The sequence below is a fragment of the Hydra viridissima genome, unplaced genomic scaffold (genome assembly GCF_058129835.1).
Source record: "Hydra viridissima isolate aposymbiotic clone 2 unplaced genomic scaffold, HvirCarnegie_v1 scaffold_15, whole genome shotgun sequence".
Classification (NCBI taxonomy): domain Eukaryota; kingdom Metazoa; phylum Cnidaria; class Hydrozoa; order Anthoathecata; family Hydridae; genus Hydra; species Hydra viridissima.
This window is the reverse complement of record NW_028324314.1, coordinates 5,673,843-5,745,931: the sequence shown is the minus strand read 5'-3', so window position 1 is coordinate 5,745,931 and position 72,089 is coordinate 5,673,843. Positions and strand designations below refer to the sequence as shown.

Here is a 72,089-nt window from a genome sequence, read left to right as displayed (position 1 = left end):
TAACCAAAAGAAGGTGCTTTGGCAAAACCCAGCACCATCATCTACAAGGTATTGCCGACCAATAAGAATCCGTTTTATTCGGGAGAGCAAAGACGTAACGAATGATGAAATCGAATACATAGAGAACCAAATAAAAGGCTTAAGAAAAAGTGAAATAATAAACGCTTTTGGTGGTAATTTGCAAATAAAGCATGTATTTCTTTTTACTATGATTGATGGAAAAGTTTGCAATGCTGCTACAAATACGACATCAACAATGAGATGCTATATATGTGGGCAAACTTCAAAAAAAATTTTAATGACTTGAATAACAAAACGACAGAAAGCCGTGAAATACTGAAATTTGGGCTATCAATACTGCACGCAAGAATCAGATTTTTTGAATCCTTGCTGCATATGTCGTATAAAATACCAATAAAAAAATGGCAAGCAAGAACAGAAGAAGATAAAAAAATGGTAGCGGAAACAAAACAAAAAATTCAAAATGCCTTTAAAGATGAATTAGGGCTGCTGGTTGATATTCCTAAGGCTGGATTTGGGAACAGTAATGATGGGAATACATCAAGAAGATTTTTCGCCGATCCCTTAACCGCTTCCCGCATCACAGGGGTTGATATAACTCTTATAAAAAAATGTAATGTCATTTTGGAAGCAATTTCGAGTGGGCATCAAATTAATGTAAAAAAATTTGAAAATTTTGCAAATGAGACGGCTAAACTTTATGTTGATTTATATGCATGGCACCCAATGACGCCAACTATGCATAAAGTTTTAAGACATGGCACCACAATAATTGAACAGGCTATACTGCCTATTGGCCAGCTATCAGAAGAAGCAGCCGAAGCCAGAAACAAACATTTCCATCTTTATCGACAGAATTATGCGAGGAAGTCTTCGCGAGAAAACTGTAATAGAGATATTTTAAACAGACTTCTGCTAACTTCGGATCCTTTGCTAAGCAGTATGAGAAAAAGGCCCCAGACAAAAAGAAAACCGTTCTCCAGTGAGACAATAGGACTCACTGGATGCCGGAAACATGAGAAGACTCACGATGACGATTAACGACATATCAGATATTGATTCTGATTGAAAATGATTGCATTGACATGTACAAAAATATTTTATTTTATTTTGGATTAAATATAGGGCTATAATAATAAATTTAGATTGTTAATTTCAAACGGTTGTCAAATCATTAGCCCCTTGTAGCGGATTAACCATAGGATTTAATCCTTTAACGAAAAATAATAATTAACAACAGGTATAACCTAAAGATTAAGTTCAGTGATTGAGAAACCCAGTATAGGTTTAGATGCATCTTTCAAGTGTGATTATCCTTTTTAGTATTATAAATTTAGTTATTTGTCATTATGTTAAATAGTTGTAAAGTTGTAGATATTTGTAAAGTATGTAAGATGTATAAAAATATGTATTTTTTTTTTTAATATATAAATTTTTTACATTTCATGTGTGACCAATCGTTTTTAATGCAATATAATGACCCTAAACTTCTTTTTACAACATATTACATAGATAATAAACATAAAATAATTTTGTTCAACTTTTCAAGTGAAATACTCCACTGTGCGACGGAAAATTGTGATGGGAGTTCCACCACAGCGGAAAACTGTGATGGGAGTTTTCCTTTTCTTTTTTTTTTCCTTTTTCTTTTTTTTTTTTTTTCTTTTTTTTTTTTTCATGTTAAAAAAAAAATCGTTTCCTTTTTTTTCGCTATTAAAATATTCGCAGGCTGATTAGAGTAGCATGAGAAAGCACATTTAAAAAGTTTTATTACTTAAATTTGTTTTATTTCAGTTACAAATTCTGTGTAACTTAAGCTTGGTTTCCAATAGTTGTAGAAATGTCGTACAACAGTTGCACAACAACTTTGTTTTATAATGGAAACATTTTCTAGTGTAAGTTGCACAACTTAACGTCGGTTGTACAACAAATTTTATGTTGTGCAACTACGGTTGTGTGTTTTGAAAAAAATCTATTTCTGCAACAGTATTTTGCTTTTTATGCAAAACGCGCAGCTTATTTTTTTAATGGAAACCACACAATAACTGTTGTAGAACAACAAAGTTTACAAAAATCGCCATTTTTTTTACAAAGCATGGCGACGGCTCCATCTTGTGTGTTAGAAAAAATCTCTAAGGCAGATTTTATGAACGAAGTTCAAAAACTTCCAGTTTTGATGACGTAAGGAATTTAAAGACAAATAGAAAAAGAAAATGGCATGGGAAGAAATTGGTCGTCTGTCAAACTTATCTGCTAATCAAGCGAAAGAATAATATAAAAGCATTCGAAGTAGTTATGGAAGGTGGCTGAAATCAAAAAGAAATATCCCATCAGGTTCTGGAAGGAATTCAGTTCCACCTCAGTTTCTTCAGCTCGATTGGCTAAATACTTTTATAGAACATCGTGAAACAACATCGAATATTTGTTCACCTTCTGATTCCAGATTAGAAACAAAGAATTTGGAGAAAAACGTTGAGATGGTTTGTGAGCAAATAGAAAATATTCATTATCCAAGGAGCTAAATCATCATTTATCTGAAGATGTGACTGAAAAAAACGATTATATAAAATCATGCTGTAAAATCCTTTGTAGTTGCAAAAATAAGAACCTAATTTTGCAGGAGCCTTAATGCGTACATGCTTTCCATCAATAGCTCCTATACATTGTGGAAAGTTCCAATTCTGATTAAACTCTTTAATTATATTTTGCCTTTCTTTTATGTCATTTGGGGCTCTGAGAGATATTTTTTTGAGAACTTCCCATATAGCACAACAAGTTTCGGATTTTCAACAAATTTGAAAATCCGATTAAAGAAAAAAGGTGTTCAAGTCTGTTAGGAACACTCTTAAGTATCGATAAAAAAAATTTCCTATCAATTAGCGTCATTTCTTGCACAAAAGAACTAAACGCACCTTGCTTAACGCGTTTCTTAAATAGTTCTCCGACCTAAAACTTTCTTTTTTTTACGCTTTTTCGGTGTCTTAAAGTTAAAAGTATAACAAAAAGTCGATAATTTAAAAAGAGATTTTTTTTTATGACGGCCATTTTTTATTTGTTTACACTGTTTTTTTGAAAGATTTTTGCGCTAATTCAATTCAATGGAAACATTGCGTTGCACAACAATTTACCGCACAACAAATCAAACGAATGTTGCACGGTTGTTGTACGATATTTCTACAACTACTGGAAACCAAGCTTAACCGATATTTTTTACAATAATGTGTTGCGATATGATTTGATATGAACCGATATGTTTCGATATAATTTCGATAAAATATCGTTTGGTTTTCAATATGCACGATATCATTATTGCTTTTAGCGATAAATACCGCATTAATTATTGTTAAAAATATATAACGGCATTTTTTGAGTTTCTATATGATTCGATACGTTCCGATAAAATATCGTTTGGATTTCGAAACTTTTCGATATTTTACAATATTTTGTACTACCTCCATTCCACAATAGTTGTTACTTGTGGATACTTTTGGTCCAAATATTGAAAATGTATGCTATTTGAGTAATTTTTTTAAAGGTTTGCTAAATTTGTACCGTTCTAATTATTTTCTAAAAGTAAAAATTTAAGAAAAAAATTAGTTGTAATCACAACACAATACTAGTTGTATTACAGTGTGAATCTACCTATACAATTATTACAGTGTGAACCTACCTATACAATTATTACAGTGTGAATCTACCTATACAATTATTACAGTGTGAATCTACCTATACAATTATTACAGTGTGAATCTACCTATACAATTATTATACAATTAATAAAGAACTTATTTCTGACCAGCAATTTTTTATTCACCAATTGAGCACCTACTTTTAATAGCCCAAGCTTGTTAGAAATCCTTAAGTAATCCTTTTAAACAAGCTTGTGTTAGACCAATTTTCAACTTTTGAAAATCGGTCTAATACAAGCGAAGCTATAGCTATAAATTTTTGATCAAATAGGACAAGTATTATGGAACAACATTTATGCATCAAATGTGACAACTATTGTGGAACGGAGGTAGAATTAGATATAACTAAATGTTAAGTTGAAAACATTACTTTAACTTATTTTGCAAAATATCTTCTTAACATATTGATTAAAATATTGATAAAAATTAAAAATCGTCGATTTTTTAACGCCATTTTTTAGATTAAGTTGTTAAAAACGGCTTAGGCGGTTAGGAGGACAATTCAGCTGTTTATTTTTTAAAATAAAAACAAAAGCACTCCAAAATATTTTTAGTTTTTTAATCTGATCAATTCTATTTTAAGTGCATTTATGCGCTCATCGAAAATAATTTGAATGGGACCATTTGATTATTTTTTACTTCGTTATAATTTAAAGTATACTAAACATCATTTCACTTCACTTATGTAATTCGTCCTCAGTTCTCTAAATTTTGACCTTTAAACGTATTTTCTTTACTTAACAACTTAAAGGAAAGAAAATAAAGTCAAATAAAGTGAAGAATGATCAAATTGATCCGATCAAAAATTATTGAAGAAAAAAAAAGTACACTTTTCACATGCTCTCTCACACAGAAATCATGGAGACCTTGGAGAAACAGAGCAACAACGAAGTATGGGGAAGTCACTAATTGCTTATAAATCATTATCAAAAGTGTATCTCCTAACAGACTCTGGTTCAACACTTAGTGGAGAACCTATTCTCTTTGGTAAATGTATGTTGTTTTTTTTTTTAAAAAAAATTAAACCATTGAAATTTCATGGCTCTGTGATCAAAATTCAAAAATATCTGTCGAAAAAAATAAAAAACCTTTTTCAAATTTCATGCGCTTAAGATATCTCATTAACAGGGCTGTTATTGGCACAACAGAAGAACCTCTCTCAACTTAAAACATGGCACAGATTTAGCTAATTAGTTTCTCCAAATTGATAGATTTCTGAAATCGGTTGTTTGCTGGCGACCTACTTTTTCTAAATTTTTAAAAATGAAATAAAGTAGTGCAATAGTAAGCATTTATTAAAACGGTCGTAAATTCACATTTGTCGTGCTTTTTTTCTTTAAAACTTTTTAATAATACAACCAAAGCCAATGTTGAGAAGAGCATCAGATTCAATTGACGTTTCAAGCATCTCAATCTTAATTACAATATGCTAAAGCGAGGCCATTTTTAATAAGCTTTAGTTTTAAAAATGTTCGTTTATTTTCTTTCTGTTAAGTCTCAGAGAATATCTTTCAAGAAAATTGTCAAAAAAGTATATCAAAAGTATTCATTATCTTTATAAGGTGAGTTTCTTTTGTCTAACGTCTTTGATAAAATATTCTAGAGAATTTAATCTTATCGTAACTGCATCGAAACAATTTACTACATCTCTACGTGCTGACAGTTCCAGGTATCCGTTTGACATTTTTTTACCTTTGCCAGGTAAATAGCACTTGACGGGCTGATGCAGGAAAAACAACGGCTTATGTAGTTGTACAACGGTACAACAAAATTTCAAAAGTGGTGTAGTTGTACGAGTGAAATATTTAGAGAACAAATCTTTGTTCGCAGTTATCTTTATATTTTCTGTGTTGATTTGAAATAATTCTTCATAAAACAACATGTGGATAGTAAAAAAGTACAATGAGGTGAAAAAATTAACCAAAATAAATAAAAGTATTTTTACAACTTTAAAACGTTACAGATATATTTACAAAGAAAAAAAAAACAGTTTTTTGCTTTTATGCACTTTTTAATCAGTTTCAAAAATTCCATATAAAGACTCAATACTTCCATATAAAGACTCAATCAATTATGATCAATTATAAAAGTAATGATTGAACTCGAATTTTTTTTAAATTTATAACTTGTATTATATTGTAAAAAAACTTGAGGTTGAGACTTGCCATAAAGTTAATAAACGCTTAATCTAAATCGAGCATGTGATCCAGTAGTCGATGGCTAGTCGTCATGTTGTGGTGTTCGCATTCTAGATCGAGCACGTGATCCAGGAGTCGAAGGCTAAAGTAAAGTTAAAGTTCAGTTTTTTTGTTGTTCAAAATCTGTGTTTGAAATTTATAAATATTACTGCAATTTACCCCTCGCGTTCCTGGTGTTGATGGTCCAGATGCTCTTTGTCGCGCCTTCTGAAGAGCTAGTTCCGCTGCTTCGCATCTTTCAACAGCGTCTTCCAGTTCAGCTGAAGCTTTCTTAAACTTTGATTGCCATTGAGAGATTTGTTGCTCCTAAGATTTAAGTAAACATAATATAGGAAAATATCTCATATAAAATTTAAAGAAAATATTTTTTAAAACCATTTCGCAATATACTTACCGACTCTTCAAATTGAGCTCTTAACTTCTTCACTTTTTGTTCAGATTTGTTTGCATTATCAACAGCTATTTCAACAGCTTTTTTTTCGTCTTCTATTTGAAATTGCAATTCCTTCACCTTTTTCTCATTTTTTCGTGCGTTCTTCATTATTTCTGCAGAGCGTCGCACTTCTGTATCTAGTTCACTTTCGAGTTCTGAAATCTATAAAATTAAAATAGTAGTTCACTATTTAACAATATACTGTTAACATTAACTCGTTAGTATTACCGACTTACTCTTGTTTCCAGTTTCTTAATTTGAGTCTTTAATCCTTTTCCTCCTTGCGATTCAGCTTCGTCAAGTCGCGATTGAAGGTCTAGAACACTTTTGCTCAGGATTGCTCGGGCTTTCTCAGAAGCAGCTGTGGCTTCTTGCGCTTGACTTAATTCATTAATCAGACGAGCGACTTCTGCCGCCGCTTTCGAGGCCCTTTCTTCGGATGCTTTAGCTTCGTTATCTAATTCTTCTAGCTCTTCTTGTAGAGCATGGTAATCGCCTTCAGCTTTTCGCTTAGCGTTGCTCATATTGTTATACAGTGCTTGCAGTTCTGAGATACGATCACTATTTTCAGACTTTTCATTTTCAGCCAATTTTCTTGCACGAATAGCTTGTTCAAGAGCAGTTTTAGCCTCGTCTAATTGAACAGCTAGTTCATTCGCTCTTCTTTCCGCTCGGTTGGCAGTATCTCTGAGACCGTCTCGATTATTTGACTCGTCATCTATCATTGTCTGTAACTCCTAAAATTTTCATAAATGCCACAAAATTTATGAAAGAGTATAAAATTTACTCCCTTGATTTTAATAATAGCAAACTTTTAAAAACAGTATGAAGTTGAAAGCAATCGGTCATCAGAAAGATCATTTGAAAATAACAAAAAAAAAAAAGAAACACATCAACCTAGTAACAGTTCATAATGAACTTTTAAAATTTCACATTTAATGACAGTTGTCTAAAATATTACTTTTATTTGAGCAGCCATTTTCTTTAATTGCTTTTGATATTCAGCCGATTGCCTATTGGCTGTCTCAAGTTGAGCTTCCAGGTCACTCAACTCTGCATCATGTTGTTTTCTTTGTTTAGCTTGCTCGTTGCGACTTCTTTGTTCACTATCAATGGTGTTTTGCAGGCTTTCAATTTGTCTTTGATGGTTTTTCCGCAAGTTCTCCAGTTCCTCATCGCGTTCTGAAAATTTCTTTTCGGTTGCTTGTTTTAGCTGAGTCAGCTCAAGCTGGGCTTTCAACAGTTTACCTTCTTCTTGTTCAAGAGCAAGTTCAGCTTCTTCAAGTGCAACCTGTGCATAACTCAATCATTAGAATTTTTGTTTTAGAGTTATTTATATCACGGAAATTGAACAAAAAAACTTACCTGAAGTTCTTCATTTTCTAAACCAAGCTTTCTTCTTAATTTATCAATCTCCAAACTGCTTTTGCCGCCTTCATTAAGTTGTTCAGAAACAGCTTGGATTTCAGCTTTAAATAAATAAACAAATAAATAAAACTAAATTGAATTAAAATGTTTACATAAATTTTACGTTTTTTTCCGCGAAATACTTTTTAAAACCAAAAGAAAAAACCAAAAGAAAAAACCAAAAGAAATCAGAAGCTGATCAAATACCAGTTAAAGCGCGATTTTCTTTTTTCAAAGCCTCTATCTTTTCATTTGCTTCTTCACTTGCTGCTTTAGCTTTGAGTAGATCAGTAGAATAAGATCGCGCATCGCGTTGAGCTTTATCCAATTCTGCTTGGATTTCTTCGCATTTTTGTTTCCATTCGTTGATTTGCTGATCAACTTTCTTTTGCTTTTTCTCTAAGTTTGATGCTTGTGCTTGAGCCTAAAGAAAAAACCTTTTTAGACTTTTTTTTAATCTTGAATCTAAAAGCAAACATTTAGCTTCGTTTTATTCCTATTAAAAAACTTGAGATTTTTAACAGCAACAGAAAAAAAATATGCCTTCTCAAGATCTAGAAGTAGATCTTCGACTTCTTCGTTCATTCTGTTTTTCACTTTCTCCATTCCAGCAGCTTTAGATTCAGCTGCTACTAAAGCCTCCTCTACTTCTTGCACTCTTTTTGCAAGTTTTTTCTTTGCTTCTTCAAGCTCTTCGACTCGACTTGCTCCGTCTTGTTCGTATTTATTTTTCCACTGCTGTGCATCGGCATTAGCACGCGAATACTTATTTTGCAAATCTTGTTTTGCTGCTGCTTCCTCTTCAAGTTGCTCTTGAAGAGATTCAATTTCTGCTAAAGCATTCTGGAGCTTATTATAGGTCTCAAGTTTTGCCTAAAGTTTTAATTTTAAAGTTTTAATTTTAAAATAAATTTAAAGATTTGAATTTTAATTTAAATAAAAACTCAGAAAAAATATAAAGAAAAGCTTCGTCATTAAAAACCTTTGACTCAGCATCGTTCGAATGTTTACTGTCTGCAAGTTGGGTTTCCAAACTTTTTAGATTTTTAGTTGCTAGGCCCAAATTATGTTCTGACTCGCTAAGTTGACTGTTCAGTGCAGCCAACTCATTGTTTGCTTTCGCGTTCTTTAATTCACTCTGGGAATACGCTTCTTCAACTTGCGCGAGCTTGTTGTTAAGTTCATTAATTTGTTCTTCCAATGCGCGGGAACCTTTCTCGCTGTTAGTCTTTTGTTTTTTAACTTGATCAAGTGAGTTTTTAAATTCGTTCAGTTCGTTAGTTAGCTGGCTTTTTTCTTTCTCTAATCTATTTTAAAAAAAAAAAAAAAAAAAATGAAGAACAAAAAAAATAAACATCAGGAAACGTCTGACAAGTTATTTTAATAAGATTTTTCTTTTTACTTTGCTTTGGCTTTCTTTGTGGCTTCGTTCTCCTCTTGAATTTCCGCTATTGTGGCGTTAGTTTTAGCTTTAATTGCTGCTATGGCTGCATCGTTGGCTGCGTTAAGAGCTTCAATCTCTTTCCTCAAACGATTGCATTCAGCTTCGCGCTTTTTACCAACTTCAACCTTAAAGATATAGATAAAGATTAAGTTTTTTGTTAAAGTTTTGCATATAAAAATTTATACATATTCATTTTATGCTTTTTGACTATTGTTTGCAACGTATGAGAAACTATTACTTATTATAATACATACTAACGTAGTTCATAAAAATATACGGTCCGTAAAAAAGAACTTAATTGTGATATTGTACAACCGCAAGAAAAGTAAAACTTACTTGGGCTGATGTAGCACCACCTGCAGTTTCCAACTGATCTTGCAGTTCTTCAATTTGTGTCTCTAAATCTTTTCTTATTTGCTCCGACTTTTGTCGCAATTTTCTCTCGTTTTCCAGCTCTTCTTCTAATTCTTCGATTTTTGCAAGAAGTTCTTGTATTTTCTTTTGAAGTTGGTTAAGCTGTGCTTCAAGACCTTCTTTAACGTTTTCCAAATCAGATAATGCCTTTTCTCGTCTTAAAATAACAGAGATAAAAATCTTTTATTGAATATAAAAACTTTAATAAAACTTTCTGGCTCAAGAAAATAAAAAACGAATGTATAATAGGTGGCTCTCGCTTTTTATTTACAGTATCACACACATATATATATAACCAACTTATTTGAAATATATTATGTATTTCCCGGATTTATCAATTACAAAGTTTATAATAATGTTTATTGTTACGCTGTTTATAGGTTTCATTCCGTTTCCCTCATTTAATTTCAAAATTATAGCAGCTTTTCATAAGTGGCATGTTTTGCTGTTTTATTTAAACCTCACTTCTAAAAGAAAAGTATTTATTAGTTTTAAATTGTTTAAAAGTAGAAAATTCGCAATCCAGTGTTCTAGACAAAATTTAAGTCGTGATGAATGTGTCGCAATTGTTACTTTGTCTAATGAAGAATTAACAAATCGCGAACTTGGTAGAAGATTTGGACTGTCTCATACAATAATCGGTAGGGTTCTACAAAGGTTTGTAAAGCCCAATGATCACGCTTGACGACTTGGCTAAAGCTGACCACGAGGACCGATTTTTAATGTTTCGAACACTGAGAGAACAGTTCACCGCACGAAGTCTCCAAATACAACTTGCTGAGATTTATGTCAAGATACCATAAGAAGAAGACGTGCTTTAAATTTACGACCTCGAACAGCAGCTATTGGTCCCAGATTGTCTGTAGGCCACCGAAGAGACAGACTGGCTTTTGCAAAGAGGTATACGAACTAGGAAATACATGATTGGGTCAGGTCTTATTTACAGATGAGTCAAGGTTTTGAATTGTAAGTTCTGATCGTTGCCCAAGAGTGTACAGAAAACCAAATGGAAGGTATTTTGCTTGTAACATTCGAGAAACCACTTTAAATGGAGGCGGCTCATTGATGGTATGGTTGATGGTGGACGTCTGACTTCTCAACGATAAATAGCAGACATTTTAGAGTCTTTTCTGGTACCTTTTACACTGTACATTGGAGATTGATTCCTTCTTATGCATGATAATGCTATTCCACATACAACTCATATTGTTACTGAATACTTAAATAATGTTTATATTGAAGTTTTGGAGTGGCCAGCTTGCAGTCTAGATATGAACCCAATGGGGCATCTTTGAAACATAATGGGATGCTGTGTTAGAAGCCAACATCCACCATCTAACAACCTAGACAAGCTGCGACAAAGATATCCCTCAAGAAACGATTTGATTTCTAATTGAAAGTATGCCACTGTGCTATCAGGCTGTAAAGACATCAAGAGGTGATAACACTAGCTATTGATAAGTCAAAAATGTTTCAATTTAAGCTGTATTTAGTGTGCACAACAATAACAATGATTTTACTTTTATTTTTTAAACGAACCATTGTTTTGGTTTTAGTTTTTTCATCACCATCCAAGTCAATTTTATTATTATCATCGAAATAGTTGTATTCATGTGTTCTATTCTTAATATGTTAGTCAAAATATATGATAATATTGAAGACAATTAAAATAAATCGAAATCTAAAAGTGGTGCGTTAATTTTGTGGTTAAGTGTATATGTATGTAAATTTCACCAATAACATTTCATCAATAACATATACATATATATAGACAGTATCATAAAACTTTTTACTTTGTTACGGTATCCTGAGTTTCCTTTAGGCGAGTTTCTGTATCTGCAAGCTTATCTCGATTTTCTTTAAGATCCCCTTCAACTTTTTTCTTTTCTTTCTCTAGTTTTAATTTAGCATCTTTTTCTTTTTTTAAATCTTGTTCCATCTTTAAAATAAATAAAAAGAATATGAGCCAATTAAAAGCTACAATGATGTACAAAACTGAGTTTTTTCACTCTATTGTCATTAAGTTTCATTTCTTTCATCATTTTTAAATAAAGTTTTACCTTACAAAGTTAGAATAAAAACCTTTTTTTGTGTAATCTTTTAACTTACATCTCTAATAGAAGACTCCAACTTGTTTTTTGTTTTATTGAGATTGTTGCACTTGTCTTCAGCAGCTTGTAGTTGTTCAGTTCGATCTTTTAATTCATCATCGACGTGTTTCTTTTCTGCAGTCATTTTGGAGATAGTTTCGTCTTGCTTTCGAATATCCTCGTTCAAAGTATCAATTTGTTTATCGCGATTTTGTTTTTCTATTTCAAGCTACAACGAGATATTTAAAAAATTGTTACAGGAAACATGTAGAGGGCTTAACTTCGTACCAGTTTATCACTTACTCTACTGATATTATCACTTACTCTACTGATATTATCACTTACTCTACTGATATTAGATTGAAGTTCCTCAGCCTGTTCATTAAGTTCTTCAATTTTGTCTTCCGCTTCTTGAACCTTCCCTTCAAGAACTGAAACAGAATGCTCCTCTCCATCCAGTTTCTCTAGCGCTTCATTTAGACTAGATTCGAGTTTATCCTAATAAGTAATGTAAATAAATAAAAAGATATAAGTACTTTAAATATCAATAACTTTCTATGTTATCAAAGTTTACTTTGTTAAATTATAAGTTCTTTTTACCTAATACAAATAAAAGCTATACCTTAATCGCCTGAATGCTTAAAAGTTTATCTTCTGTAGCAATTAGTCTGTCAGTTTCGGCCTGTAAACTTGCATAAAGCTTTTCTTTTTGCGACATAGCTTCTGTTAGCTCCTCTTCCATTTTTTTTCGAGCTTCAGCATCTTTTTTTGATTGCTCTTTGGCAGCTTCCAACTCTTCTTCCTTTGCTCTCATTTCATCCTCTGCTCGCGCAACACTCAGCAACGGTTGGACCTAAATAACGTTGGGTACTGTTTAAATTTTTGTACATATTAAATTTAATAAAGAAGTTTTTTTTTTTTTTTTGCTTTTTCTTTTCTAATATTAATGACCAAAAATTAACCCGGGTGTACAACTTCCACCATGACCAATTTCTCAAGAACAAATACTTTCTGACGTTTCTCTGAATAACAGCAAGACCAATACTAAAATCAAAATATAAAAACTGATATATCGTTTTTACTTCAATACGGATCAGAAATTTGGTTATCTCTTAGCCACTTACCGTTGCGCCACCATCTTTTTATATTCGCTTCGCATGAGGCTGCCCTTGCAATATGCCTGGAATTGTGAAATAATCTTTGATAATCTTTCATCGCGCATCTCTTCCAATTCTCCTACTATACCAGCCCGAAAGAAAATTTTTGTTTTTCCTACTCTGTATTCACTCTGATCTAGTTGAAGTGCTTCGATTAATTTTTCTGCAGCAACTTTACCATCAATAAAACCAGGTGGAATTGCATTGGAAGCCAATATTTGATATCTAAAACATTTATTTCGTTTTAATTTAGTTTATCATTTTTAACTGTTATTTTATTACATTCAAGAACAAAAAATGAGAAAAGATGAGCAATAAATTGAATTGCAATTTTTTGAGAAAAATATACCTTAATTTAAAGTCTTGAAAGTTCATTCTGGACGGGAATCCTTTTCGACAGATACGGATACCTTCTAAAACACCATTACATCTCAACTGATGAAGAACCAGTTGGCCCTCAACTAGTCCTGGTTCTTTCTTTTCATTAGGGATGATGCATCTTACGAAATGAGGACTGGTCATTCCAAGAGTGGTTAACAAATTTTTTAATTGCTCTTTATGACGGAAAGAAACAGTTTGGAATGAGCTACCCTTGCGGCGACCGGCAGCCTCTAAAATTTATTAATTTAAAAAATAGTATAAACATTTTTTATTTCTTAAATATTTTTAAACGCTTTTTACGTCAAAAGGAATAAGAAAAGATTAATGTAGCAAATCTTACGATCAGGATCGTAGTCTTGGAAGAGTAGGTTGACTAACGGATCAGTAGCATGGCTGAAAAGACCAGCGGTGTGATCATTTATTGGATCCTTGTTCTTTTCCAACCACCCTTCCACTGAGTAACCCACAGAACCAGCATAATGGTGTATTATGAAGTCACCTGAAGAATGAGCATTTATTAACTGCAATTAATAGTTTTTTTGTGAAAGATGATTTTAATTAAATACGATTGCAAAAAAGTTACCAGAGCGCGATTTGACCTGTTTGTTTGATGGTTTTTCATACGAGGCGTTAGTGCCGGCATGTTGCTTATGTAGCTTGGCGAGATAAGTGGCATCGGTTGCTTTTGGTACAATGCATTCTTCTTCCAAAATTGCAAATATTCCCATTGGCTAAAATTTCAATTATAGGAAAATTTTGAAAAAAAGTCAAGGACGAAGTAATTCAGTTTGTTAAGTTTGTTCAGTTTATTAAGTTTGTTAAGTTTATTTAGATAAAACTTAAAAAGATTACCTTTTCTATGAGATCAATTGTTTGCTCTAAATCCATACCAAAATCAATAAACTCCCAATTAATTCCTTCTCTCTTATACTCTTCTTGCTCCAAAACAAACATGTGGTGGTTGAAAAACTGTTGCAATTTCTCATTTGTTAAGTTAATGCACAGTTGCTCAAACGAATTGTACTAGTAACAAAAATAGTTAAATAGAAGAAATTATTATTCAGCTTTTTCTTTTTCTTATTCTAAAATTTTTTTTTTCATGTTTTTACAATACTAAAAGTACCTCAAAAATTTCAAAACCAGCAATATCTAGTACTCCAATAAAATAAGCGCGTCGTTCTTTCGTGTCCAAAGCCTTGTTCACGCGTTGAACAATCCACAAAAACATACGCTCAAAAAGCGCCTTTGAAAGAGCAGCAACAGCATATAAAACTTGGTTAACATTCTGACCTTTATTCACAAACTCCGTACCAACTTTAACCTTAGGTTTCACTAAGGATTTGTGAAATTCTCCGACCGGTATGCCGAGCAAGTAACCAACTCTCTCGCCGTCTTTAAAACAAATGGCAAACATAAAGAAAAATTGAACAAAGTTTTTTTAAAAAGAATAAAAAACTCGTGTTCTATATGAACAAAAAAACACTTAATGGATGTTGAAACTCCTTAAGCAAAAAGACATAATGTCCGTGGTATAAGTTTTTTTCCGTAAAGAAAACGTGATAATCACGTATTTTTTTAATTAAAATGATAAAAATGAAGGCCCACATTCTGAAGTGAAGCTAAAAAGAACAATAACAAAATGCTGTCTTTCTTTATTGATTTTCTAATTTTCTTTTAAACTATAGAATAATAAAGGTAATAAAGTTTAAACACATTTTTTTCTTTTTATAGATATTTGAAATTACCAGCAGGATCCACAACTTCCGCTTGTTCATCTCGAGGTTTTTGTTTTAGCTTGATGTTTCCAAAGTTTAAGATTGCAGCGCATATTTTGAACATAGAATCCTGCTCATCTTTAGTAAATCCGAGAACAGAAATGGCTTCCTATGAAGAAAATGTTTCTAATAATAGTAATAACATTTTAAAAAAAATTTAGTTACTAACAATAAAATGTTATAAGAATAAAAATATAAGACAAGACAAGCTATGTCAAGTAAAAGATAAGTGTTTACCAAAGTGGCATTATATTCCTCGTGATCATCAATAGCATCAACTGTTGGCACACCTTTGTTTAAAAATTCATAATCAGCAGCTTTTCGCGAAGGAATGCAAAGTTTCGTCAAATAGTCATCGTCAGCTGCATACAGCAGTTGGTAAAAGATGTGATAATTACGCTCAGCACTTCCTTGATGAATGACACGGTTTTTTTCTAACAAATCTAAATAAAAATTTAATAAATAATTGTAATGTTTAAAGACTTCTTCAAAGAAAATTTTGGACAACTGAAAATACTCACATGACTCGATATCAGCTCCAGCAAGTTTTCCTTGTTGTGAAAAATGACAACGGATGAATTTACCCTTAATAATGAAGTCAAAAAGATCAAAATTATTAAACTAAAAAAAAAAGAAGATATTCAAAAGAAATTCTTGTTGACCACGTTACTTACAAATCGAGATGAGTTGTTGTTTCTTGTCGTCTTGGCATTACCAAAAGCTTCGAGAAGGGGGTTAGCTTGAACTACTTGCTCGTCTAACGATCCTTTCATACGAGAAGATTCAGCGGCGCTCGATTCCTGGCAAATTGATTATAAAATTAAAAGTATATAAACAGTTTTAGCATACATCAATTTCTGAATGTTAAAAAACCAATCGACGATACCTTTGTTTTTTTTTCTACCCCGGCGACTTTAGCTATGTATTGAATAACCTTCTTTGTATTTTCAGTTTTTCCAGCACCAGACTCTCCACTAACAGAAAAAATGTTCGTCTTACATAAAATTTTAATTGGAGATCTTTTTTGATGCTAGTTTTTCATTTATCTTTTACTTACGTAATTAATATAGATTGATTTTCATGTTCTGTTAACATATCTTGATAAGCTTCATCAACAATGGCGAAGACGTGCGGCGGACATTCGACTCTTCTTTTTCCTCGATAAATTTTGATTACTTCATCAGTGTATATTGGTAAGCGGCGGTAAGGATTTATTGCAATGCAAAACAAACCTGAGTAAGTCTGAAAAAATTACGATTGTTACAAAATAACAGTTTTTGAAGCTATTTGAAGCCATCAACACAAAACCTTTTTACATTTATAAACATCATAAAACAGTTCAAAAAAGTTCAATCCAAATTTAATGCAAAAAAATGTTTAAAAAGAACGTCATTTTCTTACGTAAATAAGCCCTTCAAAGTATCTGGATTTTAAGTTGTATAAAACGCTCGCTTCGTTTAAATATGTCAACGAAGCCATGTCTACACATTTCTCGTACTTTGGAGGGTTCATTTGCTCGCACATTTCCTTTTTAAACTCCATTGACTAAAATGCAAAAAAAAATACATATGAAAAAAAATAACAACCTCTTATATAACCAAGAAAAACACCACACAAAGTTTTTATAAAACAACACACAGAGTTTTTAGATGATGCGATAGAAAATGGCACTTTCTTCCTTTTTTAATGCAACCTTTCTTTTGTAAGACAACACTCGTTAACCTTCGTAACTCTTCTCGATGATTTGCAAAAAATTCGTAACTGTGTGCAATAGAAACCTACCTTTCCATCTTCGGTTTCTACAAAAACCACATCTCCGTTTGTTCCTTTAACTTCTGCTGCGACGTAACCTGCATCTTCTTTGACTGGCACCCAAACCCATTTTTTTGCATCAAAAGATTTTGCTTGGTCTCTTATTGCAACAGCTGGGTCTACCCGAAGGTATTTTAATGGGTCATCTAGCATAGCGTCGTGCGACATCTTTCTAAAATGTTTTGCTGAAAATAAGCTGGAAAAACTAAAACTAATCTAAAATCAGCCTATACGCCTGGTACTTTGTATTAATATAATTTGTTTTATTGTTTAAGAAGGAGCGTACGCTTATAATACAATAGGTATTAAACTTCTTTGCTTTTAGTAACCAATCAGCTTCCAGTATTATGCATAATTTATTAATTATAAAATGTTCTAAGTTAAGATAAAATTTTTCTGCGGATTTTAAGAAAGCAATAGATGATCTTATTTTATTATAAAAATCGGGAATATTGAAAGCTATTAGATCTCTTTAAAAGATGTATTTTGATCTTTATTAAGGTATTATACACCTTCCTTTAAGATAATATCTTTTTATATCATATAACTTCTCTTACATTTAACTTTCAATTGCGATTTTGTTCTTAACCATCAAAGCGACTCACTTTACTTTAAAAAAAGCGACTCACTTTACTTTAAAGAAAGTGACTCACTTTACTTTAAAGAACTTTAGAGGTAAGGATTAAATTAAAGTTCATCAAGTAAAGAAAAAAAATTTCAACGAAAGTTAAGATTTTATTGATAGTTATGACTTTATCGATAGTTTCGATTTTATAAGTTAAGAATTACGTTGTCTTCAGTTTACCTAAAGATGTCATCTTTCACTTTATGAACTGAAAAATAAAAAACTGTTTGAGTGAATTCTTTGCCAAGATAATACCTATCATGGATGTTGATTGTTGTTATTTAAAATCTTTTAAGATTTATTAACAATTGTACCTTTTAATCTCTTTATTCAAGCGGCACAACGAGGCTTTCTTTTTTCGTAATCCAATAATACGAACGTTGCATTTGTAAATTTATTGCTGTATTAATAACACTCCTTCTATTTACTTCAGTAGTAACACTCCTAATTTAATGATAAATGTTTGTCCTTGTAAGGGTATACTTTTAAACTCTTTTGTTTTTCTAATGGTATTTGATGTCATAAATAGATGTTCAACTTAGCTTAAAAAGCAATTAAATAAGCTAAAACAAAAATAAATATGCATGAAGAACCTGACAAAAAAAACTCATACAAAAAAATACAGGCATATACATAAGTATCGTTGACATAAGAAACTAAACAAACTGCTTGCAACAAAACACAGTTGTTTATTTCACGTTCCTGAGTTTAAGGAACGGAAGAACGCTTTTAGAGTTTTTGAATAACGCAATCATGCAATTTTCATAAATATCCTTGGAATCTGATTGCAGGATAAATTTAATTGAAATAAAATCTTAAGTAACAAATGGGACAAATCTTTAATAGAGGAAGGACATCTTTGATGCATACTGTCAATAGTTGCGTTTTTAAGCAGCACAGCAACATGTAAAAACTGAAACAAAATTGTAAACATTCGAATATCGAATCAAATCATTTAAATATATTTTTTTAAAGCAAGTTCCTTTAAATTTCCTCGTTGAATATTTTTATAACTTTAAACAAAAAGTTTCAAAAGAAAAGAAAAACCAAAATTTTCAGTTCTCTTACTTTTACAGCAGCAACGAAATTGAAGCACAATATTTTTTTAATATGATTTCACAATAAAAATCGTCAAAGTACTTATTTTACAATAACAGAAGATCCTAAAATATTCCGTTATTAGATATTACATTTTAGGGTATCTCTGCGTGGAATGACTCATTTGCTATTCTTTCTATTTCTCGTCTGAGCGTCTGTTCGACATTAAAGGAGAACCCTTTAAACAAACTTTTTGTCGGTTAGTTGACAACACCTCGCAACCTCTTAACAAAAAACTCAAAAACAGAGCTAAGTATGGAGAAGTGTGTTAAACACGATGGTTAATCTTACAAGACATTGAAAAAAGCAATATCTCTTAAAATAATTTATTGCAAATTGAAACAGTTTTTTTGCTTTTGTGCAAAAATTTAATGATAAGAGCAATTGCTAGTTTTGTTTTTGTCTGTTCACGTTTCTTCACGTCACAAACATTAAAGTATTTGTAAAGTTTTAAAAATATTTTAATGTTTGTGACCCTTTCTCACCTTATAAAAGCTATAATTTACCTTATAAAAGCTATAAGTCTTAGTTTTTAGCTGTTACATAATGCCATCAAGTCCTAAATCTTTCAAAAGAGGAAATAAAATGCAATTAAATTTCCAGACCAGATGACATTTGGATAACAAATAATTGTCTAAAGTGTAGACTGACATTCTTCTGTCAAAACTTAATGATTGTAGTGTACGCGGAGCCTCACAGTGGTTTAAACCTATTCTATCGTTAACAGCTTGTAACTTTAGACAAAGAGTTCTTTTTTTTAGTAACTTTTATCTGATGAAAGCTTCCATTCAAAACGCACATAAAAGAAATGCTCCTGTTAAATTTAGACTTTCCACGCACCGTAGTGAAAAAAAAGCTGTTTTTAAAAAAAAATGTCCACCATAAATGGTTCGCAACCTATATAACATATACTGTGATAACCTAGGTTTTGAAAATATTCTGTCGAAGTTCAAAAAAAAAAAAATAATAAAACAGGTTTAAACAGGTTCAGGACTTTTGGTGTTCATGGTAGGTAAAATCAAGAGATGGTGCAAATTTAAATTTTGTTCATACTGATGTCACATAAGAATGTTTTACAAAAAACCTCATTAATAGGAGTCTCGGAACAATATTTATCGGAAAAATCCTAAATTGGTTTCAATAACAATTGTAAGTAGGGGAGAGGGGGGCAGCTTAGAACGGGGGCAGCTTTGAAAAAATGAATTTTTGAAGCGATTTTGCATCTAAACTTAATAAAACTAAATATTTTGTGAAGATAATATTTATCGTCGCAACTGACGCCTGTTTTTCCTCGCATTTGACATAAACTGGACAAAATATTTGATTGATTTGTTTTTAAGGACAAATCGTAAATATTTCGATGTAAAGTTGTAAGATTTTCCTGACCACGTTTCTTATTTGTGAGATGTTTAATGTCATTTATAAGACAGAATAATTCATAACATTTACAATTAAGCAGAAAATGTCAATTATTCAGATAATTTTGTTTGAAAAACTCATCGTTCATTATTTAAAATGCTGTTGGGCCAGTTTTGAATAAAATGAATGGGGCACCTTTGAACTGTTGTTTAAACTAGGACAAGTAGGACAGTGTGTGTCTGCTGAACGTGAACAACTAATTACTATGTGTGGTAATATGTAGGAAATGTCATAGGAAGTTTCATTCCACCTGTTTTCATATTTAAATAGAGGATAAAAGGAGGACCACCGGATGTATTGGTTATGCAAACACTGCATCAAGTGGCTCGATGACAGTGCTAATGTTTTTAAAGGTTCTAGAACATATAAAAAAAACTAGTTAGATGTTCGAAAGAGGATCCTATTTTACTCTTAATGGATAATCATGAAAGCAATTGTACATTAGATGCCATCAACTATTGTTGTAAAAACGGAATGGTAGTTTTAATATTTCTCACTGCACTAATAGAATGCAACCTTTGGATGTGGCAGTTAATGGTCCTTTCAAGCAAAAACTGTCTATCTCTCAGAATAATTGGCTTGTATGCAATCAAGGAAAAACCATAACAATGTATAATTTAGTTGGCATAGTGACACCAGCATATACTACAACATATTGCCAGGAATATTGTTGCAGGTTTGTATTGAAAAAAAAAGATTTTTATTGTTAGAAACTTAATAAAATTTAAAACTAAATCAATGCTCTATTTAAAAAAAAAAAATCTAATCTCTGGTTATTTCCATTTGCCTGAGATAATTCAAAGCTACCCCACGTGTGTGCAAAGCTACCTCAGGTTGGGGCAGTTTTGAAAATTTTCACGCTTGTTAAAGAAATACAAATTCTGACTGAATTCTGAGGAAGCTGACCATCTCCCCTACTAAAAAATCTACCGATGGAGTATTAATCTACAAGGTCTCAGGACTCACCAAAAATAAAAACGAAAGTTATAGCCAAAGCTAAAGCCAAAGGCCAAAGGCTATAGCTTTGGCTATAGCCAAAGCTATAGCCAAAGGAAAAGAACACTTTTAAATTTTTATAGCATTTTATGCTACTGATCGTAATTGGAATCCCGTTGTAAATCTATTTTGTTTTTATAGAATTTTTAAAAAAATAATAATAATCCTTTACATATATGCATTGGACGTAAATTGACAAGAAATCAGCTTTTTAACATTTGTGGTTTGTGTAAAGGAATTTAAGGTGTAGGGTATACCACTAAAAACCTCTTTGAAAGGTGAAAATAGAAACTATGTTTTATTCTATTCTTATTATTAAGTATGGAAGCTTCAAAAGTTAGTAGAACGAAGCCTTAGCATTTAATTTCAGGCAAAAACTTAGAAGATTTTTGTGATTTTAATGCTTTTTAAAGATTCATAGTCACATCAAATAACTAATTTGTTAATAACACCATATGACTATTGGATATGGGATTCTATGGTTTTTAATTTCCACATTTGAGTGTACTTTGCAAACAAAAAGAGTTTTTTTTTTTATTCAGGTTAGTATTAAGTCTGGGTAAGTACCACTTACAAAGCCATTAGTAAGTATTCCTAGAGTTCAGTTGCATCTAATCTTAATTGTGTAAACCTTCCATATGTTGATCTGTCTGATGACACAAAGACTAACAAAAATCCTTGCTCCAATTAAGCTTTACCTGCTTAATACAAATGAAAGTTACTATAGTCTTAAAAAATATCTGGAATCCATGGACACTACCTTTTTTCGGGAGACCAGTAAAAAGAAAGTTTAGATTTTCTAAGGTCTAAGCTGCATGATATTCAATTAACTGCATGGTGGTCAATTAGCTGCATAGTGGTCAATTTTAAGTTGGATTGTTCAAAATTTCTAAAAAACATTCATGTGTAAGAAGCTTTATTAAAACAATCTGGAAAAAGATGAACTACCAGATCAACATATCAGTTCTATAATTAATTTCCTTAAATATTTAAAATCTGTTAAAGTTGTATATCTTGGGTCTTGATTGTTACCTGAATATGAATTAATCATAAACAAGTACAAAAAGAGAGCTGAATCAAACTTAGTTTGAAAGTATCCTCTAAAGTGCCTGCTCTTGTCTTTATCTTTTGCACCTGGTGTTTCGGCTGTCTCGCATACATGTAAATTTTTTTCACTTGCATCAAATTCCTATACAAAAAAAAGATTTGATTTTTGGTCTGAATGATGGAAATGACATTTAAAAAAAGCTTTGTTAACAAAAAGTCATTAGTTAAATTCTTATTTAGTGAAGAACTCTTTTAATGTTCAAAATTTGTATCCCCAATCAAATTGAACACTAAAAGTCCTGAACGCGCCTTTTTAAACGTATTTTACTTTTTTAGATGTCGACTGAATATTTTCAAAACCATGGTTATTACTGTACATGTTGTGGTGGCTGTACATGTTGTGGTGGTTTCAAAAATGCGAATCATTTCTGGTGGACATTTTTTTTTAAATAAACTATTACCACTTCGGTGCGTATAATGGAATGTGTAGAGAAGTTCTACATCAAGTTGCTTTAACCATTCTTGTTCAACTTTCTATTCACATTTACTATATGCATGTCAAGTTTCGGGATAATCAAAATCCGCCTATATCCAAAACTTTACATCCAAAACTTTTCCTTTCTAACTAAAACTTGTCTGGAATCAACAACACAATCTCCTTCCAACCATATTTCATAACTACTTTAACAATAGGACAACGTGTGCGCGTAACCTTAGATTTGTCATTAATAACAACTTAACCATCCCGCTAAAATAGACAATTAAACATGTTATTATTACCATGCTTAGTTGTCTGTTTTAGCATACTTTTTCTTGGGTAGCATATTCTTGATAGACCTTCCCTAAAACCCTAAAAACAGGTTTAATCCTGATTTTTTTTTCTGATTTATGTATATTACAAAATAAATTTTTTTAAACTTTTTTTTTATTGTGTTATTTCGTTTTATAAGTAACTATTTGCAATTGCCTATTTTTTGTAACATTTCTAACACGAATACATTGATTGATACGGATTAATTTACTTATTTTACAAGTGTTTTGCTATGGAAAATTATTTAAAAATACAGCTCGTTTTTTAATTTGAGCTTCGAATCACATACGACATCACATAGCAACAAAGTTCACAAAAGTTCTTTTTTTTTTTAATTTCACGGTATCGAGCTACAAATAAAATAAAATGCCTCCGTTTGTACATGTGGGAGACACATTTGGAAACGATTTATCCGTCAAAAGAATGACTTCTCTTATTTATTAGTTAAAGTAATATTAGCTTTTTATTTTATTATCAGTCATTGGAAAGATCTTTACTTAACATAATGTAGTAACTATCATGTCACTTAACATAATGTAGACAACACCATCATGTCGCTTAACATAATGTAGAAATATCACCATCATGCCACTTACATATACCAAGTAAACAGGTATTATTTAACTAAACTGTTTAATTTTTTTTTTCTAAATTAGGTATTATGAAAATTTTAATATTTATCTTTGGCTTTACTAATTCATTTGCTTATGTTTCTTGGGTTGATATACCATAAACTTCTTCAAGATTCACCAAGGAACCCTTTTGGCATAATCCATAACTTTTTGATGATACCAATCTGCACTATAATTGTTGATACCACATATGCATACCTAAATCAGATATTTAACTCTCATTTACTTGCAAGTTTTACAAATGATGTGTTTTAAAGTGCTGTGCTGTTGTCAGTCAATTTTTGTAGGATTCCAAAAAATCAAAAAAGATTTACAAATCTTACAAATCACAATCAACTACTTACAGATTATAAAATAAAAAATTTAATTCTTTAGTTGACATCTTGTTGTGAATTGTGTTGAGACATAATCTCTAGGCTGAGGAAATCTTTGCTGCTGTAGTAATGTTCATACCAATCCACTCTTAAGCACCACGCATTTCATTTTTGATTTTTAACCTATTCACTGTAGCAGGATCAAATGATTTACATATTAAAGGTTGTCTCATTGTGTGTAACTTATTTGATTACTGGTTTGTTTTGCAAGCAAAGTAGTGAATATTTTATATCATTGTATTTTGTATGTTAATAAATTTTTATTTTATTTTTTTGGGAGACAACAAACTCAGACAGTTAACTTTCCATTTTTAGCCTAAACCTGTATACTTGTCACATTCACTATTATTACACAGTAGCACATCTACTAAAATTAACTCAGACCACATGTTTAATGCCTACATTCAGCTCATATTGATTGATACATTTTTTGCTGCCTAAATGCTTCTTCTAATTTATATCTTGTTTGAAATCTTCAGTCAGGATTTCCTTGTCAATGTATAATATTATAGCAACTCTTTTCTGTTTTCATATAGCAAATCGAAAGGGAAATTGAGAGCATGTTATTACTTAACAAAAATATTATTTTTCTATTTTTAATATTTTGTATTACTGTTAAACTATAGACTAAAAATCATTTTGTATTAACTATGTGCATAGATAATATTTGCTTTATTTTCATAAAACATGACATTTAACATGCTGAATTTCTGGAGCTTATGAAGAAATTCTGCATTTTTGTACTTAGCCTCAATATTATCAAAATATTCTAGTTTACTTGTTATATGTTAAAAAATAATGTTAAAAGAGTTTCTTCAAGCAGCTTGTAATAGATAAACTATTTGATAATAATGCTGATGCTTTCCAATATTGACTTTGAACCTTCACATGAATCAAATGCAGCAATCACAACAGATAAACAAGTATCAGCATCTGCAAAAAAAATCTTGTTGGAACATATTATTTTTAAAGAAGCCTGTAAGCCTGATATTGGTGATCAACTTTCCAGTAAATATAAACCAGTTAATGCTGGATACACACCTGGAAAGATAAAATATGATTCCCTAGTTGTCAATAATTCTATACCAAAACCATCTGTGATATTATATCCAGAAGAGAATGTTGAAATTAAATGGAAAGCAATCCAGCGAATTGGACCAGGGTTGGCAAATCTTGGCAATACATGTTTTCTTAATTCAGTTTTACAGGTTTTGGCTTATACACCACCATTATTCAATTACATAATGAGTGAACATCATAAAAAGAAATGTAAGTTTTTTTTTGTAAAGGTTGATTATAGATTATGATTATAGGTAATATTCTAAAAATTAGAAATATTTGCATGTGCAGTTAAGAATAACACTTTTTCATCTTTTATTTTGCAGCTTGTTATTTTGTGTCTAAAACCCTTTTTGTTAATTAATGATAGTTTCACCTATCTACATAAACAGTATAATTGTCAGCCAATATGCTTATTTACAAAAAAATACCATCAACTTAGGTAACTTTGTTCACTATTTGATTTTATTTTCCTAAAAAATATTTTTTTTGTTATTATACTTATTATGCATTTAACTGTTATTATACATTTAACAAATTTTTTGCTAGCATTATTTTTTCTGACCTATTGATTGCAAGTGAACAAGAAAATAATTTGTGGGGAAACAAATATATATATATATATATATATATATATATATATATATAACAGATAGGAATATAACATAAAAGATTGCATAAGATATGCAAATAAAGATATGCAAATATGTTTTTAGATAAAGTTTAACTTAAGCCTAAGTTCCTCTTTCTTTTTACAGAGGTTATAAAAGATTTTAAAGGCACTTTCATTGGTATAATTAGTATATTTCATTGGTATAAATTAAATTTTATGTAAAGTAAGTTACTTTATATAAAAAAAACAAACATCAATTTTTTTCAGTTTCACATGAGATTGAAATAACTGATTCACTTTAATGGCATTGTGACTTATGGCAACTTCATGTAACTTTTCTGTCAATAGCTGCTGTTTTTCTCCCTGGCTGTACCTATATACATACATACATACATACATACATACATACATACATACATACATACATACATACATACATACATACATACATACATACATACATACATACATACATACATGCCTGCCTGCCTGCCGTGTATGTGTACATACATACATACGTTAGAGGTAGGCACACACATACATTTTGATCACTACTATTTTGTCCTTGTACATAGAACCATAACACCTAAACACAGATCAATAAATAAAGTGATCATTAGTTTGAATATAAGAGAAAGTAAATAACTTTTTTAAAAAATTAAGCTTTTATGATATATATTATTTTTAGGTGATACAGTTGGCTTTTGCATGCAATGTGAGCTAACAAATCATTTTATGAGAGTTTTTAGAGGAAATGCAAACGGTGCAATAAGACCTACATCCATCATTCAAAAGTTACAGTGTCAGTGCAATCTGTATTTTTGTAAATTGCTTGCTTTCTAAAGAGTTCTTTCCTAAATTTATAAGTTTTTTTTATTGCTGCTCCATTGAAAGGTGTTGAAGAGCATATTAAAAATAAAGGCAAATTTTGACATATTATTATGCTTTATTATAAACAGAGTTAAGCTAGAAAAAAGAACAATGAGTTTTTTAAGCTAAGGTAAAGCAGAGAGCCTATCATTTTTTATATTCTAGAAATTTACTAATATTATAGAGTCAAGTTTTTGGTTCATTGGTCAGTTACAATTTTTTCTTTTCTTTCAGTTATTGGGAAAAGCTTTCGATTTGGTCGTCAAGAGGATGCTCATGAATTTTTGCGTTATGTTGTTGAGGCTATTCAAAAAAGTGACTATGTTGGTAGACCAAAGTAAGGATGCAATTTATTCGATGTGTTCAGAATTTATTAAGTTCAACAATAAGTATTTTTGTTTTGGAGTGCATACTTTTACAGCTAACAGTTTACATGAAACTAAAAGTAAACTATTTCTTTTTGAAAAACAAAAAAAAGCTCCAAAAAGAAGAAAGCAATTGTTTATTTCAACCTTCCTTAAGCTATCCAGCTAGTCAGTCTAACGAAGGTAGATGATGATCATGATCATCATCATGATCATGATGAAGATGATCATGAGCCCCTATTTAAAAAAAAGAAACATTTTTTAATATTTAAGTAAAGAGTCAAGTAAAAGTGGCTTCTTAGTTGAACTCTAATTTAACATATTTGAGTTATTTAATGCTGTAAGTGTTTGTTATTGCTATTTTTTTTCTTTTCATAAAAGCCAGACAAGAACTTTTTTATTATTACTTACTTAGGGTTTTAGATTCTTGAAGTTTTTACATTTATCAGTTTAGACAAGTTTTCAAAAGAAACAACTGTTGCTAATGCAATATTTGGAGGATTATATAGAAGTCAAGGTGAGTTTTTTTTGCTTATTTTCTATTAGTAAAACATCCTTAATTTTCATTATTGATCTTATTTTTTCAATGAACTTAATTATATTGAACATTTCTAGTAAGCATATCATAATTGCTTACTTAGTTACTTAGCTTTTTTTTTTAAAAAAAAAAAAATAGAGAATGGAAATTTTAGTTTATTTATGTTTGCTTTTTTATTTTATATTTTTACAGAATTTACAAGTATTAAACATATCCTAATTTATTACCAGTTACCAAGCATTTTTTAGCCTGCAATATTTAATTTGAATTTCAAAACATTTTACTAGATGAAATATTAACAAATGTACAACGTAATAATTTTGCATTAAGTTTGTTTGCTTTAACTAGTTAAATACCTTCACCAATTGTGTAGTTGACTATCAATCTTCTAACTTGTGGGTCAATAATATAGCTGCAATCAGCCAATTTAAAGCTCCAAAAGCTTCTTTATGTAAACTATGTGCTCACCTGTGTGGTTTGGTTGGCCCTTATATTTTGAGGTCAACAACCAAAAATATTGGTCTTATTACTTATTTTGATGAGAGTAACAAAGTAAATAATAAATAGTTAAGTAGATAAATAAAAATAGTTAATTAAAAATGCATGTTTTAAATGTAATATTACTTTAGGAATTTTTTTTTTTGTTTAGTTAAATGCTTGAAATGCAACTTTGATTCAAACACCTTTGAAACTATGATGGATGTGAACTTAGATGTGAAGGTTAGTTTTTTGTTGCTTGAACACTTCTCCCTAGAACTTTTTTAGTTTACCTTTATTATTTCTTCAATTAAATGGTTAAGTTAAGTATAATAGATAAAACACAACACACCTGTCCGGAGAGCCTCAAACATAAAAGTCATGCTCAAAATATAAAACCAATTGGGTTTGGTAGCCCATACATCCATGTTTCAAAAAATAAAAAAATTTAAATCATCTGCCTACGTCCAAGGAAAAAAAATGACTTTGAATTTTCTCACGTTATTAGCTCCTTTCCTAAAGGCATAAGGAAGAAAAGATGATACTTATTTATGAATAACTATAAAATTTGATCACTAGAGAAAATAAAATTTGATAAAAAAATAACCATATAAAATAAAAAAAAATGAAACTAGATTGCTTTTATTGTTAATCCATTTTAAATTGCATAACCCTAGGACTATCTTTACCTGCCAATTCGCTTTCTTTTAAAAGTCAAGTGTTTTAAACGTTTTTTTAAGGCCATATTTTTTGAATAGCTAGGTCCATTTTATTGCTTAGTACTTAATGTTACAGTGTTACATATTTATGTCATTTAATGGTGAAATAAAGAAGCTGTAAAAACATAAATTTTTTTATTAGTTGCTGACAATAAATTAAGTCATTTATCAAATAAAAACACAAGTACTTTTTGCATTTTTAACTTTACTTGGACTCTTTCAAAATACCCAATAGTGCCAAATCTCATGAAGAGTGTAGAAAAACAGTGTGTGTTGGATGTATGAAAAAGTGCAATTCACCAATGTCTGGTGTAGCCTTTGAGAGATTCAAAAACATTTTTGCAACAGACATTGACTTTTTCGACTCTAGAGTTCCAACTGGAATGTGTGGAACGTGTAGAAAGAAACTTAGAAGGGTTGAAAGAAGAGTATCTGTCAAGCTGCCTACTCTTTACGATTTTCAAACTATCAATGTTAACACTGTGACAAGAGGTTCCAACTGTAACTGCCTGATTTGCCAAATTGGTAAGCTGAAGCTGACTGAAAACATCCTTTGGATAATTCTACAACTTCAAATCCCACAAATCCCCTGAAAAGATGTTAAGATTGTTTGTCACCAATAGGGAAAGGCTTACCTCATAAATGCAGCTCTATTTCTTTGAGTTTAAACCTTAGAAAAATTTCAAAAGAAAACAAAAAAGTTTTTGAACAGATAGCCTCTGCAACTATCAAAGTTCAAGAATCATCACCAGGTGGGACAATCTGGCTGTCAGTGACTAAGGGAGGTCGTCCATTACCTGTTACCCTCGGTAATTAAATTTTGTACCTTTCCTGTTTTTAATGGACTTATTTTGTCTGTTCTAAGATTACATTTCATAACAAGATTTTTAAAATTTGTCTTTAGGAGCATCATGTTCAAAATCAACAACTGCAGAAAAGTATAAGTTAAATGCCCAAGACCTGGTGCAAATTCAGAAAACTACAGGCATGTCTAATATTGGAGTCAAAAAAACTTGCATCAACACTAAATTTGGTTTCCAAATCGACTCTTTTTGAGCCAAACTGTCAAGCAAATTTTCATGAAGCAGGGTTGCAACTTGCAAATATTTTTACAAAAAATACAATTGCATCATCAGGCGAAAAAATGCCACACAAAGAGTACACAGTTGTTCACTGCAAAAATCTCTCTGACTTTTAGCAGAAATTTCAGTTAAGAGACAACTTCAAGCAGGTCATCTTATAAAGGTTGGGATTGATGGAGGTCGAGGCTTCCTAAAGCTTACAGTAAGTCTTTAAAGAATGAATGATGAAGATGATTGAAGCAGCCCACCTTCAAAAAAAATCGTCACCTCTCGAGCTCTAAAAGACAGTGGAGTTAAAAAGCAATTTCTTATTGCAGTTGCAGAGGATCTACATGAGAATTACAGTAACATCAAAAACTTTATTGAGCTTGTTCAACCTGGAAATGTAGACTTTGTGGTCTCTTGCGATTTGAAAGTTGCTAACATTTTATGTGGTTTGCAATGTCACTCTAGCTCACATCCATGCCTATACTGTGATAGTGAAGCAAAGAACTTAGCTGAAAAAGGTGTGCTCAGGACGCTGTCTGATCTTCAAAATTGTTACACAGACTTTCTTTTAAAAGGTGGTGACTTTAGGAGGGCAAAGTTTTTCAACAATGTTGTCCATGAACCATTTCTAAAAGTTGATCCAAGCAAATTCATTTTCGAACTAATCCCCCCCAATGGAACTTCATCTGCTTATTGTGATAGTAAATCACTTGTTCAAAGCACTAAAAGAAGCATTGCCAGATGCAGATGAGTGACCAAAAAGACTCAACATCACAATCCAACCATATCATGGCGGACAATTTGCTGGCAATTATTGCCAAAAACTCCTGAGAAATATTGATGTGATAGATCAGCTCTTTGAGAACCTAGATTCATCAGTTTTGTTCATCATTGATGCATTCAAAAAATTCAGTGCTGTTGTTAGAGTCTGTTTTGGAAATGTCCTTGACAAGGAATATGAAAAAAAATTGAAGAATTTCAGATATCTTTTTTAAGTCTAGTATTTGTAAGTGTGACCCCAAAAGTGCACATCGTTTTTTTTCACATTAATGATTTTATCAGAATGAAGAAAAAATCCCTTGGTCCTTTCAGTGAACAATCTTTGGAAGCTCTTCATCATGTATTTTCTGTTCAGTGGCAAAGATACAAACATTCAAAATTACATCCACAATATGGAAATTGGCTTGAAAGATGTGTGGTTGAATACAATAGCAAGCACATTTAGGTGAAATATGTCTGTTGCATCTTTAATAAACATTGAAACCTTGCTACTTTAGAATAAGTGTTTGTGACAAAAAAAATCAAATGAGAAAATACCAATGGATTTATTTAAACTGATTCAAAAATTTATTTATGAGATTAAATCTTTTTAAATACTTATTTGTTTAACCTGTGTGTAACTGCAGTTTGTAAAAAAAACCCACAGTAAATAAAACCTATAATATTTAGAATTTTGAAACAGCCTTTACTAGAGTTTAATTATAGACACTATTTTAATAGTTTTTTTATTTTGTGACAGTGTTTTAAGTTTAGAAATGATTCAAATTTAAAGAAAAAATGGTGGTTAAAGAAATGTTTTCCATTAAAAGTAAGGTCAAAATGACCGACAAGTTCAAAGTAACAATGATTTCCTACACATTTACATATGGCTTAATTTTTTATTTTTAAAGCCTTTATGTATAAACTATGCATATCAATAATAGTAATATCAGTTTTATTATTTATTTCCTATTTTTAAGTGTGTCTTTTGTGGTTTGAGGCTCTCCTGGCGATAGAGCAAGGAACAAAAAAACCCAAAAAATCAGTCTTTTTTTTTTCTTGGACGTAGGCAGATGATTTCAATTTTTTTATTTTTTGAAACATGGATGTATGGGCTACCAAACCCAATTGGTTTTATTTTTTGAGCATGACTTTTATGTTTTGAGGCTCTCCGGACAGGTGTGACAAGCATCATTTACTAAATTAGAAATGTAGGGTGGAATGCAAGAACCGAACTTCAAATTTGAAGTCGAACTTCAAACCTTAAGCGCGACTTGAGCGAATACACAAAGCGAACTTCAACTCAAGTCAGACTTGAAAACCGCTAAAAATAGAATTTTTTCAAGTCTGACTTCAAACCAGACTTGAGAGAGCAAAAATTCCTTCCGAATGCAAGAACCCGACTTGAAATTTCAAGTCAGACTTCAAATCTCAAGTCTGACTTGAACGGAATGCAAGAAGCGAACTTGAACTGAAGTCAGACTTGAAAAACGAGAATTTTTGAATTTTCAAGTCATTTTTTCAAGTCTGCTCCAGACCAATCTTGAAACCAAACTTGAAAAAAAAAAACAGACCGCCATTATCATTTTGCTGATGCGTAACAAAACTTTACTATTACTATATAACTTATTACAACCTTTGCAAGTATGAAAATGAGTTTTTAACAAGCAAAAGTAGTTACGTGGGCATATTGACCTAATTAATTTAGAAGGTTACATTGTGAAAGTATATTTTTAAATAAATTCATTACAGAAAACTGAATATTAACATTGCGAAAACGTGTGTCTTTTAAAACATCCTGTAACTCATATGTAATGATTCAACATGTCATATTTTGATGCCATTAGAAATGTTTATTAGCTTTTTGAAATGTCGACCATTCTAGCATTATAAAAGGCTGTTGATTAAGGCACATTTTTGTGATACAGTATAAAAGTAAATTCCATTTAGTAATAAATAGTTGCAGTTATACAAAGAGGTGATGCGTGTAAAAGGAGTAAAAGAGAGTTCATGAGAAGTAGTTACAATTACATGAAGTATTAAAAAAACTTTTTTTTAAATGTTCAAAAATGAATCGGTATGAGCTGAATTTTAGAAGAAGAAGAAGAAAAAATATGCCAAGTCACATACCAAGGTTTATTATTGACAGAGCTAATCCTTTAGAAGTTTACCACGATATAGAATTTAAAAGGTGCTACAGATTTTCCAATAAAAACCTTTTTAATATTAGCTAATGACATTATTAACAACAATGTTAACAATCGAGGGTGCCCTCTTTCAACTGTACAACAACTGGCTATTGCATTTCGGTTTTATGCTACTGGTTCATTCCAAGTGAGTAGATATTCAAGAAATGGTATCAGAAAATGGCACCTTCTTATTGTAGATTTTACATTACGTTTTTAAATAACAACATTTTATACCAACAAATGATAATATACTTTAGTAACAATAAATAAACTCTCTTAGAGAATAACAGGAGATTTGGAAGAGCTGAAACTCAACTGTTTGTCCAGTGGTTTAGAACATTTCAATTCAAATGGCTAACAAAAGATATCAGTACATAAAGTTTCCAACAGAAGCTGATTCTTTGATAATTCAGCAAAAGTGATTATAAGTTTTCATGGATATTTGATTTTGCTATTTCATACAAACTTCAAACTTTTCTTAGATAAAGAAAATATTTATATTTATCAACCATTATTTGGATTTTACCAAATTCAAAAAATCCCTTTTTTTACCGAAACAAAAAGGGATTTTTTTTTGAATTGCCAGGTCATTGCAGGTGCTTCAAATGAAACTTTATCTGCTTGTGTTCAATGGCCTGGAATTGTTCAGGATTCATTTGTTTTTGCTAACTCAGCTATTAAACAAGTTTTAGAAGCTCGCCAACATGTTCATGTTTCAGGTGATTCTGGCTATCCTTATAAACAATATTTAATGACACCTTTTTCTAACCCAAAAATGAAAATGAAATCAGATACAATTACAACTTGAGAAGTACACACATGTTGAATGTTGTTGTTGAATATTGTTTTGGTATATCAAAAAAAAACAATACTCTTGTCTTAACATTCCCTTAGGAACAAAACTGCAAAATTCCATAGCTATAATAATATCCTGTTTTGTGCTTCACAACATTGCCCTTCTACAAAATGATTATTGTGGAGGCAATGAAATACAAAATAGCAATGAAGAATGTGGTGCTAAAGCATTCACTAAAGATATTTTTGCAGAAACAAAGCAAAAGTCAAATTTCAGACTTATTTTTTTAAAAAAAAATTTGTGTCTGATAATGGATAAAGGGTGTAATAACAAAAACATTATTTTCAAATATTTATACTACATATTATTTCAAAAGAATTACATTTTATATTTCAAAATAGTATTATATATGAAAAAAACAATTTCACTAAAAAATAAAGTGATAAATTAAAACATTCCAAAAGCAATTTGGATCTGATATTGTTAGAAAAAAATAATCCTCACATAGAATAATTCTGTTGTGTTGCTTTTTTAAAACTTTGTGAAAATTTTAACTGTGAAAATTTTCACAAAGTTTTGTTTGTATTGTTGCTTTTTCTGGAGAGAGTTTTTTTTTTATATCATCTATTTCTATTTGTTTTTGCATTAGTTCTTTATCAAGATCATGAATTTCATTATATTGCTTTTTTGTATTTTTTTTTATTAAAAGATTTTTGTTTAACGTTAAACTTTGTTCTTTTTCATGTGTTAATGAGCAAGATGCTATCAATGGTTTTTAAAAGTTTTCTTTTCTGTTTCTATAAGTGGCCCAATAATTTCAGAAGACCCGTCTCCATATGTGATCTCTATTGACTTACATATGTAAATGGTATACTTACATATGTAAATGGTATATATATGTGTAGGTATATATATATATATATATATATATATATATATATATATATATATATATATATATATATATATATATATATATATATATATATATATATATATATACATACACACACACATAGTATAATGTAGTATTAGTATTGAGAAAACTAATTTTGTTTAAAGTAATTTTCTCAGTATTTTTAAAAAAAACCATTATTTTCATTAAAGTATTAGTAAAAAGATAAATAAAAATACATTGTAGTATAGTATCATCCCCAAAAAGCGTCAAAGTAAGATTCTGCATTTTCTAGAACATTTGCATGTATTTTAATTCAAATGGAATCTGTTAAAATGGAGAAATCAAGAGAAATTGTCTTGATCACTTAAGTGGTACATATGACCAACCGTTGTTTACCAACAACTTAGGATTTGGAACTGAAAGTGCCAAGATGATTTTATTTTTCTGATGAGAAATACATAGCAAGAACTTTTTTTTTTTACTGTTATAAACTTTTTATTTAATCGTATATTATACAAATATCATTACACGGAATTTGTTTCAGTAAAAGGTTTTTCCCGTAAAAAAAATCCATTACCGCTATTGGTTGCGAAGTGCGTTTTCCGATAAACGCCCTAAATTCAACGCCTCGACTATTTTTCAAGTTCGACTTTCTCAAGCACGAGCTTGAAATTTTCAAGTCTCGTTTACGCATTCGCTCAAGTCAATTTTTCAAGTCTGACTTGACAAAGTCGAACTTGAGATTTCAAGTCGAACTTGACTCAAGTTCGGTTCTTGCATTCCACCCGTAGTTTTTATTGACATTAAAATAGTCAAAGCCTAATTTGTGTATGTTCATAAGAAAATCCTTGTTGTATTTTTTTTTATATATATCAAATCACAAGTTCAAAAATGTGATATTATCTTAAAATGTGATAATGTGAAAAATGTGATAGTATATATCTTAAAATATGATGTGAAAAATGTGATAGTATCTATTCTTGTTCTTGTTTATCTTATTATTGATCTGTTGAATTACCAATTCAATATCAGGTCTCATAACAAAATTGACCCTTTCTAAATTTTTGTATACTATTCTAAATTTTTGTATTAAAAAAATCATGTAAAGTTGACAGTCTAAAAATTAACCAAAATCACTTTTACTTTAAATAAATCAAAACTAAAAAGTAATGGTCTAATGATCCTTAGTTCTCTCTCTCATTGATTATCATATTGTGAATAGTATCATACTTCTCCACCTGAAAAAAGAAATTTGAAAATGATGTATTTTTCACTGTGTGTATTTGTTTGTGAGAGAAACAAAGGAAAAACCACATTTGTGTCCCTTTCATCATTTACTGGTGTTTACCTTTTTGTGAAAAAATGTTTTAGATTTGTACATTGTGTTTAAAAGTTATTATCAGACTTGTTTTGCTTATAGTTTCTGAACTAAAAACTTTTTCTACATTTTATTTCAAATTAAAATTGAAATAATTGAAGATAAACTCAAAAAATTTTAAAATGTATAATTACACTCTACAATACGTGTTGCAATAAAACTGGTGTTAAATGCAGTAATTTTTATTGGCCAGCCCAGTCACCAGATTTAATAGCTCCTGAATTTTCTGTGAATCTGATGTTTAAAGTGCACATAAACAAGTCAGCAACTTTAAATCAGTTAAAACAAAACATCAGAGCTGAAATTGCCAACATATCACAGGATTAACTTGGTCAACACTTAAATGGGGCCCAATTATTAGATATAATTTTCAAAACTTGATTTAAAAACTTATAAAAATTAGTTTTTCATTTTTTGTTAACACTTTGAATATTAGTAAGCAAAACAAATCAGATAGTGACTTTTGGAACACCCTGTACATTCCTCACATATTAAATCTTCACATATAAAGTACAATGTTATTATAAATGAATAAACATCTCTATTTTATTTAACTTTAAATTATTTCATCTCTATCTCCATAATTAAATATACATTCTATAAACAGTAAAAATAAAGTTACACCTATGAATTTTGTGAATGATTTGAATAAGATTGGGAAACAAAACAATACTAAAATTTTTATGTATGTATATAAAATCTCTTAGGATTGTTGCTCAATTGTTCAAGCATTACAGCGATCAGTTCGTCCTGATCGGTTGGAGGGAGATAATAAGTACTACTGTGAAAGGTTGTTTTTTTTGAAATCTACAATTTGTAAATTCTTATTTGTTTGGTTTTTTTTTTTTTTTTTACTTTTGTAAGAAGTTTTAATTTATTGACCTTAAACTTCAAAACTTTTCAGTTGCCTTGGCTAAAATAAAATTGTTTTACTTTAATTCAAGTTAATATTTTATTACTATAAATACATTAGCAATTTCATGGGTTATTTTTGCAGTTCTGATCATTACTAAAATGGTTTATTATAGCTATGATATTTATAGAAGCAACTGTAGCAGTTTTGGTTTGTTTTACTATTTTAGTAATATTTTAGTAATGATACAGTAACAGTTACTGCACTTTTTGACTCAGTTTTGATATTTTCATCAAGGGTAGTAGTTTTAATAATTTATTTTTTATAGAGTAGATTAATAATAACTTAAATTTTAAGATTTTTTTATCTTTTTTAAAGATGTAGAATGAAAACTGTTGCTCAAAAACGTAATAGCATTTATAAAGAACCTAATGTACTCACATTGCAGTTAAAAAGGTGTTGTTGTTGTTTTTGTTATCTTGTAATTAGTTTTGATGCATATTATATTAAAAGCTTCTTTTTTTTATGCTTAAGTTTATGATAAAATATGCTGCAGTTATACCATTATAGGTTTGATTTTACCAACATGTTTGGAGGGAAAATATCAAAGAATGTTGTTTTTCCAGAAGAACTTGACATTAGACCTTTCATGTCAGTAGCTCAGGTACTGTGTTTATTTAAAATTTTTGAAAGCCTGTAGTGGTTATAATAAATAATCAGTTTAACACTCAACTTAAGATCGTGTAAATACTTCATTAATATTTAATATAACATTTTTTTAAAAATCAAAGTGATCTTTACATCATTTTTGAATTGGTTTTAAAAGGTTGTAAAAGTCTAAAAAAGGTTATTACACAAATATAAATCTTGTTTCAATTTTGTGTCCTTTTATTTACACTGACGATGTCTATTTTGTGAGAAGAGTAGATTTTTCCATCTTTTTTAAGATAAAATTTAAAAATATTTATATAATATTTTTAGATTTCCATTAAACCAAATGTCATTAACTAAATTAATTATTTGAATGCTTTGTAAAAAGACTGCCTGAAGACATTCTCTTGCAATATACAGAACCTTTTGGTGATGTTTGTTTTTTAGTAAATAATGTTATCTCTCGATTTGCATTTTTGGTATAGACTCACCCAATGTTATACAAGCTTTATGCAGTGCTTGTCCACTCTGGATTCTCATGCAATTCTGGTCATTACTATTGTTATGTAAAAGCTTCCAATAGTGTATGGTATGAAATGAATGACAATCGGGTAAGATTTTATTATTTTATACATTTTATGTAAAAAGTTTATTACGTTTTTTTTTTGTTTTGTTTTATTATAAGTTTCTGCCAGCAATCACTTACGATTTTGGAAACCTTAGAATATCTAGTCTCAGAGCCTTGAATTAGAAAATATTGTCACCATCCTGGTTAAAAATTGTATTTGAAACAATTGATAACTTTAAAGTTTGCATTGATTTAAATAAAATGTATTGTAAGCTTAACTTTCTTTCTTATATAAATAAATTACATCTTTTTTTTACTCTGTTTATATGCACTACATGATTTGCTCTTAAATATTAGCAATCTTGTTAAGAAAAGATGCTTAGTTAATCTTTCTTTAAAAGATTTGTAAATTATTATATGGATCTCAGATTATTTTTGAGGTAATCTTTCTAGCAATTGGGCACTTAATTTATTCTTCTAGAGCTACATAAACTTGTAGTGCACAGATTTTGTTGCCTGATCATTTTAAAAATCTAGTCTGTGTGTTTACTATTTTCCATTAAAACCACACCTTGTGGATTCTAAGTAACTTTAAATGTTGTTAGGTAGTAATTGAGAAGATAAAGTTCTATGGTGCCAGAACTTTAAAAACTTGGGTTATGTCTGGTAGATCTAAAGATGATGCAGCTGATAATTTCGACTTCTTTTTTTATCTTCCACAAGCAGGTTTATAATCATTAGCAGAGGATTGGAATTTTCTTAGTGTATGATTCTACTCTGGTGATTTTTTTTCTGCTTATTGTTGCTGTATATCAGGGATAAGGATGAAGCATCTCCTATTTCAAAATATTTATTTACTAACTTAATATCATAGGTACAAATGTATTTGTTATTATTCATACATAACAACTTAATTATCTTTTTCAGGTTTGAGCAAGATTCAGGCAAATATCCTAAAAATGCTACTATAATTAGTTTAATTGTTGCACCATTCTTGTTATTCACTTTGTTTATGCCCTCTGAGTAACTTAATTATTTTTGTTTTTTTTTCTTCTCATTGTAATCAATGTATTTTAAACACATTTTTAAAATCCATTAAAGACACACAGTTAAACAAATGTTTTTAGTCAAAAAGGTTGGATTTGATGAATCCACAAGACAGTGTATGTACAAATAGATACTGAGAATGTTGAGGAAAGATTGTCTGTATTGGAAGAGTACTATTTCTTTTTATACAAACAACCTAATTTGCAAAAAAAGAGAATACTGGATAAACCCTAAACCTCCAGCACTCTTTACTGTTGCAATATGTTAAAGTTTTAGTAAACAGCCCAATCAGTTGGGAATAGATCTGGAGATGCATACACTGAATCTCTAGATACTAAGTCTAGAATGCTTATATATTGGCCAGAGTAGGAAAATAAAATCAGGGGATTAGGGGTTTTCTTTATTACTAACAATAAAAAGCAAAATGTTGCATTATCCAAAAAAGGAAATCAAAATAGTGATTAAAAAAGCCTCAGTGTCTCAGTGTCTTGAGATGTATAACCACATAGATAGCATCCATAGTAGTGATGTAGGCTCTTGATGGTAGCTAAAGGCATCCATCATGAAGTCTTATATCAACCTGAAGTCTTGTAAACCATTTTTAATGTCTTTAATAATTAGGTATGAAGAATGTCACATTTTAGTATTATAAAATCCTCGATGAATACTAACTTGATGGTGTTTACCAGAGACAAACAGTTGGTTGATTATTCTAAAAAAGCCTAAGATTGAGTACTATTCATAAAAAATTTTGAATTTATAGATAAAACTAATCATCATCATCATCATCATCATCATCATCATCATCATCATCATCATCATCATCATCATCATCATCATCATCATCATCATCATCATCATCATCAAATTGATATATTGATATGTAGAGTGGATATTATCAAAGTAGCATTGATTCTATTTATGATTTAACAATTTCAGCTATTTTTTTAAAAATGGTCTTTAATTTACTTCACTATGCAAAGTACATCATATAACTTTTTCTGTTTGTTAAGACTTTTACTTGCAATAAATTTGTTTTGTTCTACTTTGCAGGTGTTTTTTGGTTACTTTTTAGGTCTCTCAGGTTGGACTTCAAACTGTCCTCAATGCTCAAGCTTATCTACTTTTTTATATAAAAAAAGATAGTATAAAGGTTGGTAATAATTTATGCTTTTAAATTCTTTCAAAATACTTCATTGCTAAAATCACAAACCTACTTGTATGATTGAAATAATTTGCTGAACAATTAATATAATTACTTTAACATTTGGTTTTAATTTGCACTAATTTTGCTAATAATTTCATTTTGCTAATAAAATGAGAAGTTAACTTAAGATAATAAAAAATTAGTCATGTTTCTTAAGAAGCAATTCAAGATAAAAAACTTACAAACCCCATGAGATGTTTTCTCTGTAACTGATTTGCTGATTGTGTATTTTATATAAAATTTGTTTAACCAATTTGTTGTTTACTGATAAAGATGATAATCATGGTTTAGAAGATGACCTAAACAAATATTGCCTTTAACAACATCTCAACCTTTTGATAAAACTTAATCACATTTAAACAAGAGTTTTTGATGAACACCAATATTCAATATTTTGAATATCCACACAATTTTTTAGGAAATATACACTATCCTCAATTAAAATTGCACCACTATAAGAATCGTTTACAATTTTTAGAATTTTTAACAACTGCTTTTGGTAAACAAATTTTTTTTTATTAATAAAAACTTTTATGCCCGTAAAATTTTCTTTGGGTATACCTATGAATTTCTAAGAAGCATTGATTCAAAATAGTGGACCATTACACTTTTTAGGAATACAAAAATAAATTTTTATCACTTATTATTCAGTCTTAATGGCAATTAACACCTTTTGAATGATGGATACACAATATCGGGCTACATGAAGGTGGTTTTTTTTTTGTAAAATAGCTCGTAAATTACATTGAATCATGGTGTGAGCTGCAATTGTATATAATTCTTAGTCACTCATAGTACTTCCAGGTACAATAACTGCCACCAGTTACATTTAAAATGTGTTGCAACCTGTAGGACTCCCATTTATACAATATGTTACAAATGGGATATTTCAACAGGACAACACCAGACCTCATGTGGCTAGGTCAGCACTAAGGTTTTTAGACAAAAATAATGTAAATTTTATGCCTTGGCTAGCACGTTCTCTTGGTTTATTACCAATTGAGAACCTCTGGGATATGAATGAACGTTGTTTACTGAGAAATGCTAATCCAGCAACCTCAAGGAATGAATTATGGGACTAAGTCAATACTGTTTAGCAAGAAACACCACAAGAAACAATTTCCAATTTAGTTTTGTCCATGAATAATCGTCCAACTGAATTTATAAAAAAAAAAGGGTGAGTATACTTATTATTGAATTAGATGTAACTGTTTATAATAATCTTGTTATGACTTTTATTTAGACATATTGAATGTTTTTTCAAAAGTTGTTACCAATTTTGAATAAAATAAATCATCTTTTCAGTTTTTTTTATTGATGTGTTTTCATTTGCAAATATTTTAAAATGTAGCATAAATCTTTAATTCAAAAATTCAACATGTAAATCTTGGTGTGAATATTAAAACACATTTTACTTAAGTTTCTCCTAACTGCATATCATATTATCTTGGTATTTAGCAATTATGTTGATAACTGTTATGCTGAGTTAAACAAGATTAAACAGTTCGCAAAGAAAAAATCTATACTTAATATACTTGGTGTCTATACTTAACATACTTAGAATTTTTTTTTAAGGACAATAAAAAACTTGTAATAATGGAAACAAAGAACTTTTAGAAATTATGAAAGAGCAGCAATATTCTTAGGCCTTGATGAAAAGTTGAAAGGTTTTATACCTTTCTCTGTGTAATGCCCTCTAAGCATTGTGTAAAGTTAAACAATTATCTAAGTTTCAAAAGAAAAATAGCAAAACTGTATGTCACACTGTAACCCCTGTATTGACACTACCTTCATAAGATACTTGTATACATTACTCAGGCTATAAGAAAGAAACCATTTCCCTTATTCTTTGAGGAGGCCCAGGAGTGTTGTAATAAAGATGTTAAAAGTTACAGATTATTTACCAGAATACTTTCATGTCATGAAACAAATCAGGATATAGTACAGAGACTTCTATGTAGCAGTGAACCCTATATTAACTCCTTGCATATCGAGTCTTATAATGAGATGTTTTTGCACATTTACTTTGTTTTAGTTATATAGAAAAAATGCGAGAGTCCAGACTTAGATGTTTTGGACATATAATGCAAAATAAGGAAGGTTCTGTTTTTTATTACAATCAATATAACTAAAGTTTAAAAAGAATAGTTACAGAATAATTTACAATCCAATTGGATCATACTGTTCAATATAGAATAAATTCATGAAACTGTTTTATGCATTCCTAGATTTTTAAATAGGTAAGTTATCAAATTCATGGCAATTCAAGAATTATTCTTTTAGTTTTTTATTGTAAATAGATAGTTACAAAAAGTATTTAAATAAGAGACCTAGAAATTTAAATTGAGATCATCAGTTGACTATTAAACTCAATTTTGCTAGAAATATTTTATCTAAAAAAAAATAAAATTTAATCTTGATTTTTAATCACTTATAATTCTCTACAGTAAAATAATCATTTTCTTATGTCTCTATGCTAGAAATTTCATTTTTAGATAGAGACATAAGATTATTTTACTGTAGAGATTAATTTTACTTATAGTAAAAATTGTTTTCAAATATTTGTATGTGCACATTTAGATAATAAAGTTTCAATCCCAAAATTTTTCCTCAATAAAAAAAGTTCACATTTTTCACATTTTTCTGTTCAAATGTTTTAATCAGTTTTTTATTTCCAAAAGTTCGTAACTTTCTGAGCTATATTTAATTTGAAATGACATAGATAGAAATAACATGTTGCTGTCTGTAAAATTTGACTTTGCTTTTTATTTAATTTGTTTAGTTTGATCTCAATATAAAAACATAAAACAATTTTTTGCTGTCAAAAACATTTCTCCCATAATAATAATAATAAAAAAAAAAAGAAGTTATATCATAAAGATGTAACTTCTTTTTTTTTTAAGACAATTGGCTCGGCAACAATTGTTTTTAAAGATTGTTTTTGAAAGCTCTAACTAAACTCTTCTGTGACAGAATTAAGATGTTGTGTTTTTCTTTGGTAAAGAGCTTTTTTTTTAAAGAAAAATCGGTAACAATGACAAATAATTATCTTGATTATAGGTTGAAACAACCATACCTAATGGTGTTTGCAAAAATGTAAACAAAAACCTTTTACCTCCTGTTGCACAATTTCCAAATAAAAACAAATGTAATGAATTTTCATCACTTGGTGAAACAACTGGCTATCCTAAAAAAAACAAATGTGATGAATTTACATCAGTTGGTGAAGCAACTCCTAACTTAAGCTCAAGTATTGGTACAGTATTACTTATTTAATTAAAAATAAAGTTGTTTTATATTGAAAGATTTTTTTTTTATTAGGATTTTCAGTAAAAAACACTTTTTACCAAAATAAATTTTTTGAATTAGGAAAAGGTGTATCTGAAAAGTGTGAGCTAAACAGTACCTGCACTACAAAAAACAATTTGAATTCTGCTTTTGTGAGTCAAATTACCAATGAAAAAGCAAACATTCTGACCAATCAGAAAGAAGAAAAGAAGTTTACTAGCTTACAGCTTTTAAATGAGTCATATTCATATGCTAGTAGCTCCAGTGGTACTCCTTCTCCAGTCATGCAAGAAGTAAATCTGATTAAAGATAAACAATCAGTTAAAGATGAACAATCAATTAAAGACAAACAAACAGTTAAAAATGAACTATCAGTTAAAGGTGGACAATCAGTTAAAGTCAAACAATTACTTAAAAATCAAGCTTTGTCTACAACTATTTCTCCTTTTGATGAGTCTTCTAAGTCAAATAATTTTTCCAATTTTAGTTCTCGAAACTGTACAACTGACAGTTCAATTTTCATGAAAAAAAGAAAAAATAATGTCAGTGAATCAGATACCATTTCTTCCACTAGTGGCTCCTCTGAAAACTCTGCTGACAAAAACCAATTCAACTTATATTTACCTTTACCTGATGTACACAATTTAAAAATTAAAACAAAAGCATCTCCTTCGCTTCGCTTAAAACTTTTTAATGGAAAAAACTTCAATAGAAAAAAGTTTGCTGTTTGGTCACCTGTAACGAAAGCAGCACTTCACCCCAGAATCATTATTAATAAGAGTTCATCTGATACTGAGCATGAGCGGAAAAGATTGCATGGAAATGGTAGCTACTTTATACAGAAATTTAAACAAGTTTATTTTTAGTATTAAAAGCAGTTTGTATTTTAATAATTTTTGCTTAATTATATTGTTAGATTTAATTTCTCTTATATGTTCTTATATTTTAGGAGGTAAAAATCTTATTGCAGAATCACAATGGGGGAGAAAACAGACGGATTCAGAGGTAATTTCTAATATGTAGTATAAATTGTGTACCGTATTGCATGTGATGTTTCACCACATCATATGTAATATGCTTTCTACTTTTTGAATGTATTAAATTTTTCTTTTACTTATAAAAACAGGCTAGTTCAACAAGTGTTCATTCACCATCAAGGAATCAGGAGGTATCAGGTTGTGCCAAAGTTAAGAAATCTTTTATACTTGAAAGAAAAAAAGGAGAAAGTGTTGTTAATGAAGAACAGGTTTGAAATAGTAATATTTCTAATGAAGAACTTCTATTTAACATTCACAAATTCGGCTGCTTGCTTTTTCCCTTGTTTTTTATATTTTTAAAGTTCAACGTTAAGTTTTCTTAAAACTTTCTTTTACAAAGGATGTTAAGAAGAAAAAGAAAAGGGAGAAAAAAAAGAAAAAGCATTTTTTGGAAGAAGATGAATGGATTGAATCTGGTAGTAAAAGAAAGTATGAAGAAACTTTTCACAGGACAAAGAAATCAAAAAGCAAACATTATGTATGATTTTTATGGTTTCTGTTATAATTTATCACAATAATAATTCTATTTGTATTTTTCTAATAAACAGCTGAACAATTTTAAAAAATTTTTTACAGTAATTCCCTAGAAAACCATTTGGGAGTATTTTGATATGCACATACAGTTTCTATGCAAAAATATCTTACTTAGGATTTACGGTTTGGATGAAAAACATAATTAAAATGCGAGTCTAATCATAGTTTTATGTTTATTTCACATCAATTTTCATAAAGTAATTGGTATAAATGAAGCAAAAATCATCTAAAATTACCATTCACTTGCAGTTTAATAAAGTTTTTAACTATTCAAAATTTCCATTCTAAACAAAAAATGAATTATTACTAGGGATGGCAATCCCGGGATCCCGTATAAATTGTTGATTCCGTAATCCCGGGATTTTTCACAAAAATTTCCCGGGATTTCGGGAATGTAGTAAAAAAAGTAAAGATATATAGGGATTAAGCTATTGACTTATTTGTAAATCATAAAGTGTCTACTAATTATACTTTTTGGTAAAATACATGTTACATAGCTGTTTATTCTCTTTGCAATATTTTAATTAGTTTAGTTTCGAATTTTCGGCTTCATTTTAATTCCAAATCGTCGCACGAGAATTAGAGGGTTTTATCCTCCTTTTTTTTATATTATAAGAATTTATAAGTAAAAGCTTTAATTAACAATTAGTAGTAAAAATTAAAAACTTAAAAGTTATATAAATAATATTATCAGTTTGATTATGAAACATAAATAACGAAAAAAAGACGTATAGTTTTAATTATAAAAAATGACAGGAATAAAAAATTTTCACGAAGAAAAATTGAAAGTTAAATTTTCACAACAACAAAAAAAACCCAATAATTTTTATGCGACGAAATGTATACGTGATTCTAAAAAATTCTTCAACTACGGTTTTAATGAAGTTTTTAAAACAAGGTTTATTAAGTGAATAAACTTTTTTACAGTTATTCAAAATGGTAATCGTTTTCACAGCAACAGATTCAGTTTGAATTATAGATCTGATAAAGAAACGTTAATTGAAATAGTTCAATTAACTAAAAAGATCTTTAGAAATTTAAAAAAAAATTAGAACTTAAGTAAGTATTTTTAGTCTACAACCTATAAGAGTAGAAAGTCAAACTTCTGAAACTCAAAAAGAAATTTCGTTATTTGAAAGTGGTGCCACAAGAGGTAATCACCTTCAAAAAGCATATGATTATATACTATCTATACGGCCAACAAGTGTGGAGTCCGAACGTGCGGCTGGGTTTTTATGCTTAAAAAATCGAACGACGAAACGATTTAACGACGAAATGAGGCTTTCAGTTTTTTAAAGTGGTACTTTCAAAAATAAATAAAATTCTTGTATACTCATTTATATTCATATTATTTTTATTATTATTTTTATTTATATTGTGTTATCTTTTTAATGAATTGTTTTACAATTTAAATTACTTAGGTTCATTAGTAAACGAAATTTTTTAGTTAACTAAAAAATGAAAAATGATTAATTTATTGATAATATAATTAATTTATTGATAACATAATTATATTATCAATAAATTAATCATTTTTCAGTGTTTGATGAATATTTTACTCTTCACATGCTTCACCGCCAATTATTGTTTCTGTCTTTTATCACATCCCGGTATTTCCCGGGGATAAATTTCTCAACCCCGAAATCCCGGGATTGAGAATGTCCGGAATTTTGCTATCCCTAACTATTACATGATTACAATATTTAAAGTTTTAACTCTCTTTTCCTTTTTTTTTATTGATTTCTTAACATTGAAATTTGGATTATCCAATTTGTTTTCACATCTTTTTAGAAATCTGTTTGAAACAATTAACTTTTATTTTGTACTTTGCAATGCAACATTCAAACAAATGCGTAACAGGTAAAATATGAATATAGCTGAAAAACTGCGTTTTTTGTGTTTCATAGCGCAGGTAAAAAATTTTGAATGGAAACTTATAACATTTATAATTAAAATAACTTGAGAAAAAAAAGTTCTATTTCAATAACAAAAAAAAAAGGGGGGGGGGAGGTTATAAAATTGGAAAGTTTCTTTTTTAAAGAATTTTTTTTTTGTTAAGAAAATTAAAAAATTGTTGTGTAAATTTAAAATTAAGAAGGTTACTTAAAGTTGTGGCCTAAATTTAAAAATAAAATTCAAAATAGTAGTTTGTTTCAATTTTTAAAATGGGTTCATTAAAAGCGAGAATAGATGCATTTTTACTTATTTAGCAAAATAATGTCATCATATTAAATACTGAAATAAAGAGTAAAAAGAAGAAGAAAAAGAAGCGGGAAAAGAATGATAGTGAGGATGACGATACGCCAAACCTTGTTGACTGGAAAAGTCAACCCCGTGAAAAGGCTAAACCGATATTAAAGACGCAACCTCAAGAAAGAGCTGGTAAATATTCTTTTAAAGTTTTGAGATGATTTCCATTTTACATTAAGTTTCATGCAAATATGTTAATAAAAAGTTATTCTTTGTAGTTTTAAAAAGATCATGTTTTCTTTCTTTTTCAGTGCCATGTCATATTTGGGACGAAAGAGACAAAAAATGTAAAATGATGTGGAACGGGCGCGTAGCAACAGATGTGAATTATCTTGACAGTCATGCTAAAAGTAGATAGATCCTTTTTTTTTTTTTTTTTTTTGTGTGTGTGTGTGTGTTAAAATATAAGTTCAATGAAATCTTCTTTTCGGACTTTATGTAGTACCTTCATGGAGTGGAGAAGATAGCAGTGCTAAGTTTAGACCCAATAAAGTGGAGAATTCTGATCGCCTGCAAGATGAATGGGATGAAGAGTACGATAAGGGAAGAGTAAAAAAATACAAGCTCAAAAATGACATTACTATTTCTCGTAAAAACGAATTCCAAAGTTTGCAAGACGTTCGAAATTCTTCAAAAGTAAGTTGCATTAATAAGATAACAAAAAGCCTCCCTTCCCCCTTATTATTTTTCCTTATTATTAAATTAATCCGAACAATCAATCTCTGAGCCATAATGTTATATAAAAAAACTGTTGATTAACTACGTTGATTTTTTAAAAACTGTGTTGGTTATTGAAAATATTGTTGATTATTGTAAAAAGTTATCGGTTTATTTTTTTTTAATACATTTTTTTAGACTCCGATTACTACATATCAGCACCATTCGAAGAAATCTTTAAGTAATTTGCACGAATTAGTAAAAAAATATATTTAAAAGTCATTATTAAATTTGTGAAGTAACGAGTTTTTATAGCTTCCAAATAAAAGTTATTTTGGCGGTAAACATTTTATATTTTAAGAAATTAAATTGTATGTTATAGTGGGATTCTTATTTTCGCCATTTAGTTGCATGCTACGCTCCTAAACAGCAATGAAATCTCTGTATTTTATAATTCACTTTACGATTTTAATTTGTATAAAAGCCCGAAATGAGTTGATGTACGTGGGTAATAAATAGTTGTAAACTTGAATTTTTTTTTTTATTATTATTTTAATTTTCAAATATTAAATGTTAAATTTTCTGCGCTTTTCTTTAAAAATTTGATAAATTTTTTTGGTACTAAAAATTTTAAGCGTGGTAGAGCGTGATATTACCTGGTAGAACGTGGTAGAGCGTGATATCTAGTGCTCCCTTATAAAAGCAATACGGTTATTTTAATGACATTGCTATGCAAACATATGGATAAACTGTTTTTGTCTCATAAAATCTATATAACATTATCCATATTATTGTTAAACTAAAATAACTGGTTTAACAAATCTTGTCTTAAATTTTAAAGTTTTTTGGCAAAATTAGAAAATGTGGCAATCATTGTGGAATTTCCTTGTTAAATCAACAACATCAAGCTGTTATTTTGAGTTCGGTTTATTACTTATCTGTAACACCATAAAATCTTTATTTAATTATGGTGCATGTAGTCTTGCTTGAATTTGATGAACCTGGTGGAGACCGTCAACGACAGATTGCTTCATCGGCAGAGACTTTTCCGAGATCGATACAACTGATTGTAAACCTTTGCGATTTTCAATTGAGTAAATACCGATCTCCTCGACAACAGATAGAACTTTTTGATCCAAAAAATATCAAGTTTTTCTCAAAAGATCTACTTTCAGAAATCGTGTTTTGTCACCGCATCTTGTGATTTTAATTGAACTAAAGTACTTGGCATGTGGAAATGACTGGAGAAGTTTAGCCGAATTATTTGGTATTAGCAAAGCTTCTGCTGGTCGCTGTGTGAAGGAATTTGAGGAGACCATTTGTGATAAACTAAAAATGTATTTGTGAAAGTTAAGAATAGATAAACTAAAAATGTATGATGCAATCAAATCTAATCGCGTTCCCAGAGTATTGATAGTGGGCGATCCAGGATTTAGATTGATAAATCGTATAATTACACCCTATTTAGACCCAATAAGTGAACACCAACATCGGTTTAATAGAGTACAAAGGTTAACCAGATGCGTTTTTGAGCGTTGCCTTGGGGAATTAAAGAACAGGCTCAGATGTCTTAACATCACTGATAGAACACTTCATCTTTCCCCAGTTTTTGCATCCAAAGTCATTTTGTGTTCTTGCATTTTGCATAATTGTTCATTAGTTAATGTCCCATTGCCAAAACTTGACATTACTATGCCTAATCTTGAAGGTAATGATGATGTAGAAGTACAGTTATCAGAAGATGGATTACGATTGCATTACCCAAATATTTACCCAAATATTTAGTATCTAAATCGTAACTTTTAAAATGTGCATTGATAGTTGTTTTGTGGACAGTTCTGGACATTCACCTTTATGTTTTGTGGACAGTTCTGGACATTCACCTTTATGTTTAGTAAGTTTTTTACAATACGATTTAATAAAAAAATTTTATACAAAAGAATTTAATAGGTTTTTTAGAATACGACAAAATAAATTTTAGAATTCTCGTTTAAAGGTAAAATAAGAAAACATTAACAAACAGCTTTAAACACATCACACTTTTTTGCAAATTTTTATTACACAAAATCTTTTTATCGCCGTATCATGAATGTTTAAAAATGTAAACCAAATTTTTGTTTAGACAATAAACACACATGAATGTTAATCCATGTTACACTCGTTCGAATTAAGTCTTTCACAATGCTCTGCTTTGTAGAGTAGTATCTTGACATCGCTTGCCACTTAGTAATTTGAGCATTACCGGCCACTCACAAATAATTTGAGCATTACCGACTACTCACATATGGCCCGAAAGGCTATAACTCCAACTAGATGTTCGGGAGAAACCCTCTGGAGGGAGTGGTACATACACACACCCCACGGTCGTTTAGACTTTAGAAATAAATGGAAAGTTATTATACGCATGCGCAGTAGATTTAAAAATAATTTAAAATTTTAAAAATGGCTACGGATGCAAAACTTATCATTGACAACGAGTAACTTGTTTAATTTTAGATAATTAAATAGGCTTTTAACTATTTTTTCATGAAATTATTTTGAAAATAACTTGCAGCTGTACGAAAAAATTTTTCAAATAAAATACAAGACCTCTAAATGTGAAAAATATCTACTTTCAGCTAAAGCAACTTTAGTGTTTTTGTTTACAATTTTTAAACCTTTTTTAAAATATTTTTGAGCGTAGAAATTTTTTAATTTAAATTTATTCAGAAAGATGAACCTTTTATCTTTTTTGTATTTTTTGCTTATATGAGGATTCAATTTTTTTTGCAGGGTTAAAAGAAAATCTTAATCATTGAACTTTTGTAACCTGTTGCTATGGTCAATGCCGGATTAACCCGGGTTCCTGGGAGCCTAGGCGCCCGGCCCCCAAAAATTAGGGTATCAGTGGGGCCCCCGATTTTCAACGTTTATATTATTTTTTTTTATTATATATGACTTGACATTCTAAATTAGTTTTATTAATTTCTAAGGAAATAATTTCGATAATTTCTAATCAAATTAATTCCATTAATTTCTCATGTAATTAAAAATAAAAACTCTAAACTTTTAAAAAAAAAGCTCGAACTTGAACACGTTCGAACTGTTTTGGAAAAAAGTTCGAACAATTTTTATCTTTTTTTACTTACTTGAAAAATTAAAATAAACGGATACAAGTTAAATGCTAAACTGCTTAATTATTTATCAAGAAATGCGAATTGACATTTTGATTTGAATTTTTTATTTTATTTGAGAACAAATAATATCACTTAAATTAATATTTGTTTATTTTTTTATATTTATTGTTAAATATGTATTAAATATTTTATATATTTTTTGAAATGTTAGTTTTTTACTTCTCTTTTTTTTTTTTTTTTTTATTACCACTAAAGAGTTATAAATTAAGATTACAATTATTTTTGCAATAATTGGACAATAATGTACAGAAAATATCTAAGCGGAAATTTAAAACGCAAACTGAAAAAAAAATAAATGTGACAGACAGCAAACAACATTAAAAAAAATCCCAAAATTGACTAATTTTTTCCGATCTCCTGATAAAACATTAGAGAAGAATCAATGTTTTTCAACTGAATCAAATCCAACTGCAGAAAGTTCACAATTGTAGAACGTAACAGATAATTCTTCAATGAACAATTCAACAGCGCAGCAAGAAAATGTGTCATATGCCAATGTAAGAATACCTTGGAATTTAGAGGAAAGAACAAATAGTTAAATTTATTGTTATTATTGTTATTAGCATTATTATTATTTCTTTTGTTATTGCTGTTTTTATTATCATTATTGTTATTATTTTTGTTATGAGTAATATTATTAAACGCATTATTATCTTTAATCGTTAACTTAAACTGCAACGTTGTTTTTTGTTTTAGTCCAGTTTGTTAATATGTCAATCTGACCCAGCATTGTGGACGGATTTGAAAGAAGCACAGCGCTACTGCATTTCTATAAAAGAAATTCCTGATCAAAATGTTGAAGACAAAAGTTTTGAAAAATCTAAAAAAGTAACAAATACCAAAATAAGGTGCTACTCTCATCTGTTTTTCTTTTAATTTGAAAAATGGTGAAATTCGAAAGAGAGACTGGCTTATCTATTTACCATCTACAGGAAAAATATTTTGTTTCTTCTGCTTGCTTTTTCAAGATTCAGACGACAACTTTGGATCTGGATTCAAAGACTGGGCACATGGACTGAGTTCTATACATAGACACGAACAAAGCAAGCAGCATTCTGATGCAGTCCAGTGCTATTTTGGAAAAGTTACATTAAAAGGAAAAGTTGATACTCATTTAAAACAGCAGTTGGAGGAAAAGCGTTACTATAGGGAAGTTCTGAGAAGAGTTGTTAAATGCTTGAAAATTTTGTGCAGTCGAGGTCTAGCTCTTAGAGGTGATTCAGAAGAAATAGATGACTTCAGTAATGGAAATTTTCTCGGGGCCTTAGAGTTCTTAGCAAAATTTGATCCATTCTTGCTAAACACTTGGAAAACCGAGGAAACCAGGGCAGAGGAAATGTTTCATACATTTCATCAACAAGTTATGAAGAAATTGTCTAATGAGAAGAATATATCAGCACTTGAATGTTTACAAGCAATTCGTAGGAATAAGTTAGAATCAGTTTTTCCCAATGTTGACATCGCATATCGGATTTTTCTTACTCTTCCCATTACTAATTGTAGTGCAGAGAGAGCATTTTCAAAAATGATCTCCGTTCCTCAATGTTAAACGATCGTTTAAATGCTCTTTGTTTAATGACAATTGAAAGAACACTGTTAAAAAATACAAATTTTCAAGATGTTGTAATTGATTTTGCAAATGTGAAAGCAAGAAAAGTTTCTATTTAAATAAAAAAGTAATCTTATGTTTCTGCATTCATTTTAAAATACACTTTTTTAGGAAATGGGCCCCAAATATTTTTCGGCTCCCGGCCCCCAAGACCCTTAATCCGGCCTTGGCTATGGTACTCTTTTCCGATGTGACTATATATATATATATATATATATATATATATATATATATATATATATATATATATATATATATATATATATATATATATATATATATATATATATATATATATATATATATATATATATATATATATATATATTAGGGCCCTGCAAATTGACATTTTTTGTTTTGTTAAGCTTTTTTTTTTCCAAAAAGATAAAAATATTTCTTTGAACAAATTCTTTTTGCCCAGATTATATTTTCGACGTTTGTTTAAAAGTGATATTCGAACTGTTTTCATTTACTCTTACTCCACCCGGGATAAAAAAACCCATTTCAATTACATTTCAGCTTTAGAAATCTAAAAAAACAGCAACATTCGCAAAATAAAATATGATTAAAAAAAACTTGAATCTTTTTTTTTTCGACTCGAATCAAAGCGACACTTGATTTGCGAATCGAATCGAAGCAATTCGCAAGGTCCTAATATATATATACATACACATACATACATCATATATTTATGTACACTCTTATGTATGATCAAAATTTTGAATGTTATTATTCCAGGCTTTCGATTTAGTCAATAACGTCTAGTAAATCAACTGTATTGCCTGCATCAAAGCAATATCATTGGTTATGTTTTTGATTTTATCGATTGAATCATCAGTCTGGTTTTGTACATATTGATTCAAAATTAATAAATTATGATAAAAATTGATTCAAAACAAACAAATATTATAGTATACTTTTTTTTAGTATTCCAACCATATTCGCATCTTGAAGAGGAAACTTACCTGTTGTAAAGAAGGGAAAAGTAAACTAAAGCAGAGAGACCTTTTCTTGGAACTCAATATAAATATTTTTTGTATTTGTTGTTTAAATTTTTTTATTTTTAAATGTTTTTTTGCTTGAGACTGTTAAAATCAATATGAATATATTTAGAATATTTTTTACATAAAGATTGAAGGAATGAAAAATGTATTTAATGCATAAAAGATATTTATATTTTCATTTGAATTGTATTTTGATCTTTTATTTTGTGTTGATTGATATTTATTTGATGCATAAAATAAATTTATATTTTTTAAATTATACCAATGTTGCTTTTTCTTCATTTTGTCTCTATTGCATTGTTACAAATATAACAAACTTTATAGCTTTATATCGAAAAATTAAATAATTTATCAAAGTTATGCTTTAAGTTCAAAACTTGTTTGTTTTTTTTTTAGATATAATATGAAAATTGACATTTTGAAAGAAAATGCGAGTTTTGAAAAAAAATGCGAGTATTTAGAAATGTTACCTTTAAAAGTTAGAATGAATAAATTTATTTAATGTGTTAAAAAGATATTAAGTAAATATATATATATCAACTTAGTTTCTCCGCGCAGTGGCCTTGCTTGTCAAGGTTCGTGTTTCGGAGTTAAAGAGTTGAGAGGGGGTTGTACCACAAATAAGAACAAAAAATAAAAAACACAAAAAAGAGTAGCCTCCTCGACTGTAGTAACCCCCTCGGCCTTGGGGAGGTGAACAATGTAATATATATATATATATATATATATATATATATATATATATATATATATATATATATATATATATATATATATATATATATATATATATATATATATATATATATATATATATATATATATATATATATATATATTTGAGGCAGTGGCCTTATTCTTCACAAAAATATTAATTAACAAATTATATTCAGATTATAATAATGTAAACTGAGGTCTAGCTTTATTTGTATCTTTGTAACATTCATAACATATAATAAGAGCGCTCCGATAGGAGCAGGTAAAATCCTTACTTTTTTAAATTCTGTAACCGTTTGCATAGCAGTATATTGCTTAAGGTATTTTACCTAAACATGCACTGATTTTAAATTATCATTTTTGGATTCTTTCTTGTTTCGGAACCTTAAACGTTCAAACCTTTTTTGAGTGGCGCTCAAAAAATGTCTTTGGCCCACTACATGACATATATAAGGAAATGCCGGTTCTGGCGCATAGACCACTTTTCAATACTTAAGGATGCTAAAATTGATGCGTTGGTTAACATTTCATATCGTGTTCTGAGACAAAAAAAATACTTTTCCTATACTTAAGGATGCTAACATTGTTGGTTAACATTTCTTATGTTTGCTTTTGGCTCCTTTTCAATACTTAAGAGGTGCCTTTAATAAGCATCATCTTTTTTCATGAAGAAGTATAAAAAATAATCATGTTATTTCTATACCTTGATCTAGTAACGAAGTTCTTCAAGATGTTGTCTTAAACTTGATCCATTAAGGTAAACTCCTGAGCAGGTCTTGTTTTGTAGTGACCAATAGCCAAGGTTCTGTGATCATTTAATAGGATCCTCTTATCATCTTTTGAGCTGAGTGCAACTTTGTTAATTTCTTCGCTGTAAACGTCGTGAAGATGAGATCGGAAAACGTTCATGGTTGCAAGTTGTTCATTTCCACTCATTAAGCAGTCTTTAAAATGTTGATGTCTTATTTTATTTTCAACGACTTTCTTTTTGACTCCTTTGCATTTTTTGCGTTCTTCATTTTCTTTAGGGATGTAGTAAGAGTAGAGTTTGGGTCTAAGCCCAACAAACTCTTTAATTTGCTTACCACCGGCTTCGTCTTTGAACATACCAATAACCTTATTATTTAAGCCTACTTTGAAGCCAGCGTTTTCAATAGCAGGATGGTTATAAGGAAAGTTCTTGTGTCAAACTTGGTTTCAACATCATCGGCAATGTCTTTGAAAAAATCTTCCGTTTCGATTTCAAAAAAGAGCGAGTCAGTGTCGGTCATGAGCAGCTTGGCTTTATCACCGTATTTAGGCTTGATGTAATCGTAATAGAACTCATACATGAGAGTCTTGCTGATGTCGAGGATGCACATTCCTAAAAAAACGGGTTTGTCGTAAGTGACTTGTGTTTTCTTCATATGAATCGCAGTTAAGCTTTCATCAAAAATGACGTGTCGTTCATATCGAGTTTCTTTAGATAATTTTAAGACTTCTTTTCTTGTGGTGACAAGTTTAATATCAACGAGTTTTTCGATGTTTTCCATAGTTTTTCCAAAGACGGCGTTGTTCATGAGTTTAAAAAATTCCTTATCAGATTCGTTTTTAGCTTCTGTTCTTTTATTGGTGTTGCCATCGATGTATGATTTCATGAAAGGTTCTTCTCTAAAGGTGAAACCTCGATGAATTTTGGTGATGACCAAGCCTAATCGTTCATAGAGTTTAAGATTTGTGTGATGAACGACGTATTTTTCTTTATTGTTTAAATTGGGAACCAGCTTTTCTACTTTTCCAATGGTTAATCTTTCAGGAGCCAAAGGGTAATCGTTGTGTAAATCGTGAAGGTGATCGGGGTAATCTAAATCGACTTCGAGAATGCATGGCATAGATTTCCAATTTTTAAGCTCTTCATCAGTCATCCATTTGAATCCTCCAACGGGAAGAGGTTGGCTCATAGCCCATCCGTATAAATTGTTAGCGTCTAAATACAGGAGGAATTTGGATGGTTGTGAAGGGTCATAGTCTTGCATGTATTTGTTATTAGCAGTTCCAAGTCGGTTTAAGATCATGCTGATTCCACCGCGTATTCCTTTTTTAACCATGTTGAGCATATCAGGATCGCTAAAAAGTTCTATTTCAGCTTTAGTACTTTTATACATGGCTTCCATACCGAGTCCAGGACAGGTGTAAAACTGAGCAGGATCAAGATCGTAATATTCTATGCAAGCGTTTCTGAAATTTTCAATAGCGTCTTCTAGAATTAAGACATCAGACACGTTATAAATTTCTAGGTAATCTCTAAAGGTTTCGCATCCAAATACTTTCCAAATGTTTTGCGCATGCGCGTATTCTTTATCAGTGATGTGCTTATCGTCTAGTCTGGAATAAAAGTCTTTTTTGGGTGGTAATTGCGTTTTGGATAATTTTTCAATCGAGTCCATCCATTCGTAAGGGAAAATACCTTTTTTTCTTATCAAGTCGAACTTTTCCTTTTCAGGATAATATTCCCTAACGTTTATGCATTGTTCATCGGTTAGATTTTTAGAGAGTTTGTCTAAAGGGTCAGACATGAACCTAAAGCTGTCAAGAAACCTCATTTCTTTCATTACTTCGTTTGGTTCGCCTTTCTTATCGATAGTGTCTCTCACTTTGATTTTTTTAGAGAAGCTGATATATTTCTCATCATTGTTGGGTATGCAATTGAGCTTTCCGCCTAATTTCTTAATGAACAAATGGCTATCGTAACAGGACAAGTTGTGTATAAATACGGGAATAAATTTTGGAATTCGATATTTTTTATTGCAAGCTTCGTGAGCGGCACCACGGTACTTTCCAGTCAAATGGCAGTGTTCCCATACTTTATCACCGTTAAGATCCTTTTTGCAAATGTGACATTTGGTTGCAGCTTCAAACTTCTTCTTATCCTCATCAGTCTCTATTTTCTTATTCTTCCATTCTTTTTGTAGTGAATCGCTAACGTTCCAAATCTTTTTAAGGTCTTCTTCAAGCCTGGTGATAAACTTTTGAGCCACATCATCCTCTTCGCTTTCTGCTGTGTATGAATCAGGTTTTTCTTTATAAATGGTTTCGTCGAAGCATTTGATATGGTAGCTGAACGAGCATGGGACATGCTTTTGATATTGTTTGGTGTACGACTCTTTACTATCATATTCAGTGTTGTCATCGATGGGTTTGATGAAACTTTCAAAGTCAGCAGTTACCACAAACGGAACTCTCATGACCTTGTTATAGTTTTTAAACTGAACAGTTGTCCCTTTTTCAGGAAGATCGATTCTCATTGGAGCGTTATCATAGCAGTATTCTCGATGGATTTGAAGCTTTTCTTCAAGGTCATAACCCTGCATACGATTTCTGCAAAAATATTGTTTGTGTTGATTCTTTGATGCTGAAGAACCAGCAAACCGACTGAAATTTTTAATGAGACAATAATGGCTGTTGTCTTCGTTTGAAATGAGCAGTAAATCAACATTATGCTTTCGATCTAAAAATATGCATATTTGCATAGGTTGAGGTTTATTCATTTCATAGTGAAAGACGTTCACGCTTATGGTTGGATTATTTTTCTCAAACATTTCGATTTGAGTTACCTTTACAGGAAATTCCATTCCTTTCCAATTGAGCTCTTTAGATTTTTCAATCAACTCATTATCAATTCTTTAATTGTCTCTATTTTTCATGTTAAGAGCTCTGGTGACACACCACTTGAAGCATTTATCGTCATTATTTTCCATGTTGATGATTGCCTTTTTACTTTTTAGTATAGGAGATAGCTCCATGTAGGAAGAACCCTTGAAAGGTTCATAATCGACAAAGCTGATATCCATTCTTAAAATCTTAGACAAGACGCAATTGGATCCCATCTTGTTGTAATTAGCACTACTTTCTAAGATTTTTTCTTCCATTTCGGTCATTAACGTTCGTACATCTTCACCCTCCAATAATCTTTTCGTGTAGGATGAAAAGTTAGCTGTTCGAGTAGTTTCCTCACCTGTTAAGATGCTTACGCGAATCATTTCACAGACTAAAGAAATTCTTATTTTGTGTTTCTTTCTCCTTCCATGGTTTGAATAGCAGACTCTCTTACCAAGTTTAGAAAAGGAACAATGTCTTGGTATCGAGAAGACGGCTGGTAAGAAAATAGTCTGGTTGAACGTTCTGCTGAATGCTTAGTCATATTAAATTTTACTGTAAAAGGACCACCTGTAGACCCTGAAGCGGGAACCAAAGCAGGAGGTGTTGTAACAGGAAATGCAGCGTCTTTGAGAGACTTGATCGTTTTTTCCACTTTATTTTTAACACTGCTTACTGCATTTTTTACCGTGGTTGGAATGAATGAACTAATGAGATCATTTACTTGGCTAAAACCATGATTAACCGCATTAATAGCAGTTGTCTTAAACCTTGAAAACAACCCAGGTCTTGGTGCTGGAACAGTTGCAGGAGCCGCGATGTAATCAGGAGCAGGTAAAGGCCTAGCCTCAGTCATGCGTATACGAGGTCTATGTCCAATGATGGGTCTTATAGCCTCAATGAGCTCGGCTTTTTTCATTTTATAGATACCTTTGATATCGCCACGGTCTTTAGCCATCTCTCTTAATTCTTTCACAGTCATTTTGGAATAGTTCATCCTTTTCGATCATTAACATCTTTTATAAGGGGTTTTCGACGAATGTCAGGTTTTGTTGTTCTTATAGCTTCAACGAGCTGTTCCCTCGTCATTTTGGTATAGCCTTTGAGATGTCTTTCTTTAGCATCTCTTCGTAATGAGGCCATTGAGACTTTTTTCAATGCTTTATCTTCCATTTTTATAGGGGTAAGAAAAAAATTTTCGGCGCTTTCTGAAGATTGGTGACTCATTTTATTTCCGCCGTGATTTTCTTTAAGTCAATTCAATTTTTTTAAAATCTCGGCATGCTACCGCTTCTTAGAACCGTTTTCAATTCTTAAAAAAGAATTAAAAATCATTTATGATTTCCATGGATCTAAAAGATCTTAAAAAAATCGTAGATTTTCCACTTGTGATTTCTAGTGATCTAAAAGATCTTAAAAAACAAGATAGTTGGCAAAAATTTCGCTTATTGAATCGTATACATGCGCTTGACCCATTTCATCAAATCTAATCGTATACTTTCTTCCCCAGTCATCACGTGCAGTAAATTCGCATCCAGTCGCATGAATTTCTTTGTCTTCAGCAAACAGATGTGCACGACCCATGGCATCAAATTCAATCACATACTTCCTTTCCATCTTTTTAAATGCCGTGATTTTTTTAAAGCCAATTCAATTTTTCTTGGTAGATTCTTCGAACCCATGGATCTAAAAAGATCTTAAGCAGCAGGAGTGCAAAATCTTCCCATCCAACCAGATGAAGCGAATTCTTCCCATTCTTCTGCAATGTCTGACTTATATGCTTTTTCCTGCTCTTCCAACTCTCTTTCCAGCAATCTTCCCATTTCTTCATCGCTGAAATCATGCTGTCTTCTCATTTCTTCATACTCTCTTATCACTTCTTCATACTCTCTTCTCGCTTCTTCAAAATCTATTTCTCCTTCAAACAGTCTTCTCGTTTCATCAAACTGACTTTCCAACAGTCTTCTCGCTTCTTCCAACAGTCTATCCATCTTTTTTAATCGTTGTAAATTATCTTACTCGAGTTCAATTTTTCAATTCTTCAAAAAGAATTAAAAATCATTTATGATTTCCATGGATCTAAAAGATCTTAAAAATTCGAAGCGACATTGTCGCCATGGATCTAAAAGATCTTAAAAAAGAATCTAAAAAGCAATTATAGTAACTCGTTCTCATCTAATATGCGATCTTCGAGAAAACTTAAAAATCGAGTATGCCTATCAACCTTAACATGTCTTTCGGTATCAATAAATTGCCGTACAATCGAGACAAGAACTTCAAAAGAGCAAACTTTACAGCATTTTAAAATATGGTTTCTAGCTTCCAAAGAAAGTTCTCGCACCCTTCTTTGAATTTTTCGAACTGTTGGATCTGGAGACAGCTCAGACTCGATGTTGATAGCGACTATAAGATCATCCCTGCTCGTTCTACCCAAGCTAAACTTTTTCTCAACGACAAATTTGCTTTGCATGTTACCCATCTTTTTTAATCGTCGTAAATTATCTTACTTGAGTTCAATTTTTTAACACGGCAAAAGTTAAAAAATTAAGAGGAATACATATTTTTAATCTCTCTAATATGTTCAGTGATTTTGCGACAATTATTACGACCACTAGCATTTAATCTCCAATTGGTACCGATAAAGAATTTATTACGAAGGTCAATATCTTCTTTTATAAGCATAACCACTTCTTTTAAAGGTGCTACTTCAACCATTTCCTTGAAAATCGTTTGATGTTCCTTTGGAAGCTTTCTAACGTTTTTTAAAAATTTATCCAAACTTTTCGATTTAATCGTATCAGGAGTTGACACAAACATACCATCAAGAGCATTCAAAAGATCATCCTTTCGCATGACTGCCATCTTTATTTATACCAAGATTTTTAAAAAAGACAATTCAATTTTTTTAACACGGTAAAAGTTAAAAAAAAATCAATGATGAATCTTTTCAATTTTGATTCCATTAACCACCTTTCCATCTCGATGCTCAAAATATTTACATCTATGACCAGTTCCTTTCATCGCTTTGTAAAGAGACTTGTATTCAGTCAACTCGCCTGTTTCAACGTTAGTCATTCTCACAGTGATTGGATTTTTTCTAACTGAACGAAGCCAGTCCCATTTTGGATCATCATTCTTTTCTCTAGGCTCATGTATTCTTGGTCGACCTACTGACTTGTACTCTTTCACACTTTCAAAAATCTCATCTTTACTGATCAAGTTATTTTCAACCGCGAGCATCATCAGACCTAATAAATTGTTTGCGGTTTTGGTGACTCCATTTTCCCTCAGCAAATTTTTCAAATACGATGTTGTATATCTCATTTTTATTAAGAGAAGAAATTTTTTTTAGGATTTCCAGAATTTAAAAATTCAATCTTGATTCCATTGTCCACCTCTCCATCTCGACGCCATAAATATCTCCATCCATGACCAGTTCCTTTCTCCGCTTTATAAAGAGACTTGTATTCAGTCACCTCGCCTGTTTCAACGTTGATCGTTCTCACAGTGATTGGATTTTTCTTAATAAAACAAAGCTTTTCATATTTTGGATCAGTAGGTTTCTTTTCTTGCGGTTCGCGACGTATTCTTTTTTCTTTTGCCCTTTCTAAAATCTTGTCTTTACTGATCAAATTATTTTCAACCGCAAGCATCATCAACGTTAATAAATCGTCAGCCGTTTTGGTAATACCATTTTCATTCAGTAAATATTTCAAATACGATGTTGTATATCTCATTTTATTTCTGCCGTGATTTTTTTAAAGCCAAATCAATTTTTCCACTTTCACGAAAGATCTTACTCAATAAACAGCAGTCATGTGAGTTCCATTTGAAACAAAGTTAAGCATTTTATCAGAGATCACCACGGCAAAGATAACGGTATTTGCAACAGTTGAAGTTCGAAATTTAAGGTTGATCACCGATTCAGCTGTTTCTGAAGCCACTCTTTCTTTTTGCTTGCTGATATCAACAAAGAACAAGGGATACAATTTTATATATTGAAACAAGGACAACCCAGATTGACAAACAAGTTCGTTTGTGCCGTAATATTTTTCATCAAAAGAAAACGTATCTGCATAAGCCATGACCACTTTCTTTTCTCCAAAATTCAAGTCGTAATTATAATTTGGGTACTTTATTCCATTGACGGTCACGTAAAAATTGCTAATATCACAATGGTCAAATATAGACGGATTAACAGTTTGACTAGATGGTCTGTTTGTCTGTATTTGACCATTGTCAAATACAGACGAACAGACCATCTAGTCAAACTGTTAAGAGTCCAAACACAATAAACAACGGAACGCTTACTGTCAAAGTCCAAACACAATAAACAACGGAACGCTTTTGTCGGTGATTCTTCCAAGCGACCAGGTAAATTCTGTTTGACCAGCAGGAATAAGCTGTCTTTCGCATTTGTTTGATTTATAAGGTACTTCGATAGGTATCTTTTGAGCTAATAAACTCATGAATTCAGCATTTCTCGAAACACTCAATTCAGCGCGCGGCATATAAAGCCTGAATTTTTTAAGATCAATCATTCCTATACCGGCGCTCTCCGCTCTGTAAATCGCATCATCGCATTCTTTCTTTGTAAAGGTGATGGTGTGTCTTAACCCATAAACAACTTTGTCATAGGTTTCACAAAAACCAAAAATGTGCCTTAAAGGTATCCTGAACGAAAAAGCGCCAACGGATGTAGTGTCTGCAAACAAATGGCCTCGTCTAACTTTAAATCCTTCATTATCAACAAGATTTGATGTGTCCATGAACCACATTTGCTTCAAACCATCTGTAATCTGAAATCCGTAAGGGTATTTCACCATTCCAAGAATGGTAGTGGCATGACCTGGATAAATAACTCTTTCCACTTGCTCTCCAGATAAGTCATAAGTCACGTCGTTAAACAAATACATCAAAGCATTATTCACCAAGGCGATCTTGTCTGTGGCTTCATAAAAGGTTCCATCACTCTTTTTCAACACTCCTTCAATAAGAATGTAAGCCTCTGATGGTAGTGTTTTAATGGATTGGCAGTCAATTTCAAAAGTTATCGTTCCTGAAGAATTTAAATCCAGATTGGTTGGAAGGTACTCAAAAAAATCCACTTTTTCAATTCCAGTGTCATACTCTGGTTTATCACTCACTCTTAATCGATCAGTAGTTATCATTTTATAGAAAGAAAAATTTTTTTAAATCCTTTTCACACTCATCCTTCAAGCGATCTTCATGCCTCTTCCCATCTTCACTAGGTCTTGGATTCGAATCGCATTCTGTTTCGACATTTTCCTAGTTTGAATGGATGAACCAGTCTTTAATTTCTCAATGGTCTTTTTACCTTTATCAACAACCGCATCTTTAGCAACAGAAATGGCAGAAAGGGCTAACTCTGTACCAGCAGATTTTGCAGCTGTAATCGCTTCTTGCCCAATTTTGCTTGATGCAGCATTTTTTAGCATATTCATTGTTGCTTTTGAAGCAGCTGCTCTTTTGATGAAATTTTTAATCAAGTCTAGAATACCACCTCCTCCAACAACGTTCTTTTTCACATATCTTCGATTATTACAGATAAGCATTTTCTTTTTCAGCATTTTCTTTTTAAATCCTTTGATGCATGAAAACTAAATAATTTTATCAATCGTCTTCATTAACGATTTGTATTCCACTTTATTAATCTCCCCTTGTCTCAACAGCTCATCGCAAATGCTCACAGCTACATTTCTCAATCTTGTATTTCCAGCATGCCAGGAAGCAATACTCAATTCAAGCTTTTCCACCAACGCATTTGGATCGCTCGGAAGAATAATCACTCCACGACCTTTTTTCCCTTTTTCAATACGCATTATTTTTTCCCAAATAGGGGCAATAAGTTTCTGATACTTTAGTCTTCTTGAAGCTTTCGGTTTATTCGGCTTCGTATCAGATCGTATAGCATCACTGTCCATTAAAATTTTTTCATAATTTTGCAAATCTTCATCCGTATACTCGCTCGGTATTTCATATTTAGTCATGAGCTCCCAAAGACCTTTTGTTCTTTCATACCTTTCATCGCCAACAATAATATCATCTCCATCCATTTCAACCTCCATTTTACCAATGAACATTTTATCTTCAACTTTATTCACTTCAAAAGGCATTTTGGATACAAATTTTTTATTTCTTTTTTTTTCGTTGAGCATCTTTTCGTTGCTTTCGATGAGCGGTCTAAACAGCTTTATCGCATTAGCTTGAAAATTTGACTCTGAAATGTTGTTATTGATGCTGTCTTGGTAAATCCTCTTTCTTCTCTCATTAACTTCTTTCACAATTTCATCTCTTTTATCCGGGTCTTGTATTTTAAAGAAAAACATCTTTTTAGAATACGCAGACAAAAAATCCTAAATCAGTTTTCACATTAATGTTATCCCTTCTTGAACAAATTGTTGAACGCTTGAATCGCGTCATCTCGACCTTTTTGGATCAAGTTTTCTTTAGTCACTTCATCTATTCCATTTTTGGTTTTGGTTTGTATTTCCTTCATCATGGCCTTAAACTTTTGAAGCTCTTCTAAAATCAACTGAAACTCTGAATCGCTTATTCTTCCATCCATCAACGCTTTGTAAATATGCTCGCTGATCGTGTTCAATTTTGACTCTGCCAACACTTTTATCTTTTCGTGCTTTTCCGCTTTCAATGCTATCTTTTTATTCACTTGACCTCCGACAATCGATAAAAAACCCATTCCAATAGCCACACCTTCAAATGCAATCGCTACTGGACTTGCAATAATGGTTGACAAAAGCCCTATTCCAGTCGCACCCAAAGCTATGCACAATCCCTGCATCGTATTGTCCACATTCGAAATGATCCTGAAAACGCGATGGTACTTTTTGCTGAGATGAACTCGCTTTGCTTTTTCAGTTTCTATCTCTTTCTGAATCTCGCCAATCGTATGAAGACGATCTACAGGAGCTGATGGAAGAACTGGATAAAGTTTTTCATTTAATATCTCCATTTTTTCATTAAGAAAGATTATTTTAAATCAATATAAGTAATCTTGCAAAGCTTTTCGCCTTTTTTAACAATAACGTCCTCTTTGCTGTTGCTATTCACGTCCATAATAACGTTATCTACAGACTCTGAAATAATGACTTCGTTCTTTCTATAATTCAACTGCTCAGTGATTTTATTAATTAATGTCACCACTGCAACACCTTTCTCCAAATTCAGTCCAATGGATAAAGCTATCGCTGTATGGGTGAGAGCAACAAATTTAATATCTTTCTGAGCAAAAATCTCATACTGTCCGTTCGTGTTGTAATAGGGTGGATGATCCAACGTTATCGTAGACACAATAATGTTACTCGGTCTTCTTTCCTCCAACTCTCTGATCCTCTCTTCCAAATATTTCAATTGCAATTCCAAACTGTGAACTTCTGCTGAGGCAACATTTCTAAAAAACTTGTGAGGAGCATGCATTTTAAAACATCTTAAAAATTTTTTAGATCATCTCATGATCAGTGGAAATCTACGATTTTTAGATCCTTTCTTGCAAACTGATCAATTCTTTATTGTCTACCCACAAATTAAACGAGTCTGGATACCCCAATCATTTCACCAATGATCTGCTCTTGGTTTTGCGAACGATTTTTTCAATCCTGAATATGTCCTGATGCGTCTTTTGCATCTCCTGCTCGTAAAAAGTGCCCTGAATTTCTTCACCGTTAGCATCAGCGATTTTATACGTGGGAGGATTCGTATGCTGAACATTCGACACGGTAAAAACCTCTTCAGTCCATCTCGGCGTATACCCCTTTTCAAAATGAGACTTCTTTTTTACGATCCTCACTTGATCACCCATGGAAAATTTTGGTTTTGCTGGTAATGTTTGATCCTTTCCATACAGATTCCACCATACCCTACCTTTATTCTTTTCATTGCTGGCTTCCACTGGAGTCATTTTGATGGAAGAGTGCTTTGTGTTGTTGTAATTTTTTACCATCTCATTCAAAACGTCAATGTATTTATTGGTATTGTTGGCTGAAAAATATTTAAACATTCTCTCTTTCATCGTTCTGTTCCATCGCTCAACGACGCAACTTTTTTCCTCGTTTTCAGTGGAATACAATTGCACACCTAGCGCTCTCACATCCCTGTTGTAAAATTGTTTTCCTTTATCCACCCACAATTTGACGCATTTTCTTTCTTCGAAAATTTTTTTCAACGCTTCAGCTACTTCAAAGCCTGTTTTGCTTTTTAACGGAACAATCCATCCATACTTTGAAAACACGTCAATCACCATGAGCAAATATTTTACGCCGTTGTTGAATTTTGAAAACGATTGCATGTCTACCAAATCTGCGGCCCATATCTCATCAATGTCGCTCACAATCACCCTTCTTCTTTTAAAATGATGAATGACCGGTTTATGAAGCTCCTCTGCAAGCTGATCCGTCCATTTCAAATCACTCACACCCAATCCAAATTTAGCTTTAGCTTTAATCTCCGGAGCAATAAGCTTTCTCTCATTAATCTCTCTTTGAGTGGGATTGGGGATCGAATTCATCTCCTCAAGCATAATTTGATCCGCCACATTCCTGCTTTGAACGTCGTTTAAATATTTATAAGCCAAATCATGATGGTATGCCGCATTGTCCACTCTGTCTACCGGCTTGCTCCAATCTTGATACATGACTGTAGAAGTCAACCTCTTATCCAAATTGGTTCCCGGTCCTGCAAAGTTCATCCCAGGAATGTGCATTTCTCCTGGAAATTTGGCCCACGGAAGCTTGATTTTGCTCGACAGCTTGTTAATCGACTCCACCAAATCACCTCCTTTTGTCGAAGATGATCCCGCATGTGAAGAAGATGATCCCGCATGCAAAGAAACAAACTGGAATTTGGTCGTTCCGCAAGAATCACAAGTCCCTTTCAACATAGACCTATTGTTTTTAGTCATCTCCTTTTTCAAGTGAATGGTTTCAGTTTCTCTTTTGCATTTAACGCAGTACATTTTTAATATATAAAAAAAAGTTTTAATATAAAAATGGAAGTTACTGATTTGTCATGGAACATTGGAAAAACCAAAAGATACAACAACAAGCTTTTGCCAAGAAGCATTCGAGGACTCATCGTCGGAAAGTCCGGTTGCGGAAAAACAACCTTGCTTCTCAATTTACTGCTCAAGCCTGGATGGCTGGATTATAACCACTTGCAAGTCTTTGGCAAATCTCTTTACCAGCCTGAATATAAAATACTCGAAAAAGCCTTTGAGAAGAAACTACCAAAAGAACTCATTCTTGATTTGTTCAAAGTGCAAGGAGAAATGGAAAAATTGAATTTAAGCCCTGAAGATGTTATTGATGATTTTTCAAAAAATTTAAAAATAAAAACAGACATGGAATGCCAATTCTTCGAAACAGATGACGATGTGCCTGGACCTGAATCCTTAGACTCGACCAAAACAATTTGATGATCTTTGACGACTTGCTAGATGCTAAGCAAAACAAATGCGAAACATATTATATGCGAGGAAGACACTCCAACGTTGTCTGCTTTTACCTCTCTCAAAACTATTTCATGCTCCCAAGACAAACCATACGAACAAATGCCAACTTTATCTGTCTCTTTCCTCAAGACGAAAATGACGTCAATCTCATTTATAGAGACCGTGTTTCCAGTGACATGACCATAGAAGAATTTAAAAAGTTTTGCAAAGATTGCTGGGATGAGCCTCACGGATTTGCTGTTATCAACTTATCGTCAAAAAAGGACGGTGGAAAATACCGAAGAGGGCTGGATGAATTTGCCTTTTTCTAAAAACAACTTAAAAAATGTCTGGTATTATAATCGATGTAGATGGCAAATCAAGTGTTATCACGACTGAATTTTTAGACAAAATCGTTTTCGAGAAAGGAAAAAGTTATGAAATGGCTTTTCTCGGCTTGGAAACGTACAACAGCATTCCAAATGTAAACAGTAAAAACAATTCTTTCAAATACAGCATGAACAATGGAGCTCATTGGGAAAACATCATCGTTCCTGATGGAAGCTATGAAATTAAAGACATCAACGACTATCTGCAAAAGTCAATTTTAAACACGATAAAAACAGCTCAACGTGGAAGTTATATCATTGCAAATAAAATTAACTACTCTCCAAACGGCCTTCAAATTGGAATCAACATTAATACTTTAAAATCAACCATTAAACTTGGTATGAATTATCTGATTGACTTTGACGTGGAGAACAGCATCGCTTCAGTTTTAGGGTTTACTAAAAGAAAATTAAACTCCAATTCTGAATACGAGTCTGATCATATTGCTAAAATTTTAAGCTCCAACACCATCAGAATTGTTAACAACGTTATCGGATCATCCTATATTAATGGAACCCAACTCAATTGCATCTACTCCTTTTACCCAAATGTTAACCCTGGTTACAAAATCATCGAAAGACCTACGCATTTAATTTATCTTCCTGTTAAACTTCTCGAAATTTCAACAATGGTTACTCGCATCATCGATCAAAATGGAGATTTGATCGATTTTAGAGGAGAGGACATTACGATCCGTTATCACATTCGAGAAGTAAAATAAATAATTTTTCAATACTTAAAAATGTATCAAAACATTAAACTTAACATCTCGCAAGGACAAGCTGACAAAATTAAAAAAGCCATTCAAGACAAAACTGCTGCTAGCATTAGACTCACTCATCAAGACTTGAACGGTGAACATGTTCTTGCTGTCACTAACGCGCAACTCGACCAAATTAGAAAAGCCTACATCAACGGAAAAGGTGTCGCGCTCAAACTCAGCAAAAAACAACTCATGCACAACGCAAAAGTAGAAGGAGAATTCATCGGCGCTCTTTTACCTTTACTAGGAACGCTTGCATCTCGTGCAGCTCCAGTACTTGCAAAAGGTTTATTGGGTGGACTTGCTTCATCCGCCGGTTCAGCTATGGTTGATTCTATCGCTGGACGAGGTGTTAATTGCACAAGCAAAGATTCTGCAAGCTCAACTAAAACTAATAAACCCAAAACATTTTACTTGAGCAAAGATGGAAAAGGCATAAAAATAACCAAATTTGGCTCTGGCTTATTCTTAAAACCTTGGACTGGAAATATCCAAGGCGATGGACTCTTCATTAAAACTGGAAAAGGACTCTTTGTTAAAACTGGAAAAGGACATGAAATAACAGGAGGTTTCATCGGTGCTCTACTCCCCTTGCTTGGTACGCTTGTTAGCACTCTTGTTTCCGGTTCTGGTTTACTCCTCGGACCCAATTCGCCCTTCAATAGCATACCCATTTTAGGCTCCATTTTCTAATGCGGAAACTAAAAAGCTTAAACTTTTTAACAAATTTTAAAAAATGATCGACTTTCAATGGATTAACGTAGAAGGAATTGTTTTACCCAACGAGGCCTTAACCAACTTTCAACTGATAAAGGCTGCTAAACAGTTAGAATTAGAAAACTTTAGAGGCGTTCTTGTAAGAGACGAGTTACCAAAAAAACCAAGAAGTAAAGAATGCGGTATTGCAAACACTGGTGATTCAAGCACTGGAGGATTTCATTGGGTGTGCTGGTACAAAGACGGTAATAAAAAATACAGCTTTGATTCATACGCTCAACCTCCTCTTGTCGAACTGGTTGACTATTTGAAGAGTCCCGTTTATTACAACAGCGAAAGAGTGCAGTTTGGTAATACCTCTTATTGCGGTCACTTGTGCCTTTACGTCCTGAAAAAATTGAATGAAAGAAAAAAATTGAAAAAAAGCATTATTAACACCTTGTGGTAACATTCTTAAATATAAAGTTTTTAAGAATCCTATTAAATGATAGCGCTCAGCTCAAAAGATGATAAGAGGATCCTATTAAATGATCACAGAACCTTGGCTATTGGTCACTACAAAACAAGACCTGCTCAGGAGTTTACCTTAATGGATCAAGTTTAAGACAACATCTTGAAGAACTTCGTTACTAGATCAAGGTATAGAAATAACATGATTATTTTTTATACTTCTTCATGAAAAAAGATGATGCTTATTAAAGGCACCTCTTAAGTATTGAAAAGGAGCCAAAAGCAAACATAAGAAATGTTAACCAACAATGTTAGCATCCTTAAGTATAGGAAAAGTATTTTTTTTGTCTCAGAACACGATATGAAATGTTAACCAACGCATCAATTTTAGCATCCTTAAGTATTGAAAAGTGGTCTATGCGCCAGAACCGGCATTTCCTTATATATCATGACGACTTGACCCTGGTTAATGTCACCCAGTGTAGTGCAAATGACAACTGTAAATATCTGAAAGTTATAGGGTAGTTTGATTGTTCTAATGATAGAAATAAGACTTTGCAATATCCGCATAAATGTTGATGTATTAAATTAGTATAAAATTGATTTTTTATTTATTTATGCCTAAAAACTAAATGATGGAAGCAGAAAGCGTGTTAGAATAGGCTTCCATTTAGTACAGAGACAAAGGGCAGTTGATGTTTTTCTTGAAAGCACATTGTTTATTGTACAATAACATTTTTTACACATTTTTGGAGGATGGACAAATTCCAAATCTGTCATTTCAACATGAAACAGCTTCTCTAATTTTACTTTAAGAATTTCTCCTATAAAATAATGCTTTTTACCATGTAACTGTCCACAAACTCTGCAAAGGAGTTTAATATTTTTGTTGTGAAGTTCCATTTTATCTAATATTAGACTATTTAAAAAATGGTATATACAGTGCTTCCAGAAAGTTTTAGCGCACTCGTAATTTTTTTATTATCGACAACTTCAAATCAATAAAAATTGTAAAGTAAAATAAATTTTGAACTAATTTTTTTTTTAAATGAAAGGTAAAAGTAATGAAATTTAAATATAATGTCAAATATTGTCAATCTGCTTGTTTTTTTTATGAGTTAATTAGAAGTTTAATGACTACTCGGATAAATGTCTGAAATTAAGCGTGCAAAAGTATTAGCGCACTCATTTAAAATGCATTAGCACACTCGTTTAATTCCTTTGAGAAAAACTTTTTTGGTTAATTTTTGTTAAAAACTCTCTGCTGATTAATAATAGTCAATAAAAAATATAAGAGGAATAAATTGAAGTGGCGGAAAATCATTTGAAATACAGTTAGTTAAAACTTTAAAATTGCAAGAACAAAAATATGGGTTTAAGGAGCATATCAATTGAAACAAAGTGGCAAGTTGTTGGCCGGAACAAAAGTGGTCTCAGCAATCGAGAAATCGGACGTCAACTTGATATCAGTGAATGCAGCGTTAGAACAACGCTCAAAAATTATAATGAGTTTGGAACAGTCAAAGACAAAAGTCTCTCTGGTCGTCCCAAAAAAATGTCAGAAAGGGATGAAAATAAAGCAGTTATGCTCGCTAGACGCAACCCAAACATGAGCATAGCCGAAATCGCCTCAGACCTGAATACAGCGTTGGGTGCACATCAAGTTAGCCGATCAACAATTAGCAAGCTTATGAAGAAAAAACACCTCAATTCATACCTTGCAACAAAGAAGCCACTATTAAGTATCAAAGACCGTCTCAAGCAAAGAAAATGGTGCAAAGAGAGAGCTGCATGGACTGTAGAGCGATGGAGAAAAGTAATTTTCTCGGAAGAGTCAAATTTTGAAATTATTAATCGCAAGAAAAGGGTTGTCGTGAGGAGATACAAAAACGAAAAATATAATCCTCGTTTTATCATGTCAAAAGTTCAAGGAGGAGGAGGTTCAATTGGTATTTGGGGCTGCATTGCTGGATCTAGCAATGGACTGGCGCATCTTTACACTGATCGCCTTAATCAACATCGATATAGAGAGATATTAGAAGATTATTTAAAGCCATCAATGGACGTTTTTAAGGCTGACTCCACCTGGCAATTTCAACAAGATAACGCTCCTTGCCACACAGCACGCTCAATAAAGCAATACATGGAAGAAAAAACGGTTGAATCTAATGCCTTGGCCCGCTCGCTCACCTAATTTAAATCCTATTGAAAATCTTTGGAGTTAGATGGACTGCAAATTACAAAAAAGCAAGCCCACTAACTTGGTGCAGCTCAAAACGCAAATCCAAGAGTTAGTTAGTTAGTCTTTCTACAGGTTAATTTTAAACATCTTCAGCGCCTTGATAAATAAGTTTTTCCGACACACATTCAACTATAGGGGCTAATATTTTTTCCATTTTTGACTTGCACCCATTTTCACAAATAAAACATTCACATTTTCTCCCTCTGATAACTCTGGTATTCAGGTCTAAATTTTATTGCATATGTATGGAAACTATATAACCAAAATAACGTA

The 72,089-nt window shown here is 31.1% G+C and overlaps 4 protein-coding genes across 7 annotated transcripts in view; 2 read left to right on the top strand and 2 right to left on the bottom strand.

Moving 5' to 3' along the window:
• LOC149878373 (uncharacterized) overlaps nt 1-993 on the top strand; it is a 2,326-nt gene extending 1,333 nt beyond the window's left edge. Inside the window, exon 2 of the mRNA XM_090073163.1 lies at nt 1-993. This exon is cut by the window's left edge and continues 934 nt beyond it. Within this exon, the coding sequence (XP_089929289.1) occupies nt 1-307 (307 nt within the window). The 3' untranslated portion in view covers nt 308-993.
• Nucleotides 994-5,529: 4,536 nt separating this feature from the next.
• On the bottom strand, nt 5,530-17,703 carry LOC145193597 (uncharacterized). Its single transcript, XM_090072633.1, has 30 exons — nt 16,792-17,703; nt 16,411-16,554; nt 16,067-16,251; nt 15,896-15,983; nt 15,684-15,809; nt 15,531-15,594; nt 15,247-15,452; nt 14,980-15,118; nt 14,358-14,626; nt 14,087-14,257; nt 13,818-13,965; nt 13,575-13,733; nt 13,203-13,464; nt 12,821-13,078; nt 12,659-12,740; nt 12,319-12,549; nt 12,042-12,194; nt 11,716-11,925; nt 11,400-11,545; nt 9,529-9,763; nt 9,151-9,317; nt 8,731-9,055; nt 8,292-8,621; nt 7,956-8,172; nt 7,707-7,810; nt 7,303-7,632; nt 6,578-7,078; nt 6,303-6,503; nt 6,068-6,214; nt 5,530-5,990 (listed from the first exon to the last, which is right to left on the bottom strand). The coding sequence occupies exons 1-30, from the start codon at nt 16,987-16,989 to the stop codon at nt 5,931-5,933; spliced, it is 5,856 nt and encodes a 1,951-aa protein (XP_089928759.1). The 5' UTR covers nt 16,990-17,703; the 3' UTR covers nt 5,530-5,930.
• A 5,478-nt stretch (nt 17,704-23,181) lies between these two features.
• LOC149878372 (uncharacterized) lies at nt 23,182-48,178 on the top strand. Of its 4 annotated transcripts, none has more exons than XM_090072737.1 (19): nt 23,182-25,092; nt 26,184-26,297; nt 26,600-26,702; nt 27,180-27,247; nt 27,918-27,988; nt 36,262-36,344; nt 36,786-36,863; nt 36,978-37,071; nt 37,544-37,669; nt 39,749-39,826; nt 42,941-43,136; nt 43,250-43,993; nt 44,118-44,173; nt 44,295-44,414; nt 44,546-44,683; nt 46,950-47,121; nt 47,241-47,339; nt 47,432-47,625; nt 47,845-48,178. In XM_090072737.1, the coding sequence occupies exons 1-19, from the start codon at nt 24,675-24,677 to the stop codon at nt 47,920-47,922; spliced, it is 3,030 nt and encodes a 1,009-aa protein (XP_089928863.1). In that variant the 5' UTR covers nt 23,182-24,674; the 3' UTR covers nt 47,923-48,178. The 4 variants fall into 4 exon arrangements, with proteins under 4 accessions (XP_089928863.1, XP_089928862.1, XP_089928865.1 ...); XM_090072736.1 differs by having other exon boundaries at nt 26,184-26,318; XM_090072739.1 differs by lacking the exon at nt 23,182-25,092 and adding an exon at nt 25,231-25,324.
• A 4,761-nt stretch (nt 48,179-52,939) lies between these two features.
• Nucleotides 52,940-57,763, bottom strand: LOC149878371 (uncharacterized). The gene is made up of 3 exons (XM_090072528.1): nt 56,884-57,763; nt 56,006-56,784; nt 52,940-52,960 (listed from the first exon to the last, which is right to left on the bottom strand). The coding sequence occupies exons 1-3, from the start codon at nt 57,761-57,763 to the stop codon at nt 52,940-52,942; spliced, it is 1,680 nt and encodes a 559-aa protein (XP_089928654.1).
• Between the last annotated feature and the right edge of the window lie 14,326 nt (nt 57,764-72,089).

Bases quoted from the DNA above. Each gene is read 5' to 3' on its own strand.
- LOC145193597 (XM_090072633.1), bottom strand. From the start codon at position 16,989: ATGTCGCACGACGCTATGCTAGATGACCCATTAAAATACCTTCGGGTA. The intron at 9,056-9,150 runs GTAAAAAGAAAA...TTTTTAAAATAG, and splicing joins ACAAAGAAAGCCAAAGCAAA to ATTAGAGAAAGAAAAAAGCC. The intron at 7,633-7,706 runs GTAAGTTTTTTT...AGTTATGCACAG, and splicing joins TAGAAAATGAAGAACTTCAG to GTTGCACTTGAAGAAGCTGA.
- LOC149878372 (XM_090072736.1), top strand. From the start codon at position 24,675: ATGCTGATGCTTTCCAATATTGACTTTGAACCTTCACATGAATCAAAT. The intron at 26,319-26,599 runs GTAAATTGCTTG...CTTTTCTTTCAG, and splicing joins TCAGTGCAATCTGTATTTTT to TTATTGGGAAAAGCTTTCGA. The intron at 44,415-44,545 runs GTTTGAAATAGT...TCTTTTACAAAG, and splicing joins GTGTTGTTAATGAAGAACAG to GATGTTAAGAAGAAAAAGAA.
- LOC149878371 (XM_090072528.1), bottom strand. From the start codon at position 57,763: ATGGAATTTCCTGTAAAGGTAACTCAAATCGAAATGTTTGAGAAAAAT. The intron at 56,785-56,883 runs GTTACGATAGCC...AAAAAATCAAAG, and splicing joins ATTTATACACAACTTGTCCT to TGAGAGACACTATCGATAAG. The intron at 52,961-56,005 runs GTCGATTTAGAT...CTGTTTTTTTAG, and splicing joins CTATGCCATGCATTCTCGAA to ATTTCTAAAGCTGAAATGTA.